General features: G+C 40.1%; 4 protein-coding genes across 6 annotated transcripts; 1 reads left to right on the plus strand and 3 right to left on the minus strand.

Moving 5' to 3' along the window:
- Positions 1 to 21,051: 21,051 nt before the first annotated feature.
- On the minus strand, positions 21,052 to 38,732 carry LOC102224007 (lysophosphatidylcholine acyltransferase 1). Of its 2 annotated transcripts, XM_023345528.1 has the most exons (15): positions 38,487 to 38,576; positions 34,733 to 35,027; positions 32,435 to 32,574; positions 32,113 to 32,327; positions 30,560 to 30,672; positions 30,358 to 30,418; positions 27,438 to 27,496; positions 26,836 to 26,870; positions 25,913 to 25,967; positions 25,751 to 25,833; positions 25,494 to 25,619; positions 24,261 to 24,414; positions 23,250 to 23,348; positions 23,022 to 23,160; positions 21,052 to 22,067 (listed from the first exon to the last, which is right to left on the minus strand). In XM_023345528.1, exons 3-15 carry the CDS (start codon positions 32,563 to 32,565, stop codon positions 21,940 to 21,942), a joined length of 1,398 nt encoding a protein of 465 aa, XP_023201296.1. In that variant the 5' UTR covers positions 32,566 to 32,574; positions 34,733 to 35,027; positions 38,487 to 38,576; the 3' UTR covers positions 21,052 to 21,939. The 2 variants fall into 2 exon arrangements, with proteins under 2 accessions (XP_023201296.1, XP_005809165.1); XM_005809108.2 differs by lacking the exon at positions 34,733 to 35,027 and having other exon boundaries at positions 38,487 to 38,732.
- Positions 38,733 to 43,657: 4,925 nt separating this feature from the next.
- On the minus strand, positions 43,658 to 44,978 carry mrpl36 (mitochondrial ribosomal protein L36). 2 transcript variants are annotated; one of them, XM_005809099.3, is made up of 2 exons: positions 44,850 to 44,978; positions 43,658 to 44,110 (listed from the first exon to the last, which is right to left on the minus strand). In XM_005809099.3, exon 2 carries the CDS (start codon positions 44,097 to 44,099, stop codon positions 43,737 to 43,739), a length of 363 nt encoding a protein of 120 aa, XP_005809156.1. In that variant the 5' UTR covers positions 44,100 to 44,110; positions 44,850 to 44,978; the 3' UTR covers positions 43,658 to 43,736. The 2 variants fall into 2 exon arrangements, with proteins under 2 accessions (XP_005809156.1, XP_023200212.1); XM_023344444.1 differs by having other exon boundaries at positions 44,900 to 44,977.
- Positions 44,979 to 45,189: 211 nt separating this feature from the next.
- ndufs6 (NADH:ubiquinone oxidoreductase subunit S6) lies at positions 45,190 to 47,256 on the plus strand. The gene is made up of 4 exons (XM_014472524.2): positions 45,190 to 45,375; positions 45,626 to 45,679; positions 46,493 to 46,615; positions 47,131 to 47,256. The coding sequence occupies exons 1-4, from the start codon at positions 45,232 to 45,234 to the stop codon at positions 47,197 to 47,199; spliced, it is 390 nt and encodes a 129-aa protein (XP_014328010.1). The 5' UTR covers positions 45,190 to 45,231; the 3' UTR covers positions 47,200 to 47,256.
- A 5,367-nt stretch (positions 47,257 to 52,623) lies between these two features.
- Positions 52,624 to 58,590, minus strand: LOC102223745 (iroquois-class homeodomain protein irx-4-B). The gene is made up of 6 exons (XM_005809107.2): positions 58,289 to 58,590; positions 57,032 to 57,193; positions 56,802 to 56,911; positions 56,370 to 56,526; positions 55,111 to 55,264; positions 52,624 to 55,021 (listed from the first exon to the last, which is right to left on the minus strand). The coding sequence occupies exons 1-6, from the start codon at positions 58,331 to 58,333 to the stop codon at positions 54,486 to 54,488; spliced, it is 1,164 nt and encodes a 387-aa protein (XP_005809164.1). The 5' UTR covers positions 58,334 to 58,590; the 3' UTR covers positions 52,624 to 54,485.
- Positions 58,591 to 71,096: the final 12,506 nt, after the last annotated feature.

The following is a 71,096-nucleotide window of genomic DNA, read 5'->3' on the forward strand; positions in this document are numbered from 1 at the left end:
TAATCTGTGTATCTAGGCAACAGTTGGGCTGCAAGTGCTCTATTTTGAACTCAGAACAAAGTCTCTCTCCTGATTGGTCCTTCACACCGCCATCTCTCTTTATCATCACATGTATCAGATTTGTTGTTTTCAGGTATAAACGGTAGTAGCGCTGAGGTAAAGGGAAATTGCCACCTGTCCGGTTGGGTCCTCCTGTTCGCCAGGAGTTAAAAACTGTAAATAGTGGGACCGCCGTAGTGTCGGGATATGCTGCGGTTGTTCAGGTGGATGTGACCGTGTTTTGTCGTTTGCGATTTTATTGTTTTCCAGAAATAAAACTGGGGTTAGCAACAGCAGTGAAAAGCAAAGGACCAAAAATAAAATTGTAATCTGCATACCAAGTATCTCTGTGTTTGGATCATTTTGTGTTAAAAGAAAAAAGAAGGACAATACAGCAGAAAGAGATGTACAGAGACTTGCAAAAATACATCCCACCGCCCCCTGTTTTTTATTTTTATTTTACTTTTTTGCCACATTGTTACCAGGAATGCACTGATTCACTTTTTTCACTCTCAATACCGATATCTGAGATTTAGCATCGGCTAATACCGATCTGATACAGAAAAGCAATGCTGAATTGACTTAAAACGGAATACAGAAATGCACCACTCATCAAGAAACAACCAATCAGAGCCAGGAGGACAGTCTTAGCGCTGTCAGTCATGCTCATGTACTTGCTTCTCACACCCTCCCACTTGCTCTTTACTAAGCTACAGCTAATGCTAGCTAGCATAGCCACTGATGATGGCAGAAAAATGGTTTTCTTGTAACGATAAGTTGTTTCTCCTAATTTTTTTTCTCCCCCACAGATTATCTGCCTCAATATAGTGACAGTTTTAACAAATACGTGAAAAACATTTTTTTCTCAAAGTTGCATACTGCAGCTTTAAGGAGTGTAAATACAAGGCACTGTGTACATTAAAATGCAGAAGCTAGTGAGTCTGATTTTGAATGTAAAACAACTCATTGATGTAGCTATTACATTTTCACAAAGCTTGCGCCAGACATCTGGTATCACAGCACAACTTGCACAGAAGATCATTTAAGCTAGTCTGCATTCGGACACTTTTGAACATCTTGTACAGCATGTCACCACAACAAGACATTTCTTCTTACGCAGTCTCCTACAGTGCCTCGCAGAGAGGAGGGTCTTTCGCCGGCTGCAGTCACTTGGGGTGAGTGAATCCCCAGACCGGAGCTACAAAGACTAAGCCACACACACACAGCGAGATTCTCAAGCCTTCCATACAGGCCTGAGGTCAAATCAGGATAGTAACTGGTGGGATGCTGCAGCTCAGCAGAGAAGTGTAGCTAAAAACAGGAAAACTTAGTCATTATGTTGGTGCTAGGAAGATGCTGTGATCTAACTATTCAGGCCATTGGAGACATTGTGTGCGTAAATATTCATGCACTCCACAAATCAGGTCAGAGTGACAGGAAAGAAAGACGAAAAGGATTCCCATTTAAGCAAACACATGGAAGAAGGTGCTCTTGTCACCTTCTTCTCATCTCATCTTGTCACAAGATGAGATTGAAATTGAATTACATGTGATGGGCTGTGTGTGACATCAGCTTGAACACACTCACTGAGGTAGTGGCAAAAAAGGAGTCGTTAGGAAGGAAATGGCATTGAAGATAAGGGCATTTACCTCAATTTATAGCCATAGCTGCAATGGAATTGTTCAGATCTAAGCATATTTATATCTTCAACACTGGCCTAGTCAAAGTCCAGACCTAGGCTTTTGCAACCTGGACAAGAGGTTGTGGGAATCAAAGGTCTATGTTTACATCCAAGCATTAATAGTATTGTAGATTTTCCAAACATTGTTTTTTGTCCCAAACAAAACTACAGTATATTGCTTAGTTAAACTTCATGCCAATGAGACATGGATGTTGTACTGTTAGCTTGGAGCAGAAGCTCATGGGCCAAAGGTTTCTGCACTGAGTACTTAAAGTGGAAATATTGCATTAGAATGTACTTTTTGTCGTTGTAATATGTATTATGAGCTTATTTGGGATTTGTGTAATGTCTTAATAGTGGACTTAGATGAGCTGCCCCTGAAACCGCGGCACCGGATGCGCTCGCGAGCTCCTCCCTGCGTTTCCTGAGGTTCAACTCCTTTCCACGTGCAGACAACAGACTTGAAGGAGGCGGACACGTCATTGGTCCAGACAAAAGAGGAACATCCTATCGACTGTTTTTAAGGTAACTGATGGAACACATCAGGAAAACCTCACCTCTGAACTCCAACAAGCGCGTGAACAAAGTGGTACCGCCAACTAGTCGTTCACGCTGCACCCTGAAGTCCTTTGTCAAATCGGAGGGGGTTTTTTTCCGTTCACACTTCCGAATATATGCGACTTGTATGTGATCTCCAGTGTGAAGTCCAAATGACCTGAAAGTGCCCCGCATGCGCAGTACAGGGCGCATTAAACGTCAGTGTTTTGCCAGCCGCCATAAAAAACAAGTGGTGCTCAGTGTTTGTGGAAGTAAACACTGATGCTAACGGTAGAACATGAACAACTTAATCCTCATTATAATTCCTCATGGTTTGCGAGCATCAGGGCACAGAAGAGTGACATTTGTTGAGTATCAGTGAGGTTCAGGTCAGATGAATGCAACATTAGAATCGGATATGTATCGGATATCAAAGTGGGCTGGGTTGCATTTGAAAAAAATCCGACCTGCGTTGTTCAGACTGTCATAAAAAGATCAGATACAGGTCACATTAGGGGAAAAAAAAAAAAAAATCGGAATTGGGTCACTTCAGGCTGCTGTGAGAGCAGCCATAAAGAACTAAAACTCCAACGTATTTTGATTTGACACAAGTTCAAAATTTAGGTTTGGTTGGTTTTTAAAACAAATGATAAAAATTATTATGGTTTAACCCATTTTTAAGGGTATTTACGGGAGTTTGCCGTCTCTGTAAACATTGATTAGCTGAACCGACTATTTTAAGCACCAATTTTCATCAGTCAAACTTTAGGTTGTTTGAACTATATCAATTCACTTAAGTATTTTAGACATTCATTATCTAGTTTTGATGCATAACATAATTTATTTGACCTTAAATGTTGTAGAAAGGTAAAAAGTCAAACTGGAGTGGGTGGGCTATATCCCTTGTTTTTGTTTTGCTTACACAACCGGCTAGAATCGGCGAGGTGTAAAACATTGTGCATTAAATATCAACGCTACAAATACTGTATGCAAAGTGTTTCTGTATAATGTGGTTGTGAGGTATGTGTGTGTTTATGAGCTGCATATGTGCCTGGGTGTGTATTTTCTGCTGCTTCAACGGGATGACTCACACTCGGATGTGAGTCATCCCGTCTTGTCTCCCAAGTCGCGTACTAACAAGAGAGACACTTAATGTTCGCCAGTCGAGACAGAATGTGCTCAGACAGTTGATCGCAATCCATATTTATTTCAGGTCAACACTTTATCCTCACAGTTCTGTTTGTTCTGCAGTTCTTTTGACCCCCGAAGCTTTTCACTTCTTTTGCTTTACCTTTTTTGAAGCACTTTAATTGAATCTTGTTGCCTTGTTGAAAATATCCTTGAAATGAAGAGAAAGCATTGTTCACTAAGAGGGTGTTTATCTTTAGTTCTGTAATGAATTAATTACCAAATGCAGTAATATGGTAGATGCACATTTTCCCTCCTATGTCTATCTGTTTACCTTCTGAATGGTAGTCGTTCCCCCTCAACAGATGGTTGTGAGTCTGTTTGTTCGCCAGTGTTTTCTGGCAGACCTCTGCTGCCTTCACAGAGTATCTGTCTTTACCATAAGAGTGCATTTACACCAGCCCAGTTTACTCCGCTTTAATTGAACTCCACTTCATTTGTCTAGAAATTTTGGTTCGTTTGGGGAGGTGTGAATGCGCAATCGAACTCCGATGCGGACCGAAATGGCAAACTCTTGTCCCGCCTAACACTTAGGTCTCTGTTCGGTAGAAGTGCACTCCGGCGCGATTTGAAGGCAGATGTGAATGCCAAGCGGACAGCAGGCCGCTCCAAAAGCAGGAAGTGAACTACTTCGCAGGGCATTCTGGGTAACAATAACTAAAAAAAATAATAATAAAATTTCTCCCGGCGCTAGCAGGAGAAACAACTTGTGGTCTTTTACCAACAACAGGAGAATCCTACAACCTAGCATCTGACACAACTCCTATTTTTGTTTACATTTAGTGAAGAAGGAAGTTGCACTCATGTCTTCTTCAGTGGTCCTTGGTGCAGCGCCACCACAGGCGAGGAGGGGAACATGTTTGGTTCGTTAACGCAGCAGCTGAAAATATAACAAACTTTGGTCCCAAATTGAACAAGTCTACTGGACTGTCAAGAGTGAAAACACCCTAATATTAACTCGATTTATTAATCAGGTAACCTCATATTTGTTTGACTATCTAAAAATGAAAGGTGGCCCGCTTTTCTATTCGACCACTTTTTCTCTTTGAAGACCAGGTGTACTACTTTTTCAAATCAATTTCAAAAATACTTTATTGATCTCAAAGATAAATGAATTGTTGTTACTCGTACTAATTCAATATCCTTCAGAGTTATTGTAGATGGCGATGGCTACCTGCAGGAAAGGTCTCCTGTAACGGTCTGTATTGCACCAAATTAAGTATTTTCTACTTTGTGTTGGTCTATTAAATGAAGTGCTCATAAAATTCAAAGAGTATGAATACTTATTCAACGTTAAAGTTGCCATCTGTGTCACAAAATAAAATTCCCATTTTCTCTGTCTCTGCTTCATCCTTCATGTTGATTTCAGCTGGTAAAGCTTTATTAGTGAGCGCACATGAGGAGGGTGAAACCTGAAAGCGGAGCCAACGTTTCCTGTGAAGATGGAAGTCGGCGCGCTCCACCGACCGCAGAACCTCAGAGAGTGAGTCACGCTGTTGTGGGAAGCTGAGGATTGTGGCTGCCGTCTGGGCAGGTGATTGGCAGCTACCGCGGCAGAGGGAGCTGCTTCCCTGGCTTCCTCTGAATCCGCTGCGCGGTTGCGGTACCATGACATCACATCTGCTGTTTACGTTTGATATTACAAAATGCAGAAAGTCCTCCAGCCAAGCAGTTACCTCCCGGTGTGCTGCTGCTTCGGGGGAATTATCGATGGCGGCGTTTAGTCTCGAGCCAGAGATATTTTTAACTGTTTCCTGCTCTCAACAAACACATAGAATTTTAGAACATTATGTAAATTATCATCTGGTCAGCCGAAGATCGTAGGTGGTGTTAAATCTGATCACTGTTTCCATGCCAAGTTGGCCCAGATACAAAAAAGCATCCTGAATTAAAAAGCTCCCAGTGGTGAAGTGGTGCTTCAGCCAAACTTTCTATTAAGCTTTTCTTTAAAAAAATTTCTAAATCCCCTATGCTTTAGAGGTTGAATTCTTTTTTTTTTTTTTATCCTGTACTTTGACTTTATCACCTAGTTTAAAACGGCCCAGTCAAAGTTCAGGTCAATTGAGAATATTTTTCCAAGTCTTAAAGAACCAATACCTTGTAAAAATTGACTTCTTTGAGCTTTACACCATTGTAATGTTATTCCCTCATCAAAAGCATACCTGGAATGTTGGGGCGTGCCGTGGTGGCGTAGGGGTTAGCGCGACCCGCATTTGGAGGCCTTGAGTCCTCGACGCGGCCGTCGCGGGTTCGACTCCCGGACCGGACGACATTTGCTGCATGTCTTCCCCCCTCTCCTTCCCCGTTTCCTGTCAGCCCACTATCTTTTAAGGGACACTAGAGCCCACAAAAAGACCCCCTGGAGGGGTAAAAAAAAAAAAAAAAGCATACCTGGAATGTTGCTTTGATGCTTTCATGCATGTTTGAGAAATCATTTAATCTCCATGGCAACCATTCAGCGGTGCAAAACACCTGCGTAGACCTAACCCCACCTTTGAGGCTAAGCTTCTCCTTGGAGCTGCAGGCTCCAAGTTTCCAAGCTTCCGCAGAGCAGCCCTCTGCCATAACTCCCCCACTCAGCTCCTTCAGACTAGCCAGGAGCAATTAGCAACCACCTGGTGGAACTGCTCATCTGCTGAGCTCATTGTACGAGCTACTGCTCAGTGTGACAGTAGTAAAAACGTTGTTAAAGGGTTAATAGAGGAGCGATGTTATGATGACTTCCTGAAGACAGAGTTGTAGCGATGTAGTAGCGCGTAGCGGCGGTCCAACAGCGAGAGCAGAGCCAGCGTCTTTCCCACCGCTAGCCCGAAGACTTAAATTATTTTTTGGGTTATTTGTTTAGCTTTCTGACCGTGATGCTAATCTGGATGAGTGTTGGCAGTTGTGATCTGCTTTACTTCCTGCCTGATCGCTCCGGATGTCTTGTTTTCCTGCGTTGAGCCTCAGTGTAGCCAAACTCCGTCAAGTGTTTGTTTTATAAATGTCATATTAAGTTCGTTCTGTTGATGCATTTTTACGTGCTTCACCCCCGAGGTAATTTTCCGTCGCAACACGCAAACTTTCCCATTCACTCTCTGAGCGCTGAAGTTCCTCACCGCTGTTGAAGTCACTGCACGCTTGTGCAGTGTGAAGCAGAGAGGAGATGAGCTGCCCAGGCAGGTTGCGAAGTGAGATACAGGTGATCTTGTGTGATCGGCAACACAAGACCATGATCGACCGATTATGATGGGTTGCCGATCAATCGGCTCACTTCTCTGGTTACTTGACTATGCTAAAAAATGGAACTATGTGCCTGGAAAACACAATATTATTATTTTTTTCTCCGTGGCTTTTCACTCAGCTTTTGGTGTTGGCTTTAATGCTTTACATAAATAAAGCTGCATTGTATTGTATCACATAGAATTCCAGTAAAATACACTGAGCTTGTTGATTACGATGTGTCAAACATGGGAAGCTCTGATGGGTGTAAAAACATCTGCGAGGTGCTGTAATGTAGTGACCCACATTTGAATCTTCCTTCAGTTACCACTTGTTCAGGGAGGAGCCTGGCCACCTAGATTACCAGCTTAACACACACCGGCAGGCAAAGGGAGAGAGAACCCAACCAGAGAAATTATTGTTATTAATAAGTTCCAGAATGACTGTGTGGCAGCCACTTGGAGATGATCCTGGAAACAGTTGTTAATATGCAGTAATAGCACCTGTTCCTCTGATCCTTGTCAGTAAATGAACGCTAGACATGGAGAAATGACGAACAACAAGTATCAACAGCATCTGTTCCTTTGTTGTGTGTATCATGTATGAATTCTGGTAATAGCGAGACCTCGATAAAAGAGGAATATTGGCAATACGGACTGTTTTTTGTTTTTTTATGTCCCCGCTTGAACATGATGTGAACCTTGCTGTGATGTGATCTCCTGTTCGAATGGCCTTGGAAGAAAGCTACGTTGTCCTGAGAAATATATGGGAGTGCATATCTGCAACATATCCTGATATACCAGAGTCTGACTCTGATGGTCGGGGGGTGATGGGCGGGGGCACACTGCAAAACCACAAAATCTTACCAAGTATTTTTGGTCTAGTTTCTAGTGAAAATACTTCAGTACACTAGAAATAAGACAAAAATAACTTATTCATGGATTTTCAGCAAGATATAGGAGAAATAAGATAAAGGAGCTTGTTTTGCATCATGAAAAAACAGTAGTTCCACTAGCAGATTATTTCACTTATAACAAGACATTTTTCCCATTATAATTGAAATAATAAATGTTTTCATTAATATTAAGGAAATATTGACTTAAAACAAGCTCCTATAGCTTATTAAAAGTTGCTTGTAAGATATTTGCACAAGAGACGAGACCAAGATTACCTTGTTTTGACATGACAGGGACATCATAAAGGTTAAGTGTTTTACAACCACAGCAGTTCGAGATTCAGTTCTTGGGGACATACGTATTTACAGAATGTTTAGTAGAACATTACTCTACAGTATTCGTGGATCTTTTTGGTTGAAGAAAATTTTATTTCTGGGCTCTCTCTAGCATCAGAGTAGACAATAATGAAATATGAACTTCATTATGGTTTATGTACATTTGAATGGGTGTGAGAGGAGGGGTCTGTTTGTACAGGTGTAGCTGCGTTTCATTAGAAATGCGCACAAAATATTGTCATTATTTTGCTAATTTCGAAGACACACAATTTTGCAATTGCAATGTTTCCCTTAAATCACATGAATAAGTTTGTTCACACAATACGTCAGTAAAAAAACATGCCACGCCGTGGCCTTCCAACTACTTCCGGTCGTCTTCTGCTTCGTGGTTTGCACCAGCAGAAACATCTGATTGTTTTATATATGACTCATCTGATGCGAAAAAGTATTAACATTGCAGTTTTGCAAAAATAAACCAATTTAGATATGGGGAAAAAAACACTAACCTCATCCTAGCGCCAAAACGTTTGATTGAAAAACAAGGGTTTTTTTTTTCTTTTTTAATTTTAGTGTTTCCATTAAGCAAATTTATTTTTCAAAATGTACAAGTTTTATTTATGTTTTTTTTTGGGAAAATTTCTGAAATGAATCTCAAAAGATCTGTTTCTTGGCAGAAACGTACTCTTTAGATAGCTGCAATGGGCCTAATGTTCCTAATGTGTTTACTTGTTTTTTTGTCTCACAATCACATGCACCCAGGTAGAAATTAAAAATGTTCCTAAAGGAACCAGAGATGCACGCACAGGTCCAGTACAAACGAAGTAGCAGCAGGCAATCACAGCGCCGCTGAGCTCATCAGAATGCCGCTGAAGAAACGGTTACGGTCGACCACGCTGATGTCTCGCACATCACGACATGAAGGGATGTTATTTCCATCTGCAGTCACAGCTCAATCTATCCACACGCGGTGGCCAAATTCTTATCCGAGGAGCGTAATGTTCAATTCATCACCATGAAATACTCTACAGTAGGTCACAGTACGCTGCACGCATCCACAAGGCTGATGGTATGTACAGTGGGGTGGCGGTGGCCAGGTCAGTGGAAGAATGCGTCTCTTGAGGATGTTTCTGCAGCTTCAAACTCGTGCGCTCTGGTCGTTCCGCAGGCACTTGATTTAACAGAAAGTTCACATTTAAAAAGCCCTTCGACCTGAGCTGTGCTGATGTTCTGAAGATGAAGAAGTCCTGCTGGGAAGAGGAAACTCCAACGCCAAGTTGGAGTTCTCATCAGTTGTTGGTTTTGACACATCTTTGATTATAACATCAAGGTGAAAAATTGAAAAAAAAAAAAGGAATATATATATATATAAAGATATGTATTACTTCGCTTCAAATTCACTGTTTAAACAAATACTTTCCTTAGAAACCTGCTGTAGCAATTTCATTTAATGGGCGAAAGTTATTTTTATGGTAGTATAGGCATGACAGCAAAAGCTTAATACCAAATACCATAACAACCAATTGTTAGCGATGTATTGTTGTGTTAAAATGTCCAGAATGGTGAACCCTTGGCATTTACGGGCCTAACTAAAATCTGCAAAAAACTTGAAACAATTCCTTGAATGATTCGAGTACCTCGATTATTAAAATTCCTCGAGGAAAATTTATCTGCCTTGAAGCTTGGTTAAATTATGTTTTATTATTTGATGCACCGTGTTAAGAGCCGGGTTATTACTTGCGTTGCACAGCGCTCTCACTTCTGCCTGAGTTGTTGACGAACGTTAAGTGTTAGTAGCATTACGTCCAGTTTTCAAGTTCGGCCTGGGAGGATTTTATTGATTGATGATGATGTCCGTGTCTTTGTCGTTTCTCGGGGGACCAATAGACATCCTTAAAATGACTGGCGTGATGCCTGGAGTACGGCAGCTTTTCTCCTCCTGGAGCTGCTGCCTGGTGGCGGTTCAGAACGAACAGCAGGGAAGAGCTGCAGGTGTATTTATACAGGTGAGCGGACAGACTGAACACTGCGGGCGTTCTGTGCATTAGATGATGAATGTAAGTGTAGCTTTACGGACGAACCAGAAAATAAATTTCTTATCATCCCGGTCTCAACAAATGTGTGGCGGAGCTAATCGTGGCGGCACGTAGCTGGTAGATGAGTTTCTGTGTGTGACGAACGAAGGTGTTAAATCCTGTCGTTAACATGAAAACAGAATTTATAAATGTCTGGGCGAGGTGAGAGTTCATCTATTAAACTGACTGAAGATGAATACATAAACCAAAAGCTGGAGTATAGAAATTTTTTATAAGTGTATTTGTGAGCCTGCCTCTTTATAAAATGACTTAAATTGAATTGAATATAATTTCAGATTCTTGTATAACTTTTCTTCAGGGTAACTTAGAAAGTGAGCTATTATTGTTACAGGTTCATTTTCTAAACTACAGAAATGTTATTGTTAGGGAAGCTTAAATATGAAAAATTGAACTGCATTACTATCGCATATCAACATATGCGATAGTAATGCTGCTGTTATGTTAGATTTACCAATGTTTTATCTTTTTTTTTTTATCCAGTTAATCACAAGAATAATCGATAGATTACTAAATATTTGTTTACAACAGCCCTACTTGAAACCCTCTCCAAAATACTTATAACTGTATATTTTAATAGTCCAAACACAAGATATACGTTGGTATACATAAATACACACAGTGAAAATCGTCTTGGTGCTATCGCAGACGCTAAAATCTAGTCTTCCTCATCTTCAGCCTTGGAGCTACAGCCAATCAGCTCCAAGAAAAAGCTGCTCAGGGATTGGCTGCTTTGAAAATAACAGCCAATAGCATGTCAAGTACCATTGTGTCTAGGTATTTGAGCTGACAAGGCTGCTTTTTCTTTTAAATATTTAAATCACACCAATCAGATGTGCAACTTTGAAAAACTAAGTCATACTACGTTTTTTTTTTGTTTGTTTGTTGTTTTTTGAGAGAGAGAGGAAAAGGCCAGCTTCGCCTTTTAGATTAGGTTGGATCCCATCTCTCCCTTTCAAATTCTTTCAAACTAAATCTGGTTTGGATTTGATACGCTAGAAAGGCTTCATGAAAAACTTGCCTTTTTGTCCTCAACTTCTTTAAAGAGATTTTTTAATGGTTTAAAATGAAAGAGAACTCAGATTTTGTGTAGGAAACATGCATGAAACAGATTGTCAAGAAATCAAGAACCTAAGCAGGCAGAACTTGGGTTTGATGACAAGAAGAGCAGGAGCAGCAGGAGAACCAGGGAGTAAGATTAGCTGTGGTAGGAGTCAGCAAGAGGGTAGGTACAGCTTTGCAGACAATGTATGGAACGGGAAGACGGAGGTAGTGGATGGCACCATGGACTTTGGCAAGCAAGCAAGGTCTTGCTTCTGTTGATTCTGGTTGCTAGGTAACAAACAGCTGATGACAGTTGCCGTTTTGGATTGACACACGCATTCCTGAGGTGAAAAATAAAGATAATACATATATCTAAGAGTTGTTGCTGTGTAAAATGTTATTATTCCGGGGTGACAGTCACAGTGGGTAAGAAACAAAGATTCCCATTAAATTCCATAGGAAATGAATGCGGCTCATTTTTGACCCACTCACGGAAGAAAGGGGTAGTAATAGAAAACATGCCATTTCTTAAAATGTATAAAAGGTAATTTAAAAATGTGAATTGCATGACATTAGAAACATGTTTTCTGAGGAATACCTGGAATATGAAGTGATGAAAATGTTTCATTACAAAAACATTGCAGAAAAATGACCTCGACGGGTCAAAAGAAAAAGACCCACTTACGCATCAGAGGGTTAAACAATGAATGAATTATTCAGTGGTTATTGGCTCAGGCTGTTTAAACAAAACAGAAAAGGCCCATTAAAAGAATAAAATATAAAGCCTTTTCTGCAGTGAAATAACTGTTCTTGCCAGGTGTGAAAGCATAAGCTCACCAACAAACCTGTGAGCTGGCACTCTGCATAAATTAACAGGGCAGGTACACGCCAGCTGTTTGCTGTTTTCACTTTCAGACACCTCATAAAAAATTTAAAATAAAAAACACAGCAAGAGAAACTACGGCAGCAAACGCGTAGAAATGACAAAGTTCAATGTGTTTTTTCAATTTGTTTTATTCAGGGACAATGGAGAAGCGAGTTGAAGCCTTATAATTTTGCACCTGTGATGTTACTGCACCCGTTGTCTCCGTCCTGACTGAGGCAACAACTCGTAGCTTCCCTGCTGGCTGTCACAAGTCAGTCATGCAAAGAGCAAGAAATAAGTGAGTGAAAGGAGGAAAGTGTGACCGGCTGAGGGGAGGCGCAGAGGAAGAATGTGGAGGGATGGGGGGGGGGGGCAAATTAAAAACACTTCATCACAAAATAACCGCAGGAACACTTTCAACATTAACATATTGAAGATATAAAACAATGTTAGTCTATAGAGGAATGATTTTATTATTAGCATTAATAACTTGCAAAAAAAAAAAAAAAGTCTCTTCCTCATCCATTTGATCTATTCTGTTCTGCTGTAGTTAAGCATTGATGAGATGAAGGTGACAAATAGGGAGCTAAATTCACAGCTGCAGGTTTGAAGGTTTTGAATAATTCTTGCTTTGCAAAGGAGAGCATTCGAATCCATGAGTCGTCTGCTTTCTATCCTGATATCAATCGTCAAAATACACAGCATCACCTCCATTTCAGTTTGGGTGTAATCTTATCCATCACCAAAAAGCACCTTCAAAAAGTATTAAAGGGGCAGTTTTATGTGTTTTCCTGGCAAATAGTGAAATTTTATAGCATAATCAAGTAAGTGTGTTAATTTCAGTTGTAAAAATGCTGTATATATGAAATATAATATCTGATGTAATTTAATTGCTTGAAATCGGGCCTCTGTCCCTTTAAGAACCTTCTGCTCTTGCTGAAACTACCTTCAGGATGTCATCACAACATGGCTTCTCTATTAATCCTTTAACATTTTTTTACCAGGTACACTCCAGGTATGTTTTTGATGAGGGAACAACATAACATACTATAATATAGTCATTTTTACGTAACATTGCCCTTTTAAAATGCTGAAAATATCCAAAACTCCGGTGAATGATCACCTCACCTGGACAACGACCCTGAACCCAAGCTACAGTGGAATTGTTTACATTGAAGCATATTCCTTTGTTGAGCTGGTCTAGCCAAAGTCCAGATTGAAAACCAATTGAGAAATTGTGCTTAGAAAATCCAAATGTGCTTTTCTGAGTTCTTCAAACCAATCTGAGTTGAAGCTAATTTGAAAGAAGCGTTGACGAGATATTTCGTTTCTAAATTTGCAAAGCTAGTAGAGATACACCACAGCAACATACAAGTGAAACCATAGCAACTATGCACTCCTTTTAGGCTAATCTAAAAGTTAAGATGGAAATAAAATACGTTGTGGTTCAAATGTGGGATGTAAGGGAGCATAACCTAGCTACCTGCTAGCTTAAACGAACAACAGAAGGCAACTGCCATGTCTGATTCAAACAACGAAAGACAAATAAGGCCTTTTCTGTTTCCTCTCCTACACAGTATTTGAAGATTAACTTTTTTTCTTTCTAATCTCAAATTCAGCTGACAGGGAGCGTCCAAACATCGGTAAGCTAATCAAAAGTTAGCAATGCACGGAAGTTATTCCTCTCGCTCCTGTTACTTTCTCTCTCTCTTTCTTCCTCCGAATCCCATCAGGAGGTTTAGCGCCGTCAAACACCTCTGCATATTTTGCCGTCACCATCGGTTTGCTGAGCATTAAAAAATGTTAATTGGAACCTTTTAAAAAGGAAAGAAAATATCGCATTACCATCCCACCTCCTGCAGTCACAGCCTGTCAAAACGCAATATTCCAAATTAGATTGTATTTGGATAATCTTTTGAACTGTAATGGGTTTCCAGCCAGCAGGCATATTACTATTGGCACATCATTATTAAACAAAAGTGACACCGAACCATCACTTTGCAGGCGGTGCCAGATAAACGTTCGACACCGTGCAAATAATATTAGTTCTGCTTCCAGAGTCACCGGCTTATCTCTGGGATGCTATATTGGGTTCATATCCCTGTCGGCTGGTGAAGGCCTTCTGACGGAAGTGTCTAAATTTATGAGTGGCCCGTATGTGTGTGGTGAATGTATGAATAGGTGGCTCTGTGTGTGTGTGTGTGTCGCACATTAACACTTTTATATGTAAATGCTATAGCGTTGTGTGTGGGCGGCTAGATGAGTGCGTGCAAAACTGGATACATTCATATGTAAATAGGCTGTGTGTGTGTGTGTGTGTGTGTGTGTGTGTGTGTGTGTGTGTGTGTGTGTGTGTGTGTGTGTGTGTGTGTGTGTGTGTGTGTGTGTGTGTGTGTGTGTGTGTGTGTGTGTGTGCAGACGGGACCCATATCATGGTGTAATGAGACCCGCCACTGTTGGTTACCCTCACACAGTGGTAATTATGGCAGCGGTGAAAAGGACCGATGCTGATGGACGCTTCCACAAGCACATTCAGCCACACACCGGTCTCCCCGGACAGAAGGCTGCAGGCTAAATGACGACCCGTCCGTTTTTGTTTTTTTCTCCAGAGGGATGGCGATATGACTGCGTTAACTGGAAATGATGAATTAGACCTGCGCGCGCCTTCTGATCAGCCCCATCTACCTGTCCGCGCACACAATGGCAGATTGAGAGGACATTTGAAGTGATGCTTTCCATCGGGGTGTGAAAAGATGACAATAAAAACATGGAAAACGAGACGAGGAGACGCGTCGTGTTCGTTCAGCCGTCGGAAGACCCTCGCTTGATTTGACTCGCGGTGATTTCAGGAATTAATTGAATGTCACAGAGTGTAGCAGCAGCAGCTGCGTTCCCGTTGACCATGTAGTTGCGCAAACTGGCTTTTCTAAATAAAAAATTTTAAAAAATTGCTTAATGAAAAAGCAATTTTGAAAAAACTAGTTTTTCGATAAACATTTTTGGTGCCAGGATGGGATCACACAATTCATGCGATCCTCCAGGTGTTGCCCCTGGCGCAAACCACAAAGACGACAAACGGGAAGTAGCTGCAGGATGATGCCGATGCATGTTTTTTTTAACGACGTCGTGTGAACAAACTTATTCACGTGGGATTTTTTAAAATTGCGTTTGTTTCTTTAAAACGCTGCAATGGCAAAATAGTTTTTTTTTTTCAACATTAGTGGAATATCGACAGAGTTTGTATTGGAAACGCTGCTAGTGAGTCAAGTGATCTGGTAAACGGAGCAAAATGTAATCCTAATGAATTGCACTTCTGTATTAAACACGCACCTTCCCCAATGCTTAACACTGATATGCCAGCTTTATATAGAAAATAGAGACGGAACAATCTGCCATATTGGATCAATGACAAATGACAACGTGAAGAGAAGCATAGTCTGAACCACCCCTCCTTCGGTGTGCTTGCATCCTGTCCCATGTTGGTTCCTAGCATCTGTCATCTCTGTAATTGTCCCTGTGCTTCCGCTTCGCCTCGGCAGAGTGGCCGACCCGCTCGGCGGTGCTGCCGACAGCCCGCTCTGCCTCGTGGGCTCTTCGTCTCTCTTCCTCCCAGACAATCCCATCAAATAGAGTTCTGATTCATTTCCTTGGTGCTCGCCTTGAACCCTTCAACCACCAATTTCGCTCCTTTTTACACCTCTCCGTCTCCGAACGCAAGCATTTCCTCCTTGCTTGTCTCTGTGGCTAATGGACTCCACGGTGCGTCTTTTGTGCCGAGGGGCCTTTAATCAAACGCATTTTTCAGTGCCTCATATAGGCAACGCAGTGGAGAAGCATAAAGGATATGGCAATATTCTGTGAGTGGAAGCCATCGACCATCAATATGGTGCACTCAGAGTACACACGTGCTGCATGTAGCCATTTTCCCCAGCTTTTTATGTGGCTACCCCTTCAAATGGCTGAGTTGAAAGGCTTTTATAGCTGCTTGTCAACAAGGCCATTTCTCCCAAACTCCAAACCATCTTAATCAAGCTTTTGAATGCTCCCACCTTATAATCCATCTAATCATTGTAGCCGTAATGGTAACATCGTAGAAGAGTTCTTGGAAAAAGCAGCCTTGCCCTTGGCACTTTCCTCTTGGTGTGGCTTTGATGTAATTGGATCGCTGTGACTAAAGCAGCAGGGGGCTTGTTCCTCCTTCTAAGGATTTTTTTTTAATTTCCTTGCTTCTGACATTTGATGTTTACAAGAAATACATATACTGTATATATATATATATAGAGAGAGAGAGAGAGCTATACTGTTGGATGTGACAGGATAGATGTTCAAAAGTGAGAAGATTGAACCATGAACATGTGGAAAGTGACTTAGAAGTATTTAGAACCTGTGTTCCTCATGCAACACCTACACCTACCGTTTTTGAAATTGGAAAAAAATGGGAAGGGGAGTCGATGACGAGGCCAGAACAGTAAGCATGAACAACCGCTACTTTAAACGGGGGTTTTCAACAATTTCATGTCATTTTTGGACCAGGGATGTCCAACGATTTGTTGTCACATTGGCCAAAATCAGTGAGTCAGAAGTACTCACAGGCTAAGAAAATTAAGGAATATAATCAAGCAAATTAATTAGTCTGATTTTTTTTTTTGTAGGTAAGGGCTATTACTCACTGTAGATCCAAAGCAAAAGATTTTTCACATTTGTTGTTTTAACAGAAACGAATCTAGTTTTCGAATATTTGCTGTTTGAGTACATTTATTTTCAACTACAAAAACAGCGCACGTTTGATTAATTAAATAAAAGCAGATTTGGGCGCAGCAAAGTCGTTTTTTGTTGTTGTAAAAGTCTCCGGATGAACGTGGTTCTACTTCTGATGAAGCTTGATTGTGTTGTGAAAACATGAATACGGTACTTTGTGTAGTACTTAATATTTTCCCTTGTAAGAATATTATCTCTAATAATTTTAGCCTGGTTAAAAATAATACGTCTGCATCTGCATCAACCACCTGGCTGAACAGGACAAAGTTATCATTCTTTTAACTGTAGTTTGGGGGCCAAATGGGCACAAATGGCCCCTGGGCCGCACTTTGCACACACTTTTTTTAGATACATAGATGAGGAAAAAACAACACAGCTCGATACGGTTCACCCATCTTTCACGATACACTTATTTTAAGGGGAAAAAAAGTGCCTGCATCAGAGTATACCTAGTAAATTTACTTAATAAATTGTTTCATAAACAGTTCTTGTCTACTAATCTTTGGTGCAAAATTATAAACCTGCTAGGCTACAAATATGCTTTTCACTCAGAGGTCAGCAGCGAAACGCATTTTTTTTGTATTTCGTTAATAACACAGTTTTCAGTGAATGACAGTGAAGTAGCTGAGCTGTGCTGAGGATTTTGTTCCTCTGCTCCACAGAGTTCTGCAGGATTTAATCAAAAATAAATAACCTGTTCAGATTTGAAAGCAGCGCTGCGACGTTTTTTTTTTAATGAGCAGAGTTGTTGCAAAGGATTACAGGGGCGGGAAAAAACGCACATGTTGCTTTAAGTGTGAAGACGAGTTGTGCTAATTCACAGCTAGTTTGTATTTTTAGCATGCCAAGATGGATGAAAACAGAAAAGGCCAGAAAACATTTGTAAACAAGTGTGAATATGGAAATATTCTGTAAGCAAAACCAACAGATGTGAACGGCTTGGAGTTTATTCATCTATATAAACCCTAAAGAATAAACAACAACAAAAAAAATCCTTACTGGATAAAGGAAACGGAGAGGCTCAGCTTTGGTGCTGGAATGCTTTCTAAAGCTTTTTGAAGCTTGCATCAAAGCAATCAGTTCTATCAAAGGGCAGCTGGCATTTAGTTATTAAGCAGCCATTAAGAAACCCTGATAGGGAACTGTGGAGGTTGAACATCTGGGATTCCTATCAAAAAATACTTAAAGTGGCAGTATGTGACGTACAGAAACAATATTTGTTACATATTTGTTGAAATTGTCACTATGTCGTGACAGTATGACAGCACATGAACGGTTTCCTGTCATGGTAAGTTCTTTACATTTAGCAGTGAGGAAATGAGGTTGACTAATAGCGCTTTGCCTCTCCTCCTGGCTCTGATTGGTTGATTTTGTGTACCTGTGTTTCTTCCAATAGGAGCTCAGGGGAAAAGATCGATCTTTTCACAGATTATCTGTCTCATAACATACTGTCACAACATGACAGTTTTAGCAAATATGTAAAATATATATTTCAGACTCAACTGTTTTCAGTTGAGTCTTACTAAAAATGTTACTCAAAAACATGTTCATTATGAAAAAAGTTGCATCCTGCAACTTTAAAGGAGGAGGGTAAGTGTTATAAGTGCTGGAGTATTGAGAATGTTATGTGCAATTTGGAGGTGTTGTGCTTATTCCATAGTTTGCCTAGCACATACCGATTGCTACATGAAAGTAGCTTGAGTACAGCACTTTGTTTTTAGCTGTGAAAATAATGGATGTTTATTTAAGCAGAGATGTTGGCATAGAAACCAAGTCCCCGGTATTCTTCCACCAAGAATTACAGTTCAAAAACTCTCGTGCTTCATTGTGAAAATTTAAGCGCAGGTTCATGATTTGCCGCAGGTGACTTCTCACAAATGTTGGACCAGCCATCCACTTTCTGGTTGAATTTGAACTTTTGCCACATTTACAGTCTGGTGAAAATGGGCTTTCAGGAAAACCAGTTAGGTGTGATTAAAAAAAATAAACATCTAACAGACATATGTAAACATCAATAAAATTAAATCGGTGACAATCGGGTGACTGGGTAATAAGTTACTCAGCAATACAAGCAGTCAGTGGCAACGGAGGATGCAGAGCCACAAGCAGAGTTGACATTTTCCGTCTGTGTCATCAATCACTAACTCACCACCACGCCTCCAATAATTTATATTCTTTCTTTAGCAGTGAATAGTTTAACAGAATCAGGTCACAGCTTAAATCCGTTGAGAAGCAGAAATATTTAAATAACGCCAACTCAACAGGAACATGGCTCCGGAATCAGAGCTGCAGCTGCTGGTTGAATAGAATTGAAAAGATGAGATTTGACAGCTGAAGAGGAGATTATCCAGCTTCCAAGTTAGACTTTAACACAAGGCTACATAACGTAGCTATTATGTGTGGCGCTACACCAGCTTTTTTTTTTACAAACTAAACATGATTCACAGTTCCCACGAAAAAGTATTAATCACCCTTTAACTTTTTTTATTTTTTTTTACACTGCAAACTTCAATGCATTTTAAATCGTAATTTCATGTAGGATAAGGAAAAGTTGTGAACGGTGACGTCGATTTTCTACACCATGCTAGAAATGTGTTCTGTCTATAGTTTTAACAGTGTTAGCAGTGGAAATGAACAAAGCCGTTTGGTCTGTGTTGGCCACGCTTCCAAATGTTAATAGCCGTCCCGTCCGACATGGCACTTCTTTCTTCTCAGTGAAGATGATTGTTTATGGTTAGTTTCGTAGCATCGGGATGGTGCATTACATTCATCACGGCAAAACGTTGGCGAATGGCTAAACTGTAAAACGGAAGTGTCCACGCCTTCAGCAAGCAGTTGTCTCTCAATAGCCGAGGCTCCAGACCAGTTCCAGGGCCAGAGTCCTGCAGCTAATGGTGAAACTGAATCACTAGCTGTGTTTCCGTTACGAATGTATGCGAGTCTTTGTTGATATTCTGCCAATGCAGTTTCCAGCCGTTGATTACGTCACTTGTGTGATGCGAAAATAGTGCTTCTATTTCGATACGACCAAATATCTGCCTCATCCTAGCTCAAAAACTTTGGATTTTTTTCCACCCCCCAAAATTGTCATGTTTCAATTAAGCAAATTTAAGTTTGTATTTTCAGTTTGCGCAATCCTACGGTTAATGGAAACGCGCCTACTAGCATGCGGTCAAACTCTAAAGACTGGAGGGTGGTGTGTTGAAGCAGAGTTTTACCAGGCTACCCACCATGACACATACACACATATTTTAATTAATTAAACACTAGTTAAGTAAATCCACAGTTTGTCCACTGTTGCTTGTTGGAGAGGATCACAAGTTATAAGATTGCACACTTCCTGGCAGCTTTAACAGATTCACCGTCATAAACAATACTTCTAGTCAATGATGCCAAATTAATCTTCGTTACAATTCTTGTCAAATTTCAGACAAGCTGTACTGAATTCGGCCCTGCCTGACAGAAGTCCCCGGTTATCTCCAGTGGATTGGTTTGAATGTGTCCTAAAGTGCAGTGGCTGGAATTAGATGCAGGTTGGGATGAACCGTAAAGAATTTTTTTCTTTTTTTGATTTTTCTGGAGCCACTTCTGTTGAAGCAGGAGAATGTGGGGATGACTGCAGAGAGGAACTTGTATGTTCTCCACAAAGCTGCTGCTATTTCATCCCCTTAAGGCTAGTCTTAATTGTTCGACGTGATATCTCCAGTCTGCCTCTCCTCTTTCTTTAACTGTTTTCTTCTCTCCCCTCCCTCCCTCAAGCTATTAGGGATTGGATTTGGAGCAGAACGATCCATTTAGTCTCTCTCCTCCACACCGATCCCTCTCTCCCTGCTTCCACACCTCCTCTGCAGGTTTGGCTCATCAAAGCCCAGGCTTAATCTGTCTATTTTTACCTGAAGGAATGAAAGGAAGGGATGAGGTAATGCTTTTCCTGTCCATCAAGTGGGCACCGGTGCATGGGAGGCTCTTCAGTTTGTGCGTGTAGCGCAGGGGTTTAGCGCCACCATCTGGACTGAGAGTAGATGACAATCTAAACTGCCTATCCTTGAAGAAATTAATATGAGCACATTGAGATACAAGGTTCCTACCCATTATAAATATTTAATACTTTTTTCCAGATTGTGAAGTTCCTTTCATTTTAATTACATTCTTAAATTGTAAATACAAATGTTCACTGAAGTCTAATGGATGATAAAAGTAAGCAAGGAAAAAATAATGGTAGGTAATTTACTCAGGTAAACAGGAAGAAACACAGGAGAAAGGAGGATAGGAATGAGAAATGAACAAAGTAACTTAATTTGTTCCAAGGTACGAAGAAAGGATGGAAAATTTGAGAAGGAAAGAACAATTGAAAAAAAGAAGGAAAAATTGAGAGAAAAGAGAAAAAAATTGAGAAAGGAAGGAAAAAGAAGAACAAAGAATGTACGAAAGAAAATTTTTAAAATGATGGACACGATATGGGTCTAAGTTTAAATAAATTTAGAAGTCATATTTTGATCGAGGGAAAGCAAAGCGCCGCCTGGTGGACATAAACAGAGACTGTCAATGCTACAAGTGAAAGAATTTTAATTGAACAATAATAAAAGTTCTGAAATCTGACGGTTGTGTTAATGATTCCTATTCAAAAACAGAGAAATGTAACGGTGAAGGTGCAGTCACCGGGTAGAAAATGTCTTTTCATGACTTCTGAAAAAAAATTAGATTTTTTCCCCAACTGACAAAATTACTTTGTGAAAAAGGCCACAGAGCTGAGATATTCTTTCAACAGTATCCTCTTTCTTACCTTTTTACTGCAGCCCTTTAGAAAGTTAATCGTTTTCACATTCTCTCAGTTCTCTGTTTGTTTTAAACCGGTTCTAGGAGCACGACTCTCCTTAAGCATTTCATAAAACCACCACACCAGTTTTGCTCCTTGCATAGAGCAGTTGACGTTGCAGTAAAGCAACAATAACATTGCTTTTTAATAGTTTTTTTTTTTTTCTGTCACTGGGAATATTGCTCTGTCATTCAGAAGTAAAGATAAGTGAGCTGGTGTCTGCTGTACCTGAGAGCTTTCTACTTAGAGGAAACTATAGAACTGACTTCTTAAAGTTTTTAATTGTAGTATAAGAAATTATTCATCTTTTATATATACGTTTTTAAAAAAATGCTTCCTTACACCGAAGTATGCTCTAAAACAAAAGGCAGAGAAAACTGAATGAAGACTTTCTTTCTTCCGCTGCACTTTAAGGCACAGAAGTAGCAGGCGATTCACAACATCTTGATAGAACCATCAAACCAGGCATAAGAACATGGAGTCTGTTATTTAGTCGTCCTTGTTGTGTCCATTGCAGTTGTTGGGTCGACCGATGCAGCCGCGACGAGGATGATCCTTAAAACTGAGGCAATCCACAGAGAAGTGTGGACGTTTCTCTATGAGACACTGAAGCTCGTCTAGGGAACAGGAAGAGACAAAAACAGGTTCAAGAGATTTAGGAAGTAAGCTGCAGCGTAAAGCACAGCATGCGATTAATAAGCAAAGATCCTGTCACATCAACAGATTAGAATCTCTGTTTCACACCTGCGGATCTGAAATTTTCTGGATTGTTTTAAACATGAACAAGATTATGATTATGATTATGCGTGATAGAAAGAGTAGCTGCGTTTCCACTGACCATAAAATTGCGCAAATTGGAATTGCAAAGATAAATTAGCTTAGTGGAAAGGCGTCAAATTTGAGGTTGGGGGGGAAGACAGGTTTTTTTCAATAAAGTTTTTACACTAGGAAGAGGTGGTTTTTGCATCGAAATTAGCGAATTTCACAAAAACTCCAACTGAACGAATTTTCAGATCACACAAGGATCAACAACTGGATGTTACTACTGGCGGGAAAAGATGAAGATGACAGGAAGTGGTAATAGAATGATGGCACGGTATGTTTTTTAATCGACTTATCACATGAACAAACTTATTCCCGTGTGATTTTAAATTGCGTTTCTTATTTCATGGAATAAGCGAATGTTTTTTGACATTAGCGCAATGCCAACAAAGTGCTCTGCACATTTGTAAAGGAAACGCTGTGAAAAATAGCATCAACACTTTGCAGAAATAGTAGGTGGTCAGTGTAAAATCCCTAGCAGATGGCATTTATCTTCTTCAGTAAGGACAAGAAAATATTAAGTTAGAATATTAAGCTCAGACGAAGACATGGGGACACGTTGACAGAAACCGTCTGACATGGTTTCAATTATGCAATGTACCTGAAAATGCTACATATTAGTAGCATTTGTATTCAGTCGAAAGTTTTCAGTGTGAGTCTCTCCAGAGTCACAGTTACATAAAATCCCAATAAATAAATAAAAAAAGTGAAGTAAATCATTTGTAAGGCAGAAAATGACAAAGTCTTACCATAAGTGATCTTTGCTGTGTGTTGAGCTTCAAGTTCAAGGAACAGAGGAGAGAGCTCCACCTCCTTTACTCCCAACATTATTTCTAAGATGACGGCCAGGTCGTCTCCTGCGACTCCCCCGCTGTCCTCCTCGTACAGCTGCAACACGACGACGGGTCGTTTTAGCACAGTGGCCCAAATGACCCGCGCAAATACCAGCAGCGCCACGCTGAGGCTGCTGTTCTCACCTGGAAGGCCAGCTTTAATGTGTCCATGGGTTTATGAGGCCGCTTCACAGCAGACAGAGCGGTGACGTAGTGTCTGACGTCTATCTTTCCGTCTCCGTCCTGATATAAAAGACGAATTTAGTCAAACACAAAACAGGAAGTGCAGCACATCTGGAAAGTATTCGCAGCGCTTCACTTTTTCCACATTCTATGTTACAGCCTTATTTTAATTTTGCTCTTTCCTCAAAATTCAACACACTAATATGATTATGTTAAATGGTATGTTTGCCAAAGTTGTAATAGTTTGGGGCTTGTCATTATGGTTTAGATTTGTTTCTGTGTGACTTTTTGTTTGACTAATTCAGTTAGTTTTAATTAGTTTTTGCTATTTTTTAAATTAGTTTCTATTAAATATTGTTTAGTTTAGTTGTAGGTTTTTCAACTACAATTTTGGCGCCCCTAAAAATTCAGCACCAAATTTTTAGGGGCAGAATTCAGAAAGGTCAAAGTATCGTATGGTGATTATTTTGTGCATCGATTGGGTAATGAACAGTGAGCAGAAGGTACCAATTAAAAAAAAAAAAAAATCAGTTATTGTTGAACAACTAACTGCCTGGTTTTGGCAATTTGGCAACCAACCATTTTGGCAATTTCACATTAGTTTGAAAGTTTAATAAATAGATTCATCAATACGAAAACAAAGGACACCACATCTTTAATTTCAGTATGTTTTAGTTTTAGAAACGCACAATGTAGTTCCACTTAGTTATAATTTTTCCCCTTCTATCATTGTTTTTATTTATTTCAGTAAACTAAAATATTTTCTCAATTTCAATTTTGTTATTTCGTTAGCTTGAGTTATTGTTAACAACCTTTTTATTCACTCTTGGTATGAGGGGGAAAAAAATCTATCCTTTTTTGCCTCTAGCTTATTTGTGATTTTCTTGAGTTACCTCTGGATATTCTGGACACTCACTGATATTTGAAGTAGTTTAATTTTGGAAGACGTTGCCTCTGTCCTTCCACACTGACCTGATGGAAGAGGTTGTGGACTTGTCTGAGCATGTCTGTAACTGGAAGGCTGAGAAACTGGGCAAAGCCCTCCAGTCCCAGTCTGTCCCCCTGCAGCTTGGCGGCCCTGCTGGCCTCCTGTTGCAGCCGGTCGCCTCCGCTCCCTGACTTTAACCTGTCATGATGAGAACAAGAGGGAAAAGGCTCTGACATATACACCTATTTGGGCCTGTTTTTATTTCTGTTTCAGACTATTTGGTTACGCCATTACCAGTAATTGTGATGAATGGATTATTTGATTTAATCAACTAATGGATTAATCATTACCTGGAGTAAACAGTCAAAAAAAACAACATACCCAGAGGAGTAATTCAGCCAAAACCATACAGACATGTATGCATATTGCATTTAAGACTAAAAAAAAACAAAACACTTGGTGACTTCACCAGATTCAAACTCTGTTAAAGAAAATCTCCTATTAAGCACCTTTTGCTATTTAATGATTAACTGCTTAATCGACAAAAATAGTCAACCGATCAGCACAACTCTGTGTTGATGTTAAATGAAGCAGAAAGGGCAGAAGGGAACCTTTCACATGTTGATGTTAGAAGTATTTTTTTTGTAGACGTGTTCACTAAAATAACAGTGTGTCATTGTATTTTAGGCAATAAACTGTTTCTTATTTTAAAAATAACTTTAAGTAATCAAAAGAAAAATCTGCAGAATGTGTCCATTTATTTGGTCCGATTGTTGATTATTAACAATTCTTAAAATTGTTAGTTGAAGCTCTAATTATTAATATAGAAATTCATTTTACAAAGCAAAATACACTGGGAATTATTATTCCTACATTTCAAAGTGAGTTAACTGTATCCTGGACATTAATAATAATAATATTTTTGTTAATAAAGGGAAAAACAACAGGATCTGCTTTTGAACACACAACTACTTCTTTTGATATATATAAATACATCCATTCAGTTAAAGCTATACCTAGTAGCAAGAATTGTATGGAACGCTTCAATTTATGACATAACCACCATTACATCCCAATATTTTAGTTATACATGCATCTTAGATCAGTTGATTACTTGGCGAGAAACACCTGCAGATTTAGCAAACGTAAAGTTCCAGTAATGGCCCTGTGAGAGTGTGTTTCTCTCCTTCCACCAGCAGGGGTCAGTGTTTCTACACGTTGATCCTCTCCCCAGCCCGTTCAACAGGTCCGCTCTCTCTCCCCTGCCTCTCACTCACCCCAGTTGGCCCAGCAGCTGGTTGAAGTGCAGCAGGCTGGTGCAGTCCTGTATTCTCAGTGGGCCGTGTGACAGGATGATGTCCCGGTCGTCGAAGGACAGGTCAGTGAGGGGAACCTCCAGCGCCCTTCCCGGACAGAGCACACATTTGAACGTACATGAGAGAAAAAAGGAAAGTGGGTTTTAAACTTGACTCAAACATAAGCAGACGACCTGCTCCTCGGTGTTTGCGCAAAGCACGGCTGCACGCGAACTCACTCGGCCATGATCTTTCTGACGTTGCTGGCGAACAGAGCAGGGTTTTCCCTCTCCTTCACTGACGGGTGGTAGATGGGTAAATACTGCAGAAAACGGTGAGAGGAGGTGAGCCGCACTGTAATCGCAGCACACCGAGAAAATTGTCGCTTTTTAAGCGCTCACCTCGATCTCTACAGAGTTGTGAGGCTGACACAGAGTGAGCCACAAAATCTTAAACCTGAAGAAGAAGAAAACATAACTAGATAACTGACGTTTCGTAGTGTTTGTGTTGATTTTGATAGGAAACAGATTACTGGTGTTTCTAATCACAAATACAGCCAATCAAAAGTATTCACACCCTTTCCTTTCTCATGTTTTGTCACATTATGAAAAAAAACTTAAATGACGTCGTAGGAATTGATGTAACTGTCACAAAGTAGAGCATTAATGATGAAATGTGATAAAGTTATGGGTTTTTTTACATATAAAAATCTGACAACTGTGGCATATGATTATATGAAGTCTCCCTTGAATTCTATTGAAATTTACTGCAAATAGTCCAACAATGTGCTATTTAATGTAAATCCAGCTGTTCTTTGGAGGCTTCAGAGGTTTGATAGAGAACATTAGTGAACAAACAGCATCATGAAGATGAATAAACGCGGCAGACTACAATGGAATAGTTTAAATCTAAGCACGTCATATGTTGGGACGGCCAAGTCAAAGTCCAGACCTAAATCCTACTGAGATCCTTTCAGATGACTTGAAAACCAATGTACACGGATGCTCTACAAATAATCTTAACTTTTAACAAAAACATTTGATGAAAAAAGATTGTTATATTTTTAAAACTGGTAGACCAACGGCAAAAGATTTAGATCGGGTGAATAAAAACACGTTCCGGTTTTATTTGTAAAATACGCTGAGACAATGTGTAACTTTACTTCCATCTCAAAATGGTGTTGGTATGGTGTGTAAAATCGAAGTAAAAGGAGTTACAGGTTGTGGTTCTGATGTAAAAAGGTTCAAGAGGTGTGAAAACTTTTGCGCCGTAACCAATTATACACAGGTCTGTCAGGAATCATCATGCACAGAGAGAAACTCACGCTCCAGGGCCGCGCCACGTCCACGAGAAAGTGTCCTGCAGAGATGGAAGAAATATGTTACAACACATACAACAGGATCCTTTCTGAATATTTTGGACCACTTTTTACTAGTTATTCAAAACGTATGAAAAATATATTCCTCCTATTGCTATATTTAGCATGCTACCAGCAAATGGTAGCTGAAATTAGCGAGGCAAATAAATAAACAAACAGGGCTGGCAGTTGTCTCGAAAGTCAGGGCGGTGACTAAACAGAGAAGTTGGAACAAAGACTTTCGAGGGAAGCGGACATGCAAACCTTGGTAACGCCAGCTGCATCATTTATGAGCGCGTGAGGAGAGGCGCCGGAGGCGATGGCGGGGGAAGGAGATATGACACCTGTCGGTGCACGTCTGCGAGCGCGAGGGGCGAGAAACAAACGGGTGAAATATCATCCCGCTGGAACACGAAGTCAGTCGACACAAGAGGGGAAACGCACCCCGACACGACAAACGGCAGCCATTACATCAGAGGCGGCTCGGAGTGCACGAAGTGTGAGGTCGCGGTCAGACCGGGTCGCGGGTCTGAAGGTAGACATATGGAAGGATGAAAGAAGACGCTCACCAGTTTGTTTGGGTATCGCAGCACCACTGGCTGCACTGGGAGTCCTGGGATGAAAGCACCTTTTAAACACAAACATGAGAGAAAAATAAGAGTAAAAACGCAAAAACAATATACCCTCACCCACACAGGATTGGATTAACCTAACAGAAAGCTTCCCTGTTGGCACTTTAATGTATCCTGATGATGACAGACGAGCTGAACAGCTACATGCAGTATTAATGGCTTCAGGAAAGACCTTTCCAAGCTTCTGTGTGCCTTTTGAAGGCTTTATTATGTGAAAATAAACAGTCAAACAGGCTACATGTATAATTCATCTGCAGGTCGTTAATAAAAGATATACAGTAACATTCATTTTTCACCTAAATCGAAATCTTATATAACAGGAGAGCTACGGTTTCCTCATCTCTGTTCACTACTGCGGTCAAAGCAAAAAGCATTTGTTAAATTTATTCAAGGCTTTAGCTTTATTATCAGGTAGATCTGACTAAATATGATTTAAGCAGCAGTCATGAATTGCATTCAGTTGAGAGATAAGGCATAAACAAAGCAAATATTTTACATAGTTTCTGGTAGAGCAGCTGATTGGAGATTCAGCAAACTGTCTAAACAGCACTATGCTGCTACAAAATGCTAAAAATTGAATATTAAGCTAACTCAGTGGGTAGCTAATCATTGAATGGGGATTCTCTCCTTGCAGTCCTAATCAGATATCCCTACATATCCATTTTGGTTTACCATCTTTGACCTTTATAAGGTTAGAATACATAACAAATTTGCTTACTTTGTGTATTTAGCTTGTTAATAGAATTATGGGTAATGTCGAACATTTTGTTAAACAAATCTGTGTTCTTCTAGTCAAGTCAAGTTTATTTCTATATCACATTACAGCTACTAACAAATTGTATTATTACAGGATTGAACCTTGAGAACTTGCCTATTAACACAAAGTAGTTCCTGTTCTTTACGCAAGATCTGATCCAGCTAAGTTCTGGACCAGAGAGTCCAAACTAGCTCCTCAAATGTGGGTCAGAACTAAAAAAAAAAATTGTAACAGAATGTAATATGTTTTTAAAACTATACAGTTGAATTAAATTACATGTCAGATATAAGTATTGTTTGTCCATTTATTGACATGGTACTATGAAAACTAAACTGGTACACCATGGGTACGAAGTGGTTTTCAAAATTAAGAAGAAATAATTAAAAGTGAAGAAAAACCTCTTGAATTTAGGAAAGGACATAGAAAGCAAAAGCACATCTACCCAAACACACACACACAAACTCCACACATAGCTGGTGTGCTGTACCGAGAGATAAAACAGGAGGAGACATGACCAGAGAGGATTGGAAGCACACAGCAGAATGATCAAGTTGGCTTTAACCCACATATACGCAAACACAGCAAGAGCTGTACCAACCCACAGGGCTTACTGGGAAAGACTGAATAACAGACTGGAAAAAAGGGGATTAAAACGAGCTGGCATCAGACAATAGCTGACCACATAACGCCCCTCATGCGCCCACACATACACACGGACGTTAGCGGAAAAACAAGTCTGATAAAAGAAAGCAAAGGGTCGGACTTTTAAGTACGAAGCAGCAGGACGCCAAACGTCCCCGCCTGCTAGGTTTAATTTGTTCTGACATAAACGCTGGGAGCTGGTTGCAACGGAGTCAGAATCCATTCACAAATAATCATGTAAAAGTCCAAACAAACTAAATTAAAGGGTGTCTGCTGTAATGCGGACACACATTTTATTGGAAATCTGCCGGAACGCCAAATAAAACGGTTCTGCTTTGGTTTGCGCAGTAAATGCATCACCTGCTGCTCTGGATTAAAAAAAAACAACCTACTTCTAATGTGACAACAGAGATGAATATTTTCTGTTTTACTCCTATGGATAAGAGTAAATCAGTCTTGTACTGAAATGGACTGAAAGGCCACTTGGCAAGGAAGAAGCCATTACTCCAAAAGCAGCACAAAAAAGTCAGATTGCACTGAGGGACAAAGACCCTAGTTTTTAGCAGACATGTCTCAGTGTCATAAATAGGCCTGTCGCTACAACCAATAAATCAATTAATTCCATGATCAATTAAACCAAGCTCAATAATTTCCATCTGCATGATTTATTATTCTTCTCTTTTCTGTTTCTACCAAAAACTAGACAACAAAAGTCTTCAGTCTGGTGCATTAGCCTCAACAAAATTGTCCCTTTTTTAATTTTTTTAAGGACTTCATAATTCATTTGTTGTTTAGGTTATTTTGGATGGTTAAAATGTCTTCCAGCTCCAGTGTTGAATGTTAATTAAAATATAAAGTTTCATAATATTTGAGAATTTAATTCTAATTTGTCTGATTTAATCTCACACAAAGAAAAACGTTTGTCCTTTTTATACAGTGTATGTGACAGTACCTCCAGTTTTTTTTACAATTTTGCGATCATGGAAATTCACACAAAATCAAAAGATCATCGCATATTGCAAATTTTCTGCAAAAATTGTGAAAAACATTGGGTTTAATTGACTGCTAACTCCCACCTGCAGGTGGCAGTATGTCTTACTCCTACCACACTGCTGCCTTAAGCAAACTTGATGTCAAGTTGTAGTCTGTGGTCGTTATGGCGAGTAACAAAAATCAAAGTAATTACGTTCTTTAAAGAATAAACATGTTTGTGTTCAAACTGTCTGCTTGAAGAAAAAAAATACTGTAAAATTCCTTGCAACTATTTATAAAATAGCACCACAAAATCCATGATTTTAATTGGAAAAAAAAAAAATCACAAAAACAATTACAAAATCCTGGAGGGACTGATGCAAATGCACTGTTTTCATTTGCTTTGAGAGTTTAAGAATGAGGGTCAAAAATAACTTCCTATAATATTCTGGTCATGTTATAGCAGGTAGGGGACTGAAAACATACCAGCCTTGAATAAGATGAGACCCGACCTGTTGGTGCACGTCCCCTCAGGGAATATCATGATCTAGAACAAGGAATTTAACATTAGTAAAGTAAACACGTAGAAACACGGGGGAAAATTCTTAAGTTTCTTTGACTGCGTTTGAAGTTAGACCTGTGAGTGTGTGTGTGTGTGTGTGCGAGTCGGCGGGTGTGAATACAACACCTGGGGCCACTTTCCTCCAGACTGGGCTCTACGTTTGATCTCCTCAACAGTTTTTCTCCTGGAGCTCTGATCCGACCGGAATACCAACACGGGCCTGATGTAGCTGATCAGAGCTGGGGGAGGCCGTGATGAAGAGATGCATTTTAGAAGCCAATATGAGAGAAAGAAAAAAAATCAAAATTATTAAGAAGGAAAACATGTGATTAGAAATGTAAGAAAATGCAGCAAAAAGTACTACAAGGACCAAAAGTCTATCAACATACATAGAACTACTTCTAATTTTACAAAAGCAAGTTATAACCTTAAAAAATAATATAATCAAAGTAGCAGTGATGTACTTATTATTTTTAAAAAACTTTGGCAAAGAGTGTTTGGTAAAGAGCTGACTGAGAAAGAGTTTAGTTTCCTCAAAACTGTAGGACTTTTTTTAAGGGAGCTACCTTGTTGCTGACTCCTACAAATAATAGATAAAAATCTTTTTCACCATCCAGGTTACTGAAAACACTTGGAACTGAAGACTGTAAGTTAGTAACTCTGAGTATCAGTGAGGCGCTCAAAGTGAAGTCAGAAGAAGCAAATAGGTGAATTTATGTATGAAGGGCCGAAACAATTAATTGAATTAATTGCCATCAATTATTGAAATAATCATCAACTTATTTAACAATATATTCATTCTTAACTGAAGTATACAGACAAAAAAAAGCCATTTGCTGAAAAAAACTAATTCCGAGCAGTAAGTAAGACAAATATATGGATATATACATTTTGCATTTAAGATAAAATCACCATTATCTGTAAATATGTTTTACCCAGAACTCCTCAAGTGGAACAGATTTAGCTTCATCTGGTTCTAGTTCATTCATGGGCAGCGATATTATTGCAGTTTGGGCAATGAAGAGTTTATTTCCTTTTTCAAAAAGGGACTTTAATCGTTTGTTTGTTTGCCTCTTTTAATTATTGATTAAAATAATTAATTAATAATTGTTGTTTTGATTATTGATTGCTGATTTCTGCAGCAATCAATAATTGCTGCAGAAACTTGTTATTCACCAACTCATTCAAGTCAGGTGTGTGTCAGAAGGGATACACCTAATAAATACATTTATTTATTGATTAATATATTGCATGTGATTGCTTGTTATTTATTTATTTGTTTATATCTAGTCATTTTGAACTATTCACTCTTTATTATTCACTCTTAGGTGTATATATATTTTACAAACTTTGTATTTATCACCTAAGATGGAGTAGCTTTAAAAAAAAAGCGCTTTCCCCTTGGGGATCAATAAAGTATATTCTATTCTAATAAGTTTCTAATATCTAGTAAAAAAAAGATTGAGGTTTTAAGCATTTTTTGTGCCAATTTTGTATCCAATTAATCGATTATTTGGCAGACTAATCGATTACTAAAACAATCGTTAGTCGCAGCCCTAAGGACGTGTAGATGTGTTGAGAGACTAGATTCTTTAAACCTAGATTTCCATACAAACACTGTATTCTTCTTCCCTCTTTGCATCTTTCCTTTTGTAAGCATGGAAATGTCAATGACTCACTGCCCCAGACTGGGATGCTCCGGCTCTCCAGCTTGGCGACAATGGAGCACATGGTCATGGTGACTGGGATTGCGTCGAAATAGGAGGAATGCGGGGCTACGGTGAGGATGGGAACTTCAGAAGGCGGCGCTCGCTCCCCTTTCACTTTGATCCAATGGAAACCACCACAGAACCACATGGCTCGCATAATGACCCGAAGACAAAGATCTATTATTCTGACAAAGCAAACGTTTTATGCATTTATTTCTTTTTGTCAGACCTAAAGACGTTACAACCCGCCTTTGATAAATGTTTCTTACTGTACCAACTGGCGCCAACACACCTCCTCCACCACGACTGTGGATCGGGGACAAGCTCAGAGCGTCCCAGCGAAGCCGTGAAGGCGAAAGGCCACGCCAGCAGCATGAAGAAAGAGACCAACAGCAGCCGGACTGGAAAAACTGTAACTGACATGAGTCCGATCTGGAGACGAGAGAGAAAAGACACAAAAATACAAATAATCAACAAATTACTACGGTGCTGCTACACGGTGTAAACCCAGTGCCTTGCAACAATGTTCACACCTGATGAACTTTTCACATTCCTGTCATAAAACAACCTGAAACGTTGATTTCATTTTTGTCCAAACTTGTTTCATTGGTTTGTTTTTTTTAAATGATTTTGTTGTGTCACATTTCAATGTCAGATTTACATTGGTTAATTACCAGTGAATTATTCCTTTTGTTCATGTCAAGTTATTTCAGTGACCTTGTAGGATTTTTTTGGTCCTTAACAAACACTTTTGGTCATGTGTGTAACTTTTTGTGTTTTTTGGTATGAGGATCTTTGCAAGTGACTGTAAATAGCTCAAACTAAATGTGCATGACACATTTGTATACAGCAGAGAAATGTGGCTGTACATCCTGGAGGGCAAGGAGGAGGAAACTCACATTCCATCTGAGCCTTCAGGAAGGAGCAAACACTCATCCATCAACAGATCCCTTCTAACACCATACGTTTTGAGCATGCAGATTTTCAAGTGCATCACATATTTAGCTAAACCCTAGGTCATAACAGTCGCAATAAATCTTGTTGGTGCAGATAACATGCAAGTAACTCAGAAATGTCATCAATCTGTTCAGCCTGACTCTTTTCCAGGATGTTTACTGGAAGTTACTGCAGTTACGTACACTAAAAAGTATTGTAAGTAAAAGCAATAAGGCCAGATGCACTATTAATACTAATCCTAGGTCTAAATTTACTTCTTGGGATCACTCATATTAATTTGGATAGTGTTGCCAGGAATATGGGTGTCTGGGTGTCCATCTTGGTCTTGCTATCCCCTAGACCAGTGTTTAATTCCAGTCCTTAGGGATCACTGCCTTGAGTATTTTAGATTTGTCTTTGTTCCAGAACACTTGATTAAGATGATTGCATGACCCCCTCTGCATGCCATCAAGTGCTGCAGAAACTTGTTAATCACCGACTCATTCAAGTCAGGTGTGTGTCAGAAGGGATACGCTTAAAACATGCAGGGTAATGGTCAATGAGGACTGGAGTGGAGAAACACTGTCCTAAACCCGATCTTGTATAAGTTGTAGACAATGGACAGATGAACTCTTTGCTGTACCTCTATGTCTTGAGCTAAACTTAAAGGCTTTGCAAAAGAAAGTCAAGTACCATGCTCATGAAGCCCCTGCCCTCACCTCCTGAAAAATCCCAGATTTTAACAATAGCATTGTCTGGACTGTGAAATACAGCAAAATATTTCTTTCAACTGTCCAAAAGCACATGTTGATATTCCCTTTGACTTAAAGCATTCCCCAATTTTAAATTAATTTAAATTAAGCCATAAAGTTTGCAAACCACCTGTTTTGAGTTTAATGCCTGCTTGTTCCATGAAGACTTTCCATATTATAGTGAAACGAGCATTGATCAGGAACTAAAACACATCCCTTGTGCAATCCCCAAAGGAAGGGTGATCAAGTTGGAGGAGTTTGTCTTGCCACAGAGAGATCACTGACCAGAGAGAGTTCAGCTCTGCAAACCTTATGGTTGCAAAGGACATAAAGCTATCATAGATGTATATTTTTCTAGCATGCGATGTACTCTGTGGTCCTCAAGGGACACGGAAAAAGATCAGGTAGAAGTGACACTCCCATCACTTGAATAAGTAAAAAGATGAATCCTTTGTTCCATTGAGCTTATCACAATATCAAGGCAACAAAGAGGGTTTTTTTCCCAAAAGGCAGGCCCTTTGGCACTGATTTTTTCTCCCACAATGTTGCCTTTTTTAACGTAACGTAAGCAGTAGCTGCAGAAGAAACCCGCTGACTAAGCTGTCATTCCTTGTCTCTTTCGGTGTGATGAAACAGACGTGGTGCCGTGGATAAACTACCAGAGTCCCAGCTTGCTGAGTAAATTCAGACTGTGTGACATCTCTGGCTTCCTCCGGTTGATTGCCCTCCCTCAGTTCAATCTTCTCATCTCCCACTCTGATTGCTCTCTTCCCCTCTTTACACCTTAAAGGATCTCAGGTCCCCAGAGTCTTCCTCTCCTCAACCATCAGCCCATCAACCCCTCACTCCCCATCGCCATCTGCTCCACCACACGTTCATCTATCACTCTGCTCTCCTCCTACTTTGGAATGACGAGCTTGCTGTCACCGCCCCTGGGAGTCGTATCTAAGCTCCTCTTCCTTCCTCTGCCATCTTTCCATTCTTCGTGATGCATGTCTGGATGTGGAGGACCCAGGTGTGTGCTTCGGGGCTGTATTAATAAATAAACACCACCGGGTTGATTTATGAAGCTCAAACACTCTTCCCGACTCTCCACCCCTCCCCGGCTCCCTGCGGTTGAGCGTCATGGTTGGAGCTCGACAAATCCGTCTGGGGTGCTCCGCTTGACATTTTCTCTGGAGGTGGTAAAAGAATGAGCTGCAGAAGAACAGATTGAAACTGAATTTTATAGGGAACAGATATCAAAAGGCTTATTTGAAATTCGCAATAATAATACACTTGCGCACTTTTAGCAGCCTATTAAAATCAGAATGTCAGGTTTCAAGTTCAAGGAAAACTGCTTTTTCCTGTTTAATGTTGCAAATCCCAACAGCAACATTTGAATTAGGGCCCAGCTGTGAGAAACATTTTCTTTCCTTTCTAGCTTGACAATATTTATTTTCCAGTGGGAATAAAGGAAGCATCAAGTTCTCCGGAAGTTCCTGTAAACACTGGCGAACTCAGACTCTGGGACCACACTGGTACCAGCAGATGGCTTGGCTCCCAAAATCACAGAGGAAACGTTACAATGGAACTAAGGGTTTGATTCTGTGCCTCTCCGCTCTTCATTTAGACTCTGGGACCTTAGTGTCTTTGTTCATTCCACTCAACTTTCCATTACCATGTTCACATTTCGCATATTGTAATCAGCCAGATTATTTGGCAATCACCTTTTGTGCCTTATGCTCCTAAAGGAGGAATACAGTGACCGCCTGTTGGGTAACTATCCAGAGATGCAAACGGTAAGAGGAAAAGTTTAGCTTCTACCTTTTATCCTCACCATCTTGTTTGTTTTTGACGTGGAGGCATGTTTACATGCAACTCCACACGTGTGGGCAAGTGGAAAAACGGCTTTAGAGAGCCGGTGGCAGAAGGTGTGAAGCAGACACGTGATGGGTGAGCTGCTGCTGTCAACTGTTAGCAATCATCTCCTCCAGGCCTGAACGGAAAAATGACCCGTTCCTGGCAATAACGGAAGAAAGGGGCGGGAAAAGCATCCTGCTAGTCGAGGGGAAGTGGCCAAAAGCCTGCAGCAGGCTTTTTCTGCTCATCTCAGCAGAACGGTCGACTTTTAAAGGATCGGCTTTTGCCAGCGTTACTGCCAACTTGCTGAACATTTACACATTCCACTCAGAGGGAAAACGAACTTCTCTAAGCTTGAAGCATAACTTTATTTCTCCCTTTAAAAGGAACTGAACTGTAAAAAGGTGTTTTATTTAAATTTGCATGGAAGTTGATGCAGTTCCTCGTTTACTGAACACACATAAATGATGTGTGTTCAGAGGATCGGCGTGCTGTCGACCCATGATGTTAATCATGAAACACGTGGCTCCTCCATAGTAGAAGAAGCCCCAACTACTCTTAGAGTATTTGGGAGCATGCTAGGTCTCCAGCCGGAACTATTGATGACAAGACACGGACAACATGCAAGCACTGAAAGTTGTTCAGACGCTGAAGGAGGCAGCGAACGGTTGGATGTCTAGGGATACGTTGAGCTACATCACAATCGCAGTGCTCACTATTATTACCAAATGGAAAATGTATTACAGCAGTCCATGCAAAGTCAAGCAGTATCCTAAGGTCAGAAGGGGCACGATGTGTATCGTCTTGTGAGTTTTAGGTGTGCAACACGGGAAACCAGGAAGACGATCTTTGTCGTTTGAGGACTTCTTTAAAGAAAAATCATGAAAGATAAAATACAGACGTTAAAATGTTATCAGGAACAACATTTAGAGGAACGAGATTCAGATTCTTCCCTAAACAGCCATTCCATTATTCTGTTGAAAATCATAGTGAAACATTTAACAGAGAATCAAGTAAGACAGAAGATGTATCCCTGGTGTCTATTTATACATGGATGCATAGGTAGTTGGATATTCTGTTATTTTCTAGGAGAATTACTCAAGAGATGATACAGTTCCAGATAAAAGTCAGCCTAATAAAGCTAAGAGTGTCAGTCTGTGGATATTGATAGCAGGTGCTCAGTTAAAATCAAATGCAAATATAGTAAACTGATGTTAAACTGTGGCTGTACCTTCCTCCAGGAAGAGAGTGGTAGCTGGGGTCCCGGTAAAACCACAAGTTTCAGATAAAACTCTGGCAGTTAAATTATGATTGACCAATTACTGATACCAGATCATAAAAAAGCAGTTAGTAGTGAAGCAGCACAGGTATCAGGTGGTTAACAGTGAATTCAGGTAACAGTAATGCATTTTTCACTTTTCCAGACTCAAAATATTGTTTTTTTTTTTTTCTTCCTCCCAACCTTTTTCATATCATTTTGGTCACTTGAGGAAAAATTATTTACCTCAAAGTACAGGAAAGTAGGTAGATTTTATTATCTGGATTTATCACCAATCATGAGAAAACTCCATGATTCAGCAGAGTAGTAAAAGGTTGTTCGCTTGTTTTTTTTTCCCCCTTCAGGCCGTAATGCTTAGACTTGTCAAACTATGATTGTTTTGTTTTTTTCAAGTTTGCGTGCTTTGATTCACCGATTAGGCTTTTCCTGGTTCACGCTGATTTTCTTTAGCGATGATATGTCGACTCCATTTTGGAGCAACTCGAGATTTATTTTTTCCAATTTATTCCAAGGACCGAATCGCATAAAGGAGAAACTAGTGAGCTGTGCTTTACTCGATAGTGGTAGCAGCTTTGAATCCATTAGAATTACAAGCTCATCCCTATCATCACATGAAGCTGCAGACCTTGTTTACTTTATTGAACTTAAAATCTGTGCATCTAGTTAAGATGCACAGTGCGACGCATTTATAGAGCTATACGTTTTTAAAAAACAGTGGAGAAAATTGTAAAAATGGTACAACTAAGAACGCAGCCATTTTTTGGTTGTTTTTGTTGTTGTTAAAATTAATTGGAGTCTATTTTTGGCATTATCCAAATTCTCATCATAAGATTTATTTTTCACAATAATGCTAAATGCTCACCCCTACAGAATAAATCAAGTAAAAACATTTTTTTTAAAAAAAAAAACATTATTTGGACTATCAAGTATGTAATATTCCATTCCAATTTTACTTTATACCAGTTTGTGAAAAAAAAGAATCTGTTTTAATGGATCTTGTTGGTAACTGAATTAATTTTGACCATGATCACCGACAGGTCCAGTTAAAACACCGCATCTTTCTATTCATTCTGGAACTTTCTCAAGCATCTTGTAGAAAGTACCGTAAAACTGACTATAAAATTGAGTTATTTTTTAAATCGAACCTTTTCCACTGATTGTTTCTAACACTACTGAAATGCATTTTAGCACAAAGTAAAGAGTGCTGAGAAAGTCTAAACGCTTTATAAGTGTACAGTGTTGAAAGTATTTTAATTCTGCATTAAAACTGTTATTGGCTGACTCCATCCAGCGAGTCCAGCTGTCACAGAAACCACAGAGGAAACACATTTCCTAGAAGGATGCAGCACTCCTCTTCGTCCAAGTCTCCATATTGTTCAGCATTCTTTACATTTTATTTCAGCAGAATGCGACCGGACACACAAAACTACTCGCAAAGTGTCTTAGCACCTCATTCTGGCACACAATACATGTAACATTGGAGTAATTCCAACTGCAGAGGAACAAAAGTTGACATTTTTTTAAAAATGTCTCACCTTTATTTTGTCTGTCATGGAAAACTTCAGCTCGTGGACGAACGGGTTTCTGTCAGTCCCCGCAGGCGGACTGCTGGAAGTCTTCATTGTTATACGGTCAGGAATATATATATATATATATATATATTTCTATAGCCTATATATATCTATTTGAAAGGAAACTTTCAAATAGAAAGGTCCTGAATGTCTCGAAACCCAGCGGAGAGCTTTACCCCGCCTGCAGTGGCCGAAGCTGATGCTGTCTGAGCGGAGAGCAGGGAGGATTCAGTCCGCCTCTAGCAAGTTATGCGGCGTTACCCACGCTTCCGGTTTGACTTCTTCCAAAATAAAAGCATCGGGTTTGCTTCGCATAATCTGGCGGGGGGAAAAAATCACCATCAGTGGAGGTTCAAAAAAATTGTTCTGAATGTAATATCAGTTATATTTTCAGTTGTACTATAAGGAGTTGCAAGTTTTTTCTTTTTGTTTTGCTTTTATGTTTATACAAAAGAGAAACATCCACACTAGGTTAAAATCTACAGAGAATTCAATATAATATTTATAGCAATGTTTGTCATAAATATGGCAGTGGGGAAATTCAAGTGTGCCAACAGCAAGTTATAAGTAAGTAGAAGAGTCTATATTCAAACTAAGGTAAAAATTTAAAAAAGCAGAAAACAGGAATTGGACGGACTGTAAGAGCAAATGTACAACAAAGAAAAAAATAATACGTTACCGCTATTAAACTTAGTATACTCAAATCAAAATATGTAACTGAGTAGAGCTAATTTTTAAAATGTACGAGATGCGTATATTTGTGCGACAAAGGCAGCAACAGGCTACAATAATTTTAAAACGACTGCATATATCAGTTTGCTTTTATTTTGAAAGTAACAAGAAAAGACCATATTCAAAATAAAAACAGTCTGTGAACAACTTATAGATGGCATTATTAAAATTACATGACCTAGATGCACTTACTGCTCTGCTCTTAATCTTCTCATTAGGAAGAAAAGTCTTAAAATCCTGATTGTGTGGATTAATAATTAATCATTCTTAAGTAGCACAATGTCAGAAAGTGCTTGAGAGTTGGTTTTTTTTTTGGTTTTTTTGTTGTTGTTGCTCACCCTAAATTATTAAATAATCTGGAAATTTAGTTATTTCCAGATTATAACATTAGCTTTACTAGTTTTTATCTCTTCTATGTTTACCGTCCACCTGCTGGAGCTAATTGTGTTTTTTTATAGTCACTTTAATTATTATTTCTTACATTTTCTATCTCTTTCAACCAGCTTCAGTCGGTTTCCATTTGGAAAAGTTAAAATGTATCTTAAGCTGACGTTGATAGTCGTTCACGGCGGGGGTTGGGTCTCCACTCGCTGTGTTGGCTTGCTGTCAGAGTTGAATTTTGACGGATTACAGTTTTTCCTCTGGGTGGAAAGCTTTTTGATATGATTTGCGTATTCGTTGCGTTGCAGGCCGAGCGTGGGAATTATGCCTCATGTTTCCAAGCTCCAGACAAGAGATAAGATTTGCGCAGGAAAGACACAGACTGCAGGTTCAGGTGCAAGGGAACGAGAACTGGCTTAATAATTAAAGTAAACATGTGAACCTGCTATAATCTTCAACCAATAGAAATTAATATTTAAGTAGATTCGAGTTCAACTTTGCAAAGAGTTTACTAATGATCCTTCATTATGTGACTAATTGGATTGTTACAAATGATATGAATAGTGATGTTCATCAGCAATTATTTCTTTCCTGCTTAAAAAAAATGCAATTTCATGTTAATTCAGTTTCATTTGTTTATAATTGTTCATTACGTTTCAACGAACAAAGTTACTAAGAGTTATTAAGGGGGCCACAGGTTGCAAACCCCTCATATAATGGCAGTTCACTACAGATGTTTACAACATAGAACTTCACACAAAAAAAACAGAACCAAAAGAAAAAGATAAATGTACACAGAGACATTAAATATGCAGAAGAACTGGTTGGGCTGCAGACAAGTTCCCAGCCTGTCGTAAAATCAATAGGATGACAAACAGTAAACGCAGTCAGTTGGCAGTAGTAGCTCAGCTTTCTACTACTCCTACTACTGGAGAGTAGTAGGAGAAAGAAGCAAGCTGAGGAAAAGTGGTCAACGTGTTCTCTAGCAGTCTGAGGTTACAGCAACACAACTACAGAGATAGACAGGAAAGTTTGAAGCCTAGAGTTAAAAACAGACGGTGTGTCTGCCTGGGGTTTCGTTTCACAGCAGAAGACGCAGAAAACTGGTAGATCTACTTTCAGAAACCGTTGGAACCAAGAGTAACACTTACAGTTTATCTGTTGGGAACATATTTAGCAATTTCACCTCTGATATACATTGGAGCTTGTTTATTATTAGCTATAACCTATAGAGCTATTTTTATTTACACTGAACAGTGTAGACAGCAATTAATAGTTGGGGGGGGAAAAAATGGATCAAGCCCATCACAAGTGGAATTTTCGCCAAAACTGATTTAAAGATAAAACAGAAAATCATCATTGAGGCAACAAATAGGCTGTGCAGCAACACTGAATGAACTGCAGGAATTTCCCAGAGCTGGTGTTGTATTACATGTGACAATAATTTCTGGTATTCGCGCTATTTGGACTTAGGAGTCAAGTTACAAGGCAACAGTCTTTTCTTCCAAAGGACACGTCAAGGTCTGGCTAGAATCTCCCAAAACCTTGTGGAAGAATGTGGTAACATTTTATAAATCCAAACTTGAACTTTGAAGCCTTTTCCAAAAGAACTGTTTGGGATTGGAACAACACCACCCATCACCAACAGCACACACCAGACCAGGTGTGTGCTGTTGATTGTATGATTGTCAGGACAATCACACGTCTAAATCAACAGCAAAAGTTTTGGAACCGTCCGAGCCAGAATCCAGAACAAAAGCTGACAAAGTCTCTGGATTTACATGAAGAGGACAGTGGACAACACATGTCCAAACAATCTTAGGTCATAAGGTTTTGGAGAACATTTGCATGTTTGAGCAGCACTTATTGCAAAGTCGAGGTGTAGAGTACTGATGGATTCTTAAGAGACAGTACTTCCTTTTTTTTTCTTCACAAATCAATTGATCTAACATGCTTGTTTTTGGGACCTTGTTGGGATTCAAACGCAGGTTCCTCTTATTGCAAGGCAACAGTGTTAATAAAGAGGCAGTACTATGTATTTTCCAGGCATATAGTGGCATTTCTATACCACAATCAAGTCATTATGCCACATTCAGTTGCTGTATAAATGCTGTATATGTCAAACATGACTTAAAAGGAATTTGATTTCACAGTGTAATGCCTTGAAACTGGGCCTCTATCTCTTTTAGAAGTTCCTGCTCTTTCCAAAATTCCGCCTTCCGCACATCATCACAACGTTTCTCTATCTAGCGTTTGTCAGAGCACCGGACTGAGAATAGTTCTTAAAATAAGCATAGCAGATGCGCAGTTCCAGCAGATGTTTGCCAATTGCTGCTAGTTGGAAGGAGCAAGCCTTTTACTAACCCGAATGGTTGCCACGGGAGACTCAAGGATTTCCAGGTATCTTTCTGATGAGGGCATAACTTTATAACACGATGTAAAGCCCAAAAAAGCTTTTACGTAACACTGTCCCTTCAACATGAGAGTACACTCTAGACGTCCACCGTACCTCACCTCAAATTTGTATCTTGTCTCGCTTTTCAAATGATTAAAAGTGAAAAGCGACACTGAAACATTAGACAGGTAGAGTATAAAAGCCTGCACCACATGACACCTGCATAAACAGCCGCACACTCGTCCTCTCTAAAACAACATGTGGCTTTTCAAGTCAACCAGAAAGTCTGCCTCACTAACAAGCTGAGGATGTGCTCTGTAGATGTTTCCAGGTGATTGGCCCTCATTGAAGTACATTTATCTGATGCTTTGTTTATTCCACATTTGATCCGCCCACTAATTTCAGCTCTTTTATTTTCTAGAAGACAGCAACTGTCCATGTAAACAGATTTTGTTGGCGCCTCAAAGCCACAGATGGCTGCTATCTACAATGAAATCCTCAGCGGACCGGGTCATCGGCTCCACATCAAAAGTTGGGATCAGTCAGTATTTACAGGTGGAGTCAAACCAGCCTGTTAAAAAAAAAGACATCCTCAACTTGCAAAGCTGTTAATTAGCATCCCACAGGGAATTTTAACGCTTTTTCAGTCATTCAAAGGGTTGTAATTTCTCTCATAATGTGGTCTCTAAAAGGCAGCTAGCTTCTGCTGTGTGTTTGTATGTAATGCTATTCATGTGACTGTTTTATTGCTCTGTGTTCCTCCATCAGCAAATAGTAACCTTTTGGAAACTCATTCAAGCAGAGCCATGTGTACTCTGGTTTGTCACCAAACGTCTTGTAGCCAGCTGGGTTAGCTCAACCTGGCTGCTGGCACGCTGAGGACGTTCAGTGTACACCAACTGGCAGTGGGTGTAGCTACAATATTCCAGGCTAAACAAATGATTTATTACATTACTATAACAAAAGATAATCCATTCAAGAGGAAAGAGAGTAAAAGAAAGACCGTCTTTGTTTTTTTTTGCGTCCCCTTCACTTTCGAACGGGGTTGCTATGTAAGCGACTTTGGCACCCCCTTGTGGATTAACAATGACAAAAACCCATGTAAAAAAATTAGTCCCTTACGCATTTCTTCTGCTTTTGCTCTTTTTGTTACACTGAAAGCTGCAACATTTAACTTATATATATATATATATATATATATATATATATAGTTGAAACTGTCACTATGTTGTGACAGCATATGAGACAGACAATCTGTCCTCTACCTTTTCTCAGCGTTAACTGGAAACAACCAATCAGAACCAGGAGGCGGGTGTTAGCGCTGTCAGTCAGGCTGGCGCTTCTCTCCCTCCTCCAAATGTTCAAAAGTGAAATACTGAAGTGTAGGGGGGAAAAAACAAAATGGAAGACGTGTCTGAAAGGGCAAATAGTTTCTCAAAGCGAATTTCAAAACTTCCAAATCTGAGACATAAATTGAAAAATAAGTTCCTTGCAGAAAACCTTCATATTTTCTATCTAATGAGTGTTTAATTTGTTTTCTACCGCAAGGGTTACTCATGTTTATGTAAAAAATGTGAATATCTTTGACTCCTCTGTTGCCTATTAAAAGACGTCACATAAATCCCAATGACAATATCATGACAATTTATTTTGACAGCAGTGATTCGGTAAATCCTTTGTACATTTCTCGGCACGCTCTCAACAGTTCAGCCCTGCCTCTGCTTGTGTCTCGGGTTCGTCTTGCAGAACACAAACAAGCGCCCCCTCCTTCGGACAAAGAAGCAGTCTTTGCAGCGCTTCTTCAGGGCCGACTTGGTCTTCATCCCCGCCGAGGGTTGGGCCCCGGGAAGACGCAGCAGGGACGGCGCGCCCTGGACCGGGAGGACAGACGACGGAAGAGGCGTAACTCTGGCCGCCAGCAGGAGCATCGAGCGCGGGGCGGCCGCGACCGTCCACAGACACCTGTACGCACTCGCCGCTGTCGTGGAGACGGTGGGATTGAAACGGCTCATCTGGAGAACCGGTCGACTCAGCGAGGCCGCCAGGTGCTTCAGCCAGAGGGGACCCATGGTGACAAAGGCTGCAGAGAGATTCATGAGGAAAATTAGAGGTGAAATAGGTTAAAAGCGGTTTAGGCGAGTACAGTTTATCTGAAAGATATGGACATTTTACACCGTGAATTTTTCAACGTTTAGTCTACTTCAATGTATTTTAAAGGAGTTTTGTGCAACAGACCGATACAGAGCTCATAACTGTCGAGGTAGCAAAAAATATATAGTTAAAAAAAGATAGGAAAAAAAAGACTGTAAAGTGTGGCATGCATTCATTGGATTCAACACACTTTATTCTGACAGCCTTCAGTAGCTAATTTCATTCCAGAATAGCATGTATAGCTGTTCCGTTAGATAACAAACTGCATTGCAAACAGCAACAATATCGTGTACATGCCAAACTCATGGTAAAACACGGTGGTGGCAGCATTAATCCATGGGATGCTCAGGTTCTTTTCCTTCCACATGATAATTATGCGCTACTTTGTGTTTGTCGTTATACACTAAAATACACGTTAGTCTGTGTTTCCAATGTCAAAACGGGGAAAAGCAAGGGGTGAAAGTAACTATTCAACACAGCATTAAAAGGTTAAATATAAAACACAACCATACATAAATTAATTCCACTTAGTATAACTATATGTTAAGTATTTGTAAAACAGCTACGCGATGTACACCAGACGGCTCAGAGTTTGGATAAATAAGGCTTAAACATAAACTCGCACATAACGCTATTCATTTATGAAGTCAAAAATTAAAACACGCCACCTGATAATATTGAGTAGATTCAAAGCATGTGTTATACCACCGATATTTGCCTTTGAAACGTCGAAACAAGACCACAATGCTACTCTTGCATTTGGTGTCTCAATGTTTGGTTCCGGGTTAGGTGTTAGTGACTATTGTTTCCCTCAGTATGATCTTTAAGGTTGTTTAACTGCGCGGCTTTAAAAAAACGGTACGTTTATGATGCGCTAAAATAATACTTTGTTAGTTTGTATTTCTTATTTTACCAATGTAGTGTTTCAAATGTACGAATTTAAGTGAAATGTATTTGCAGCCTCCAGCTTGTACTTGTACCTTACAGGCAGTACCCCGGGAAAATTATGTCAGTCTCCTTCCCAACCACAGGAGCTTGACTGTTGTAAACATGGCGGCCGCTGTGTGCAGAGTTCTGTCCTTCACTAGGAACGCTAAGGTGCTCCTTCAACCAGTGAGGTTGACTGCTGTACCCGTCCACCGATACAGCGTGGAGGTTTCAAGTACCGGCGAGGCTATCACTCATACCGGCCAGGTAGGTCCAAAACGTCCCCTGCTTTTAGTGCTTAACCGTAGGCCCACTGTTAGCTAACCTTAGCCAAGTTCAAATGTTGCTATAGCTCCATTATCGGACAGCACCTTTACTACAGGATATGTGCTTCTTAATTTGCTCAACATTCATTAAACACTAATAGAATTGCATTTTATCTCAATTTGCAATCATGTGATATAGATGACGTCGATGAAATCAGTGTAAAGGCTGACTGGAATGTGGTTTCCTTTAGGTGTTTGATGAAAAAGACCCAAGAAGAGCTCGGTTTATTGGAAAACAGAAAGAGGTAAGAAGTAGTCAATGCAACAAACTACAACAAACTATCAGATGAATTAACCAAATGAGATGATACATAGATACATAAATGGACATGTTGAAATATATAAGGGTGCAGATGATTAGATCTAAAACAGGGATATGAAATTCAATTGCATAAATGGAAAGGACCATAAACTTGCACGAGCCCAAACAGGATTATTCTTTTTTTCATTAAAATAACTTAGCAGAGGTCCAGTCAGAAAAGTTTGTAATTTTATAATTATATTGAATCATATACATACATATAGCTTGTTATGGCTGCTGTGATTTGTTTTAATTGATTATATATATATACATATACATATACATATATATATATATATATATATATATATATATATATATATATATATATATATATATATATAGCCAGAAAATCCAAAGTAAAGAATACCAGAAATGTACATGTCATTGAATATTTTTTATTCATTTGTTGCCATTTTATTTAACTGGGTACTGGTTAAAAAGCAAATTTGGTTGCTATGTGAATATGCGTTTACAAAGGAACTATATTTAAAGAAATATTTTAAGATATTTCTTAAAATATATTGATAGAAAATGTACATAAATATTTGCTCTCAACTACCTTTTAATATAACTTGTTTGCACTGCTACTAATATCTCATCTCTTCTATTTTGTTTAATGACTTCTTCTCATCATAAAAACTACATTTTAGAAAGAAAAAAAACAACGTTGCTTCTGGGCAGTTAAAACATGTGTTGGCGGCTTTGTTTGAAGATTTGTAGCGTTTTCTTCTTTTTATTTATGTACTGTGTTAAGGTGAATAAGAGTTTTGCCATCAACCTTGTGGCAGAAGAGCCAGTGACACACTTGGAGGCCAGAGTGGTGTCTTGTGATGGAGGCGGAGGAGCACTTGGACATCCCAAAGTCTACATCAATTTGGTAAGATTTATGTATGTCATTGGTAATATAATGAAAATTGTGTGAAATAAGTACAAGGAGTATGTTTTCCACCAAAGAAGAGGTGAATTCTAAGGAACCAACAGCCCAAAATTACAGTAGAGGAATGATCCACTTTTTTGTCTTTGCAACAGCCCTCCATATTGTCACGTATTAATTTCTTATATAAAGCTAACATCCAAATGTTACAGAAGCATTTTTATACTTTGCACACGAGGGTTGGGCGATGTGAAAGAAAAATGTCATTAATGTTGATTAATAATCATAATCAATACAACTATTGTAATTTTCAGAATGCCGTGCGACAATGAAGTGTTTTCCCGGTATCAACGTGTTTCTCGTAGTAAAATTCCCTAGTAAAATCTTTTGAAGTTTGTGTTTGTAATGTGTTCAAGTCTGGGGAAAAAATCTGCTAAGATTGTTATATATGGCACTGTAAATGTACATGGCCTAGATAGTGTTTCCACTAATACAGGCGTCTTGTTGTTTCCACTCAGGATAAGGACACAAAGGTGGGGACATGTGGCTACTGTGGACTGCAGTTCAAGCAGAAGCATCATCACTGAAGCATCAGCTCTGTATTTGCTTCTCTGTATAAAATAAATTATGTTGTCTAACTGGGAGAACTTTTTTTTTTTAAACAAAGCTTTTCTTTAACGAGGGAAAAAAATGAACGTGATACTTATAAATGTTTAAAAATAGAGGTTGAATTTGACTGGATTCCTGGATTCTGTTTAATGCAGTTCTAGCATTTGACCCATAGAGGTCAGTGCTGTGCTATATATGTACTTTAGCTGACTGTCCAAACAGTGAATTGCTTTTTAGTGTCAAACTGTAGCTTTTTTGTTGTTGCTTTTTTTTTAAGAATAGGTATGAAATAAAAAAACAACATATATTAATCTACATTGCTTTCACAACATTTGCAGGACTTTCATAATCTTGAATTAATCTTGTCTATGAAAGATTAGGCTCATGCCTACAGAGAGGACTTTAGCTTCATAATGCATCTCCTCTCTACGATCTGTCTGGAAAACTCCGGGCCCTTCCTGCAGAGACACAGCAGAGCGGAACAATACATGTTTGAAGAAGATCATATATATATTTCATCAGGTCTTATTCTCTATAGACCCCTGCATGCCAAATTGGCCCGTGCTCGGCTCAGGCTCCAGACACCGTTGGCGTGTTCGGTCCCTGGTGATGCAGCCAGTGGAACTGCATTTTTCCACTCCACGGGGCTCAGGTTGGGTGGGGCGGGAGTTGTCAGGCTGATATAATTGGCCCTGGTGGCTCCTGGAAGTACGCCTGATGCTGTAGTTAACCCCATCTCCAGTCAGACCACAGTGGATGATTGAAGGGGTAGGGAGTGGGGTGCATTGTTAAATCGAGGCATGTGTGAGCCGGGTCGGTGTCAGGGAGACGACTGCTTGGTCTGGCGGTCAGTGCGTCTGGTTGATTCGGAGGTGACGGGTGGTTGAGTTGGAGGCATCGCCGGCAGCAAAATTTTACCGATGAAACTGAGCATATGAAATGAGCTGAATGACAGAGTAGTGTTTTTTTTTTATGCTACGTTTTGCTGCACCTTTAAATTATTCACTGGCATTAAACATGCTTTCTGTTCACCCTTGAAAAGTCTGGAATCATTGAAGTATTTTCAGGCATTTAAGGAGTATTTATATCACTGGACTTGGTCTGTCTATTCATCCGTCCTATTTTCTGTCCACTCATTTGTTTGTCATCCTTAGTTCTGTCTGTACATTTATCTGTCTATCCATATCTCCCCATCTATAGATTTTTCCAATATTCATCCGTTCATCGGCCTATTCCATTATCTCTATTTTTCCACCCATCATCATTCATCCACCCATTTTTCAGTTGGTCATTTGCTCTGTTATTCATTCATCAGAGTGTCCATCATCCACCTATATGTTTGTCTACCAGTCCATTTGTCTGTCCATTCATCTGTTTTTCATCCATCAATTATCACTTCCTTTGCCCATCAACTGCCCAAGCACTTGTCTTTCCATCTGTTTGTCTGTCTCTCATCAACCTTTCATCTGTTTTTCATTCATTATTGGTATCTATTCCTCATCCACCCATTTGTCCTTCAATCCACTATGTCCATTCATCCATCTATCGGTTTTTCTACCGTCCATCTTTCAGTTTCTTTGTCCATCTGTCCGTTCATTTGTCCATTAGTCAATCATTCATCAGTGTGTCCATCGTCCATCCACTCATTTGATTAATTTGTCTATGTTCCACCTGTCCATTCCACTATCATTCATTCATTGGATTTTATCCATCCAATTTGCCACTTTCTTATTGAAATGTCGTTAATTTTCTCTCAACTTTTGTAGTTATATTTGGTCAAAGGAGATTTAAAATGGGCTGGGAATTTGGCTGATTCAATGCTGGAAAAGTTTGGAATTTGGGCATTAGGACTGTGTAGGAACGCTGTAGACTCATCACCCAGTATATTATCGTATTCCCCAACAGTGTATGTGTCAAGTAAGTCCAGGTTATAATTGTACATTCAACCAATTTGCGGTTGGACTCATTGAAGGGTTCCGTTTTTTTGAGTGGTTTAATCAGCGCAGGGTCTACCACTACATCCAGCCCTCCTCTGTCCCTCTGCATAATATCAGAGGGTAATTGCAAATACAGCTCTGCCTGTTGTTTGACCTGCACTGCCGGGTCAGAAGAATCAGAAAAAGATACGCTCAAATGAGACTAATCACATTAGAAATGTCCCCAACGCAGAGCAATAGATAATGGAGTTAAATGCCAGGGAGTTCCTTAATACAAAGTCCCGCGCACAACAATCACTCACTCCACACAAAACATCCTCCTCTTCTCTGTAATTGCCCTATTAAAATATTTCTACTTTAAGATGTGTCACATTACAGAGCCCCAGGCTCATTATGGAGCTCCATAACTCCAATTATCTGAGGCTCCACGTCCGGAAGCCAACCTGACCCGAAAGGGGGCTCACGGGCAGATCTGGGAGCAGCCCCATCCTCCTCAAGTCCACGCTCGCTGCGAGAGAGGCAAATCAGAAAGCTGACCTTTGGTCATTGTCTCGAGGCGACTCCACTCGGCTCGGCTTTTGGTCAGGTGACAGAGCCTCTGACCTTTACCATGAAAATAATGACTTGTTCTTGTGCCAAGAGCTCAGGGGGTTACCGTGGGGAGCGAGACACCTCTGGCGACACGAGACGGTATTTGGAGGACAGAGTTTGCACTCAGCGCTTTGATAGCCCCGGAAAAAAAAACAAAAAACAAAGTGTGTGTGACACGACACAAGAGACTTGGAACTGTGAGTGTATATATGCCATTGGGTGTGTTTGCGTGTTTGGATTTGCAACAGAGGCTCAGACGGTGTTGAAAGGAAATAGGTGTCAGACTGAAGGTGCAGAGGGGAGTAGTTTGAAGTTGTCAGAATTTTGTTTTAAGACATTCCATCAGAATATTTTCAAAGCATAGAAAAAAATACACAGCTAACAGACACCAGTCTGAGTTACTTAGATAAAAACCTCTTTCCAATCATCTTTTGGGTCTAACGTGGCCTGAACTGTCCTGGAACGCCATCAGTTTATCCGTCCTGTTTCACTTCAACGTTGAGTCAGGTTTATTTGTATAGCACATTTCAGCAACAAGGAAGTTCAAAGTGCCTTACATCATAAAAACTGTCATCAATTATGAAACAAGCAACAAACATTACATTTTGCCAAATGCCATTCTTAAAATCATCAAATATGTTGATCAATGTTCCAGTTACTACTAATCCAAGGCAACTCTTTAACAGGTGGGTTTGTAGCTTGGATTTTTAATGGAACTCGGTGTTTCAGCTGTTTTGCAGTTTTCTGGAAGTTTGTTTCAGATTTGTGGTACACAGAAGCTGAATGCTGCTTCTCCATGTTTGGTTCTGGGGATGTAGAGCAGAACCAGAAGGCCTGGGAGGTCTAGAAGGTTGATACAAGAACAGCAGATCTTCAATGTGTTGTGGTGCTCCGTGATTTATAAACTATCTGATCTACAGGGAGCCAGTGGAAGGACTTTAGAACTGGAGTTTTACTGGTTTTAGTGAGAACATGAGCAGGAGCATTCTGGATCAGCTACAGCTGTCTGATTGAATTTTCTTTAGGCAGACTTGTGAAGAAACTATTGCGGTAATCAGTACAACTAAAGATAAATGCATGAGTGAGTTTCTCTAGATTTTGCTGAGACAGTCGTCTAATCCTGGAAGTGTTCTTCAGGTGATAGAAGGCCGACTTTGCAACTGTCTTTATGTGACTCTGAATATCTTACTCCAGCTGGATTCAGGGACTGATCTAATAGTTTCTGCTGAAGCTGCTTGCTGACTCTAGACTATTACTCTTTGGGTCCAAAGATTATAACTTCAGTTTTGTTTCTGTTCAGCTGTCATGATCAACAGTGTCAAAAAATATATTATTTTTTTGGCAAAAACAGCAAGAGCAGTTATTTCTTTACTGTAGCAATGTGTCTTGGTAACTCATCTTATGGTGCTGGAAAGTCCGATGGAGTTGAGCATGTGGGCGGCCCCCATGGAAACTTTCCAAATACACTCTGCAGTAAATCAACCATCACCAATTCTTTGAAGTAGGCGAAGACTGTTTACTCTGCAGTTCTGTTTCCTCTCGTAATGCCCTCCACCCGGGATGCGGTTCAGCAAATGACGATTATTTTGTACCCAGAATGCAGTTCTACTGTATAGGACTGCTATCCTATATGGTATCGTAAACCGCTTAAAATCTGTTGATGTCCAGTGTGGTCAGTTAGGCAAAATCAGAAACAGAGTTTTTGTTTATTTCATTGTCTACCATTTGAAAATCTAAAACTGGTGGTTTATTCCCTCTTTTCTGGACAAATAAAAAAAAAATGCATCACCCAAACAGCAAGAGGTGAGAACAAGTTTACTTCTCCTAACTCCTATACGGTTGCCGGGCCAGTTTCTTCACGACACCGCCGCTTCGAATCTGCCTCGATTCCAAGACGGGAACAAAACTGTGTTGTTCCTGGCCTGTTAAATTTAGACAAAGTGAAAAAAGAAATTCATCGTAACTATGAAAGATAAATTAGCAGCCAGCCACGGCGAAGGTCCTGTCAGGATGATCGCAGAAGAAAGAAAAGTTTTATCCAAATAAGAAGACAGATGCCATTATTTATCATCTCAAGTCTTACTTATTTATGAAGCAGAAACAGAATGAAATTCTCGGTTGAATTCATCCTGAATTATTTAATCTGAAATGGTTAATTCCATACAAAGCCCAGGCAGATCCCTCCTCTGTTCCGATAAATACTTTATTACCGCTTCTAAATAAGAAAAAATAAAAATAAAAACAGGAGCAGGAAAAGGACAAAGATGGGAAAACAAGTTCTTTGCGTTTCTTTATGCAGTGGTTGAGAATTTCTTTTATTCATTGGTTTTTAGAAAAAAGCTAAAACTTTATGGCCTTTAAACATAGCTATTTGAATTTGAACAATTTCTGTTACCTGCAAAGGTGGAAAAATCTCACGTATCAGATAAAGGTGTGACACTTGGTATTATCCAGATGCTTTCATGATTTTGTTTTTTCTATTTGTGGGAAGGATCTTCCTGCTGTCCAAGGTTGACAAAGTCAAAAAGCGCCTAATGAAAAGAGACGCATCGCTGATTGCAGCTATATCTGGAGCCGAGGTGGAAGTGGCATCGATTTAACAATTTAGCAGCACCCTCCTCTGTGTGTTTCCATTAGTCACGGCTGAATACCACCCACTCCCCCCCATGCGCCCACTCTCACACCGCCCCATTTCACTCCGTCCAAACACACACAAGCAAACTCTGTGGCGCACATACACACTCAGCCAAAGCTTCAGAGGTGTGTCCCTCAGCTCCAGAAAAGGCTTTATATCATCTAAAGGGATTCCATTACAACGCCAGGACACACCAAAAACATTGCCATGCTACAGGATACACTTTTTATTTTTGTGACTTAGTGCATGTGCAGGCCGTGGCGCAAGTGTACAGTCATGTGTTTTTCATTTCATGAGTGGAAACTGTACAGGATTTGACTCTGATCGCTGAAGTACATTAGAGCCTACGAGTTATAAGAGAGTCGAGGATTATTACGTTTTTAAAATAGGATCAGGTGCTACTCACTGACTGTTTCCTATAAAGGAGCTTTTCTCAAAAAAAGACAATGTTCTGTGAAGTTAAAATAGCAGTAATATTTCCCTTAGCTTCAGGTCAAAGATGTCGCATGTAAGTTTGGAGATAAGTGAAAGAAATCTCAGAGAAATTGAGATCTAACTGCTAGCCATTTTACATTATATTACCACTTTGAAATCACTGAATATTAAAATGTTATCCTAAATTGGGACATATTGTGTCTATGCTTTAACTATTACCAACTTTTCCAAACTGAACAGCGCTCATGGTACTGTTAGCGTAACTAGCAGATGCCTCTGCTACAGTAGTTACGCTAACAGACGCCACCAGTTGTATCGATATGCCTCGCCACCTTAGACTCAATCCACTCTAACCCCGCAAATTTAGAATTTGTGAGGTTATCTCTTCATTTATGTAATAACATTGCAGATGGTATTCTTCTTTGCTTTTTATAGCTTGGAGATTATCTGCCCAGACTCATGGTAAGCCAGTCAGGCAGATTGATATCTAGCAGCTTCTGAAAACATATTTATGCATAGTAAAACAGGCAATGTTTGTTAAAAATGTTCTATTCTTAAAGTAATCAGTGGCAGTTAAGATGGCTTGGCTAGCATTGATGTTAGCTAAGTTAGTGTTAGTGAGTTTGGCTTAAATTTCTTAAATCACTAAAGACTGGGGTCTGTGTAAATAGCTTGCCAACCTTCCCCTAGTTGTGAGTCGCTTGGACAATTTTTGGTATGTACCATCTTTGATGCTGCGGACCAACCTGATGGCCATTTACAAATTCTAAAAATTTCTGCCACTCCAGGTGAATTTAGAGCAGACTGATGAATCACAGCTGATGTATCAATACAACTAGCAGGGCTAATCAATGTAACTTTAGCTTTGTTAAAGTTACATTATCGTACACACTTCGCACAAGTGATGGTCGGAAATCCAAAGGTTTGCTCCGTTCTTGGAGAACAAGAGCGAACTGATCAAGCCGGCTAATACAGCTACCAGCCCTAACCACCATTCTTTTAGCTCAACAGTGATGCTATTTGGCTAAATACAAACAAGCTGAGTAAGCGAAAATGTGTAGATACCTTGCATATGCTAGTATAACTTTTTAAAAATTTGAGTCGTTTTAAATGGACAAGATCAGATTGAGCTGAGACCCCTGTCTGACTAGCTATCAGCCTTTGACCGGTCTGAAGATTTCTTCACTTTTTCTCAGATTTGAGGTAAAAAGGCATCTTTGAATACAAATAGGGGAGCTTTGCTGATGAAGCCTTCACAGAATCTCATTTTAATATCTAAACTACAAATGTAATTCATACTTTATCATAAGTTTTAATCAAGCAAAACTTTTAATTTTTTTCTGGGTGGAAAGTGTAAGAGTGTTTTAGGACCAGACCAGCTCTACAGTATAAAACAGACACAAGGATGGCTGGAGATTGCATCACTGCTACATGGAAAATTCTACTGACTTTTTCTTTGAGAGCTAAAATAATTTCTTTATCATTAAGCTCTTTATGACTTACAGTATGGTGGCAGAACAAATCCCATTTAAGACTCTAAAGTTTTTTTGTTGTTGCAAGAAACCAAGTCTTCTATTGGAGGACTTGATGTTCCGTTCCATCATGGAAAGCAAAATGTAGACTTTTGTTTTTAGTCCATACGTCCCAGTGCTACAATGTTCAGAGACTACAAACACGGTGTAGACTGCAAGAGTTCAAAGGACTGAACAGACGTCCCGCTGTCGTTGAGACTTTTCCACGCCTCCGCTGGTTTGGGCTGCTGGAACGGAGGACCGTGGAACGCTCCGTCCACCCACTCTCTCAGTGTGGCCACTGGAGACTCTTGTTGCCTGTCCACACTGGTGAGCGTCATGTTTGTTGAGTACACGGGAGAGGAGGACCGGGTCGACGATAGCATGCATGGGGGGTATTCTGGTGGGGAGCCGGCTTCTGGGGGAACAGCAGTGTGCGCAATAGACCAGATTTTGGGCTTCGTGTCGGGACTTCGAAGGTTTGGATTCATGTAGAAGGAGCTGCTTTGATGGTTGACTGGTGTTAGTTTGGGACAATCTGCAGACAGTCTTTGCCCACGTGGGTGTTCTGCGTTTGAGTTTGCTTCTTCGCCCTCTGGTAGAACATGTGACTTCGGGTCACTTTCAGAAGCATCTGACTCCACCATGTCGAAGTCTTCAAGGTCACTCTGCAGTTCTCCACATCGTTGATCTGCAAAAGACAAATCAGTTCAGGCAACAGTGAGACTGTGATTGCCAATTGCATCCAAAAGATGAGGAACTGGCTCTGGACTTTCTTACCGTGAAGGTGTGTGCTACTTCTAAGCGGCTTCTCGGCTTCACTGCTGTCCTCATCACAGCCTCTTTCATCAGAAGTTTTACAAGCTCTTGGTGACCATGTCACCTTGTTCTCTTTTTTTAGTCTCCTGCGTGCATTGGCAAACCACGTAGACACCTGAAAGACACAGAGAGGTACTTAAAATGAGTTCCAGATGAAGGGAAATTCTAATAAAAGACCACCAACAGTAGAAAATATCTGCATGACATTCGGAAAACATAACACAGCAATGAATATTGAGTCATTCATTCATCATTGAAGACATTCATTGCCAAATTTTCTGTATTATTGTAGTCTTTTCCCAGCATTTTTATGTGTACACCATTTTTCCTTAAGCTTTAACGTCTTGGCCCAATCCTGTGTAAGTACACAGGATTGCCATCCAATTGGCAGGGTTTGAATCAATGGTACATATAGGATGTAGCCCATGAAATATTGCTTCCAAGCTGTCTTTGGAATCGTAGTATTGCACAAACTTCCATTCAATTTATTGTGGAGCGCTAAGAAAAAAAACCGAATGAAGCGTTTCCATTATAGGTGTTATGAGATGTGATATTTCTCTATCCAAGTCCTGATTGTGTCAGCATGCCACTTTGCCTGGTTAAGTAATTGTAAGCTGTTAAATTGAGTCTTTCCTTTCCAAGTTAGTTTTCCAAGTAGTTTAGAGTTTTCAAGACATCAGCTTCCTTTCCAAATAGCTGTCCGATTATGTTGATTGTCAACGTTTCAAGATTTTTTGCTGAAGTGGCCTTCACCTTTTAAATTGTTTAGAGGGCAAGATTTTGGATAATGGAGAACAGAAAGTCATCAGTGATGAGACAAAACGCGATGAAAAGGATTTTATAAGCATTGTGAGATTATCCATTAACCACTAAAGACAATAACCACCAGCGCTGCACCTAATTCTGTTCTTTAGCGAATCTGGACTTCGTTTTAGCATTTTTATAGCTTAAATCAAAACTACACAATTCTACACAGAACAGAAACTCTTTGAAAAAGGAGCATTTTTTTATTCTTTTTTAGCATTAGATTTAGATGTTTGACTCAGGTTTGAGTCATCATTAGATGGGTCAAACCTGGACTGGAACGTTGACTTCAGATTATTTGTAAATAAATAAATATATATAAATATATATATATATCATTGATTCATTGTTTCATGTTTAAGTATTTATGTAATAACCATTAAGTGTTGAGCATTCCTGGGAAAAAAAAACCCCACCTGTGTGAGCGTCATCCTGGTGATGATGGCCAGCATGATCTTCTCCCCCTTGGTGGGGTACGGGTTCTTCTGGTGCTCCTGCAGCCAGGCCTTCAGGGTGCTGGTGGTCTCCCTGGTGGCATTCTTACGACGGGAGGAGCTATCCGAACAGGAATACCTGAACCATCGACAATAGACATGGGCAACAGAGAGAAAAGTGTTGTAAAAAATTTTGGGTTTTTTTTTTCTTTCTATTTAGCACTAAAAAAAAAGTTTTGAAATTTACCACAATCAAATGTTTTCATGTCCTTGACCACATTCAGACAGTTTTACAATGTTTGCATAATATAATATAATATAGTGTATTATAATTATATATTAAGCAGCAGATGTTCTACCTAGTAAATGGTTTAAATCACAACATCTTTCAGCTGAGAGAATGAGTTAACTTACCCATATCTGTCATAAGGATATTGACCAAATGTGTATTCATAAGGATAATAGGCGGCGCTCTGAGATGTCCCCAAATGCACGGGTGCAGTTTCTTTGGGATCTAGTGGCCCCTAAAAGTGTTAAAGTTTAAATATCAGATATACAACTTCCCTACATTCTTTTCTGATCTTTGCAAAGTGGTTTCCATTTGTATCAGTGCTAAAATGATAAAAGTGAGGCCTGGCTCTCACCCTGGAATAGAGAGAGGAGGCGTCGCTGGCGCATGTGTTGTAGTAGCTGTGGCTCTTTGGGTAAGCGCCGCCGTAGACTCCTATGCCGCTTCCAGGAGGAAGCTGGTGGCCCGGGGAGCGCAGCACCGGGTGGGACGCAGGAGAACCAGAGGTCATCAGAAACTATGGAGAAATCAACATCGGTCATTTTATTCAAATGTTCAAATACAATGGCATAAACTTCTAATAACCAATCAATTTGTTTTCAGTTACGATAACAGTTTTCATATCCAAACAACAGCAAGCGACAAAACGAACTAACCGATGCTAAACATAAAACTTCTAAGGAGAGCTTCCAGGTAACAACGTTCAAACTAAGAACACAAGTAATTGAAAAATGGAAACAAATGCACCAATAAATACATAAACCAAAACTAAAATCTGCATTTCATTTAAGCATTTAAGCTATATAAAAGCTAATAAATCACTGCAGTACAAAAAAGATAAAAACATGACCAACATAATGTCGAGCTAAAATTGCCTGGTAAAAAGTAAATCACTACATCCTTTGAATATTTATATGCAGTTGATTGATCACAAACGCAAACCAATAAGTGATGTAAAGGAACACATTTCAAACTAATATATGAAATCAAAACTACAAGACCCTAGTAAAAACTAAATTAAATTAAGATAAAATTTACATTTACATTAATCACAATAAAACAAATACATACAATTATTCAACATCTATATAAACTCTAACAAAAAGTACCTAAATAAATAATCTAAAGCCTTCAGAAGCTATCTAACAGTTTATTCAAAAATTATAATATTGCAGTTTTGTCATTTTGATTATTGGAGAAATTAAACTCAAAGTGCCTCGTGGAAACTAGCAAATCCAGTTAAACAAACAACTGAAAATTCATGACAATGAAGCCTAAGATATAAACACAAAACAGTTATTTCAAACCAATATAAAGTCGAACCAAAGGTGGCCAGTAAAATAAACAAATATAAGTAAAACACGAGAATAAACAGAAAAGGTAACAATAATAGAAAGAAATTAAGAAATGAATACAGATGTGAAAACAAAACCAAAAAAATTAGTTCCGGTGAAGTGAGTATAGAGGGATTTACTGCACAACTGTATTTTATCTTTGAAGTATAAACGGAGCATTATCTACTCAAATGAACGTACAAAAAGAGCGTTTCTCTTTTTTCTCCATCAACATAAAGTTAATAAATCCAAATAACTTTTTGACGAGCAGTCTTCACCTGTGGTGTGGCGGAGTAGGAATATCCCAGCTGTGAATACGCCATGGTTCAAAGTAGGAAAAAAACGCAAAAGCTGGAAGAAAACCGCGTGGCCACGTCCAACGGCATCCGTACCACCCGCAGCTTGTTTACTCACGGACACTAATGCAGAGACACTCTTACGTTCCGTTTTTGGTTTTTTGTTTTGTTTTGTTTTGTTTGTTTTGAACTTAAAATCACAAAATCATCAGCGCTCTGATCCAAGTCGTGGCGCGCAGACGTTTACGCGCAGCTGTCATCCCTGCGCGCCTTAGGAAGCAACTTCTCCGCTTTACTCTCTCCGCTGCCGCAGCTCTCTTACAACCATCAGGCTTTGGTTTGCGCGCGTATCTATGTGTGTGATCTAAGCACGCGTCTCCCCGTGATGCTGCTCTTTGGATTTTTAAGGCGCGTCTCCCTCTGACGTCAGCCCGGTGTGCCCATCAGGACGAAGAAACTCGCCCAATTAATTCCCTCCCAGCTTCCTTTCAGCCCATCCGTCCAAGAGGACAGTTCAGATCCACTCAGATCCAGTCCCCCCAGGGCGCAAAGAGCGCGTGATCAATTCTCCAAACAAACAGCCACAGCTGCGATGTTTTGCACGCGCTGCAAACATTTTACAACCTCGCGTGGCCAGAGGAGCGTTCCGGAGGAGAGGGACGGTGACGCGTTGACACCACATTGACACGGGATGATTGATGACTACAACCTGATATTAGCATAATCGTTTTTGCCTCTGTAGTTTAGATAACTTGTCACCGCGGAGAAATCTCGCTGTCACCCACATATTCATGAGTGGGGAACGGAAGGGGGGGGGGGATTTCAGGTCTCCCCCGAGCAAATTAATCAAACAATGAACAGTCCACGCATTCCCTTGAGTAAGCACCTTTAGCAGCTGAATGGCTTGTCATGTTTTTAATAACCAAGTCTTAAGATGCGCCGGAGGAAGTGGGAACGCTGCTTCTTCAGTCTGTTGCCTTTTTGGTCTTAGAGAATTGAGGAGATAAATGGGCAGAGTGGTAGATCTAAAATGCAACAATGTTTATATTCTGTAAAACATGTATATATAATTGAGCTATCTTGTGGCTAAAATAACGGAGGAAAAAAGCAAGTTGTGAGAAACTAAGTCAAAACAGCAGTAATTAAGGTTCTTTTTTTTTTTGCTAGACACTATAAAATGTAATTTTGGGGAGTTATTTAAATAGAGTAGATGTAGCCGCCAACTGTTATTCCAAGTGGCTAGTCTGTTTATATGGGTTGTAGAAATATTCTAAATGGGCAGTGTTGTGTATTTTCTAGGCACATAGTGCCATTTTATAGCACAATCAAGTAGCTGTTACCTTCAGCTGTTGTGTAAAGGCTGTAAATATCACATATTTCTTAACCCTCCCACAGTTCTAGTACAACGTTTAGGCAAATGACGATCGGACAGTCTGGAAGCAATGGGGGAGGAGGGTCGTCCTGTCAGACCGTCAGTTCTCAGAACCACTCGCCAAGAGAGAAAAAAAAACTAGCAAAAGCGCACACAGGGTCAGTGCAGCTCCTCCCATACACAGAATAAAAAGCTTGTGGGGTTCAAATGAGCCCATCTCTTAAGACCATTAGAGGGTCAAAAGAAATTTGATTTTGCAATTCGACGCCTTGAAATTGGCGTCTTTAAGAAGCTTCTGCTCTAACACTTTGCGTTTAGCACGTCATCACAATGTTTGTCCATGATGCCGTTTACAGCCATCTTAGGAGCGTTGTACTGAGAAGAAGTTCATATGATCGCAACAGGCGTGCAGTTCCATCAGGTGTTTGCTAATTGCTGCTGGCTAGTCTGAAGGAGCTGAGAGGGAGAGGGGCGCTCTGTGATGAGGGAATAACATTACAATACCCTACTTTAGCTCAGCAAAAGTTAAGAACAATCAGCCCATTCCACTTAAGAGATCGGTTGCTGTGAAAACCTAAATATTGTTTTGCAGAAACACTCTACCTCATTCTGGAGAGTCCTTAGGCAACCGCAGGCTAAAAGGGAACTTTAGGTCTTTGAAGGAACACATCTCAGCCTATTTCAATACGTGAGCCCATCTTCCCAATTGATGGGCTCAAGGAGGCAATTAGAATCTATATGGACCTGTAAATCAAAAGTATTTTGACCCAGGTCTTTCTTCGCCAGATCAGATCTGACAATGAGCCACATGACTGCAGACATGAACCACATCCATCCGTCTCCTACTTCATCCTGCCATAATTTCGGTTACAAGGCACCAAGATTCTTGAATTTCTTCATTGAGGCAGAGACTGACTGCTGATCTGGAGGCAGCAATAATCACTTTCTCGTTGTGCAGAGAAGCCTGAGAAGAAGTGACTCCTGCCTCTGCTGGTAATCTCTAGTTCAGCACTTATGGAGAGTCATAAGTGGTGACAGTTCAATGAAATGGTGACAGAATATGTTGATTCAACATTTCAGAATATGTTGAATCAACATATTCTGTTGATTCAACATCTGATTTTTATAAGAGGAACCTTTGCCAGTTGGAGATGGAGCAACTTCCCGAAGATCTGTAATATTTTATGGTGGGAATTTTTTTTTTTATCTCTTTACTTCCAATTATGGACCAATGCAACACTCAGGCAATCCAAACTCCTGTGGCTTTTTGGGCCACAGGAGGTAGTAGGATTATTTCTGTAGTGTGGTTATAATGGACTCAAAGGTGACTCTGCAAAGCAACCTTGAGTAAAAACTGTTGTTCAGAGTTCTGAGAATCATAAGCCAAGGCAAATGTCTGCCCACCAATGATATAAACCCCCCCATCTGGAGCATTCTTCTTAGAAAATGTTAGAGATTTCAAGGAAACACAGTAAAGCTGACCATCTCTGGAGAGAACTAGATGGAGCGCTGAAGACTCTTCAGTGGTAGAAATTTAGGCTTTTCATAGGAAAGAAAATTCAACTAAGCATATTAAAGCCACAACAAAATGTTAGAACACTGTATGTATCGGCCACAATCTTCTAAGTTTAACTGAATATTAAACAAACGAAGTTCAGTCTATTAATGAGTTTGGCTTCCATATACTTCCACTTGTCGGGGCACTAACAAAATTTGTCGAGAAGTTACAGAGAAACAGAACAACTATGAAAACAAAGGAGAGTTGAGTAAGGAGCTTTTTGTGCAAGGCTCCGACGTTATAAAGTGGATGAAGGGAAAAGGACGCGCGTAAAAAGAGACAAACTTGGGGAGCCGAAGAAATCGTTAAGAGCCGGGGGGATCTGAAATGGAGCGAGGGGATGTGGAGAGGTAAAAGGACGAAAATATACCCAGTGCACCCAGAGTGAGGCCAGAACAACAGAGCTGCATCACCAGAAAGCATCTTGGTCCCCCGCCGGGGACAGCGCATCTGTGTACCGGTCCTTGATTGACATTCCATTTGTCCCGTGAAAGGTGCTCATATGCCGAACATGGACTCACTGTCTTCCCGCTCATCTGTGCTCAAAGCTCGGAAATGAAGCTATCTCCCTGCGCTGGCGTTGCACGTCTCCACACAAAAACATATGTCATTCAAAGAAAATGGCAATTTGTTTAGCCGCTGACAATGAACATGATTGGGTTTAATCTTTATCTCGCTGGTGTTTATGGTGAAATAACTTGTGAGGTTTACAGAGACGAACAGACTGTAGATGGAGTTGATCTTTTTTCTTCCAGGTTGCTGCCCAAGGAGGGACTATAATGCACGCATAGCACACAAGAGGTGCACGGGTAATGCTATTTCCCTCTTTCTGAATATTCAATCAACTACTTGTATATTAAAATATGGTCTGTTTATAAATTTATGCCACAGCTCTAGTATATATTTCTTAAGGCTCTGCGTTCGTTAGACCGTGATTATTTCTTTCTGATCTCGCTCCCCACACATCAATCATTCATTCTAGATGCTCCACAGGAAAATAAAAAAAGGAAAAGAGAGGAAACTCATTCTTTCGTTCTTCCGTCCTGCATCCAGCTCCAGCTATTATCCAGAAGGGTGAGGGCGTAGGGGGGTTAATGATAGAAGCGTGTTAATGTGAGCGGCAGAGGAGGGATGAGCGCTGAGGAAAGTGTTTGCAGGAAAGAGCCAAACAACTCCAATCACAAGTTCCTTCAATCACGGCTTGTTTTGTGTTTGAGCGTTTTCTACCTTAAGTCTGAAATTTATGCAATTTTAATCTGTTTAACATGTAGATGCTTTTTCAGCCTCTGTCTTGTTTTCTAGCTATTTCACCTTAAAAAAAAAGGGTGGGGTAGGTGGGTACAGATGAAAGTAGAGGGAAAGTGGAGTGGTGATTTTCATAGGTTTTTTTTGTTTCCAGAATGAAATCAAGTATATTGGTGTTTCTCACGGTCCACAGTCGCTCAAGTTAATTTGAGATCCTGAAGTTAGATTTGGGTGTGAGTGGATGAGAGGTGATTTAATGTGTCTGGGTTTTCCCCTGGATGGACAGCAGCCCTGTCCAGGTCACTCCCGACCTCTTGCAGTTCTTTTTTTATTATTATTATTGTTCATAATGGTAAATTGGACAATTTGTATTAGTTCTAACCAGTGAAGATAATCAAATATTATGTATAAGTGACAACTAGGACTGGGACTTTAACATGTCGGTTTTGATTCATTTATTGCATAGTTTTTAACGTGAAAATTTTTAACGCAATTATTCACTTTTTTTTGTTTGTTTGTTTTTACATACAGTGGTTCCAATTGGAACCCATGTATTTGTGTGTTTCTAGTACACCCACAAATCTGATGCACAAGCCACATCAACAGACAAAAAGCAAAGCCGCTTCTCTTGGCCAACTGGGGGGTCATTTTTACTAAATAAAACGATCTGATTGGACGCTGGAAAAGACCATTGTCAGCGTCCACGCTTCACATAAATAGAAATAAGAAGTATATTTTCGAAGTAGCTTCTTTTGGCATTTGTGCTTCTAAAAAATATTGTAGCCTTTAAGAAATGTGGATTGTGCTTCTCTCCACTCTTACTCCAGACTCTGGAACCGGGATTTCCAAATGAAATCCAAACGTTACTTTCATCTGAAAAGAGGATTTTGAATCACTGACAAACAGCCCGGTTCTTATTCTTCGCCCTTGTCGGCTTCTGATGTTGGTTCCAATTCAGGATTCATTTGTGCTGAACTGATGCGCTAACTTCAGCCTCAGTCCGCTCCTTGTGAAGCTCCCTGATAGGTATTTTTTCAAACCTACATAAAAAGAGAACCACAGACGACGTTTATGAGTTTTCAACCAAGCTTCTGCAGAAGGAGAAGACACAGCAAACCACTTCTCCAAGGTGTTCACCATGCGTTCTGACTCCCTGCAGCAGAGCCTGTCTTTTTATTAAGCTGGAGAAAAGAAGGGAGTCGAGAGTGAAATGTGGGAGAGTGATAAATCAAAGAATGGCTATTCTGAAACAAGGAAGAACTACATTCTAATACACAAGCAGTTTAAGAAGTAACCCAAGATAAGCAGCTGCAGCTTCAAGGTTTAGGGAAAAAGCAAGTTTTGTCTTTCACACGGTTTAACAAATTCCTCCTCTCTGGGGTGTGAATACTAAACCTTTAAATGCAAAACAAACTTGTAACTACTTATGTAAGAATGATAACAAAACATAATTATTCTAACACTCCCCCTAATTCTAGAATGGATTTTACTTGACAATCCTCCTGAGGTTGCGATTATCCATGTCGCCGATGCACCTTTTTACTTCCACTCTACGTTCTTTGAAAAGGCTACAACTTTTTCACGATGTTCTAACTCTCTGACACACTGAACCAGAAGCAAAGCATGTTTGTTGTATGGGATGACTCCATATATCAGGAGATTCAGCCAGCACACCAGGAAGCAGAGGGGTAACACGAGGTAACCATATTTATCCTTTTTTTTTTTCATTATTATTTTATTATTTTAACCAAGATAGATATAGCCAGTTCTGAATGAGATATGAAAAGTAGCCTCTTTCCTTTCGACCACAAGACACGGCCTCTTGTTAACCACGAAAGCACACACCTGCGAACAAGTGCAAAGGAGCCTCGGCGTGCTGCACAAACAAGCCTGCCAACACGGAGCGAGCCGTCTGATCACCAGGCAGCAGCTATGCTAGCGTCTGCCTCCGCCCCCACTCTCGTCTAATAAGAGCGCCGCGGTAGAGCCGTCCGACTCCGGAGTGAGAGGCTATAAATGCCCTGGTCTTTCCTCATCAATGATGCAGGACACCGGAACAGAGACAAGCTAATCCTCTTAGCCGCTGCGCGGTGCGCGCGCGGGTGTCTGCGTGCGTGCGCGTTGAAAGACGCAGATGCGGAACGATGTTGAGGCGGGTTCAGGCTGCAGGCAGCTCTTAAGAGTGTGTACAGTTTGGAGTTGAGTCCTGGGAGGCCAGCCGTATTCCTCCCCATCGCTTCCACTTCATTACTCCGGCAGCGGACATACATTATTCAGCTCCGCAAGCCTCGGTCCGCGGGGACCGATAGATAGAGCCTGCAACAAACACTTTAACTCGCCGTCATTTGCCCAGAGATCCACGCGTTGATTGGTTTGGTCATTTGTGCCGCGCAGATGTATTCATACCTTCTGAACTTTTGTTTCCTTCATTATAACGTTTTAACCACAAAGTTCTGTGTGTGTGATAGACTAACGAAAAGCAGTAAATCACTGAAGTGGAAGGAAAACGATACAAAAATGCCAAAGTTTTCTACAAAAAATAAAATTTGGAAATGGACTTTTGCATCGTTTACCAGTGAAACCTTAGTTTTGTACGTTTCAAAGGATTTTGATTTTTTTCCCTTTTTTTTCTACAAAATAAACTCAGGTTGAATATACAGCATCTTTACACCTCCTTTTACAAATATTTATTCTGAATTTGATTTAGATCTGGACTGCGCCATTCCAACTCCTGACTATCCATTTATTTAAGAAAACCAGTGTTTTTTCTAGCGGTGACCCCCAGGGGGACCCAGAGGGGCATTAACCCTAAAGATGAGAAGAAAAAATGGAGGGGAAAAAACTGAATCCAATACATTTTTCAAGCATACTTTTATTGAAATTTGTAAGAATAAAATTGTATCTATTTTTAAATCATTACAAAATGCAAGTTAAAATCTGTTAATGAAATTCTATTTGCCATGATGATCTTTCTGATTGGCTACCAGTCAAAAAGCTGCTTTGCTCCTTTAGCTAGCCAAGCGTGAAATGGATGAAGTTTCTGACTAGAAAACACCTGAAACAACCGTCTGGCATTTCTGCTGTGGAGGACATGAGTGCAAAAAACCTGAACAACTCCTGGCCAACCAAAATTAAAGTTATGACGCAGCATTTATGGTAAACAAATATTGTCACGTTTCTAAAAAATAATGACCTATGTAATTTTTTTTTTCCCAGTCCCAGAATAAACATTTTAGCCCACCTCAACTATGTTATTTTGTCTGTGTGTTTAAAATGTAATGCAGAATTATAACGTTTGAAAAATCAGTATTCTGGTATGCATTTTAACTTTTTGTAGGGCAAAGATATATATATACAAAAAAAAGCAATTATGAAACCTTGAAATACTTTGGTTATTGTTAAAAATGCAGAATGTTTCTAATAATTATTTGAATTCCTTAATGAGACAGAACTAAAATGCAAGATGATCAACTAAAAATGAATCCCCAAAACCAAAAAAGTATACAAGAATGCACATTTAATCACAGAGTTGTATCTGCCAGTCTGTTTTACAGGGAACTCCACTTACTCGGGGATTAATCGCTTCATTCTCAACAGCAAATCAGTATTTAGACCTCAGGTGCCATCCTCTGGTGTTTTGAAGCTACTACAGCTAAAAAAAATAAATAAAAAAAAACTGTGGATGGGGGATGCAGTGATGTGAACGTCTCTGTGTGGTGTTGTTACCCTCAGGGTGCAAAGGGCTCGGCTTGCAGAAGTTATTGACCGGGGTTAAGGGATCAACACAGTGTGGTGACCAAACCAAAGACAACAAAGTAGCCCTGAGTGTCTGCATGCATAGTTACACTTAGGTGTGGTTTGCAGATTTCATGTTCCATCTCTGGTTGGACCTCCCAGGATTTAAGGCCACCAACAGCTTTAAATTAATTTACTCCATTTTAGACACAAAGATGAGTTTGTTTAAATTTTTTGCCTGAGTTCAGTTTTGTTTCTTTGACCTCTTTTATGAGCTCAGTTTATCTTTTGTTATTTATAATCTTTGGGTTAAAATAAAAAACCCTATTTTTCTAATATGTCCTGTGACTCCTCCTGTTTTTAACTCGGTCCATCACATGTGGCCACAGCCTCACGATTGTGGCTATAAACAGAAAAAGTCACAGAGAAGTTATTCACTAGATCAAACTTAATTTTCTAGAGCTCAAATCAAGTTTATTTCTATAGCGCATTTCAGCAATAAGGCTGTTCAAAGTCCCTTACATCATAAAAACACCGTACAGTCACATTATGACACAAGTAATAAACATAGCATTTAGTTAAATATCAGCACAATCATCAAGAAAATATATATTGAATATGTTGACCAGTGTTCTACTAATCAAAGGCAACTCTGAGCAGGTGGTGTTTGTAGTCCTGATTTAAAGAAACTCAGTGTTTCGGCTGTTTTGCAGTTTTCTGGAAGGTTGTTTCAGATTAGTGGAGCATAGAAGCTGAATGTTGCTTCTGCATGTTCGGTTCTGGGAACGCAAAGTTGACCAGTGGTCCAGTGGACCAGAGTTTGACACACCAACAATAAGACATCTTTTATATGTTTTTGTGCTAAACCAAACTTTGTGAAGACACTACTGTAGTAATCAAGGCCACAAATGCATGGATGAGTTTCTCTAGAACTTGCTAACACATTAGTCCTTCAATCCTGGAAATGTTCTTCAGGTGATAGAAGGCTCACTTTGTAATTGTCTTTACGTGACTCTGAAGGTTCAGGTTAGCTCATAGCTGTGTGGTATTAAAGGAATTGTTTATTCTAATCATACCACAAAATGAAAAGCCAAAGAGAGCCTCCCTTTTCTCCAAATTAAAGGACTGATTGGGGGTCTAAACTATAAAATGAACCAGAACTCTCAGAGCCCAGCTGACGGAGAAGTTGCATGTGATATCAGTCCGTTAAGTGCTTCTTTCTAGTGTGCTGACGTTCCCCTGAGAAAGGCTGGCCAGTCATTTCCTCCGATAGCCCCTTTGGGAGCCAGGCTGCTGGTTTTCTGTGTCCACTCCAATCACGTCGCTAATGGAGAGGCGGTTTAGCATCTGTGACAGTGGGAAACCAGATCTCCACTCCCCCCTGAGTGTGTGTGTCTCCTGCAGATAAACAGTTGGCAGGTTTCCCCTTTCCCCGTGAACGTGCACGAACACACACACGCACACACACACACACAAAGAGGGAAATGCAAGCTGGACGGGGTTAATACACTCCATTAAGCTCTATTACCCTAAACGACTTGGGCAAATGAATGAGGACTCACATTGCATCGCAAACTGTTTGCGTGCACACACGCACACATTTCATGTGTAATTACACTGTGAAGATATGTGACCCGTGAGTCATATCTCATTATCCACCAAGTGAAAGACAGCAGAGGGAGGGAGGAAGAGCGCGGCGCTACTACTGTACACTGGGCACAATCCACGTTTTCAATCTGCTCCTCAGACAAACCAACAGAAAGCGTCTCTCTGAAAGGTGTTGAAATTGTTATGTGTAACAAATCTTTTCAAAACCCTGTCTTATTTTTCTTTGATTTTAATGGTTTCTTTTAGCTTACAACCATCTTGAATTTAGCTAAACTGTTTTTTTCTGGATTTTGGCAGTTCGACGTGCTTTACATCATAAAAACATCATACAGTCACCAATTATGAAACATGCAATACACAATATATTTTGACAAATGTCATGGATCAGCTGCAGCTATCTGATTTTTTTAATTTTTTTTAGGCAAACCTCTGAAGACACTACTGCAGTATTCAGTGTGACTAAAGATAAACACACAGAGGAGTTTCTCTAGATCTTGCTGGGACATTAGTCCTCTAATCCTGGAAATGTTCTTTAGGTGATAAAAGGCCGATTTTGTAATTGTCTTTATTTGTCTCCGAAAGTTCAGGTTTCCAGGTATTACAGCTGGTTTCTAGCTGAAAGCTCTGTGCTGACTCTTGATTGTTCTTCTTTAGGTCCAAACATAATTTCAGTTTTGCTTCAGTTCAGCTAGAGAAAGTTTTGGCACATCCACATATCGACTTGTTCAGTGCTTGGTTTGTTCAAAGTCACCTGGTGACATCGTAATGTAGAGTTGTGTATCATCTGTCAGTTATGGTAACCAATCATATTTATTGCTATAACATGATCTAGCAGCAGCATGCAGATATGAAATAGGAGGGAGTCCTAGGATTGAGCCTTGGGGTACCCCACATGTAACGTCTGTCTGTTCCGATGAGACCCATTGACACAAAGAAATCCCTGTTCCTCCTCCTTCTGGCATCTTTCTGGAAGCGTCTTCTGCTGAGCTACTTCTGCCGATACACTTGGACATGTGTATCAGTAACTACACTAGTAGCTACACAAAGCTACTAGTTAAGCTTTTGTATGTGCTGCCTTTTACCCTGTTGACCTGAAGTCGGCACAGAGCCAATCTGAGCTCAGCCGTGTTTCTGTGCTACATGAATCATCTAATGGACTTAGTACTTCTGTTAACATTTTGCTTCTCTTTAACACAGAAAGTACTCCTGGTTCGGTGCTGCTGTGTGTTTATTGTGTGCATGGCCTGTCTTCTCAAACCCCCAGTTGATTGTAGTAAATACTAATTCACACACTGCAAGGTCTCCTGGAGGTTTCTTCCTGCTAAAGGGGAGTTTTCCTGTCCTCTGTCGCCACATGCATGCATCAGTATGAGGGATCACTGTTAAGTCAATGACACAACACAAGCGATTGTCCACTGTCGCCACATGCAACAGGTGATGCGATGGATTGTTCCAGGAGAAGTGACTGCTGCAAGTCAATGACTCGATGCAATCTGTTGGGTTTCTTTAAATTTGTTTGAACCAATTTGACTGCTTTGTTTGAAAGCTAGGATCAAGTTTGAATGTAGAGCATGCTCTGACTAAAATAACTTGTTTTGTAAAGTGCCCTAGGACAACTTGAGTTATAAATTGACACTATATCAATAAACTGATTTGATTTCTCTTGTTTTAAGAGCTTTTGTGGTCAAACAATCAGTAACTGTAGTTAAAATGTAGCCCAAAATGCTCTTTGGAAGTGAACATTTTAACCAAGAGTTTACTAGTTCCATCACCATTCAACCTATGGTTTGGTCTTCACAAGTATTTGTGGAGCCCTTTTCTTGCTGTTTCAGACATTTTACACACCCAGAAACCAACAAAAAAGAGCATAGATCACATATGCATTAATTCTCTGCTGCTTCCCTGCCCAGCACCAACACACCCGAACATCTGAATGGATTCTGAACAAAGACGCAGCGAGTCCACAGTCCCCCTCAGGACTCTCGCAGCAGCACACCAAGCTACGTTGCTGTGCTAGAACAAACCGGTGGATAAACACTGTTTCAAAATGGCTGAAAGGAGCCAGCGATGCGAACACCTAAACACAAACCGCCCCTAACTCCCACCCCTCCATCCTAATCTGTCTCTTTCCTCAGATTATTGCCATGAATGGGCACACAAAAGAAAAGAATCATCACTCCCCTCTTTTATAGCATTTGTTGCGTGTATGTTCCCTGTATATTAAATTTGTCTCCTTTAAAAGGGAGTGACAATGTTTGCCATTTGTCTGCATGCTACTCGCAGCTGCAACGAGACAATAAACGGAGGCTAAGCAGCAACGGCGCTCGGTAAACTCTACATTGTGGAGCTTGTTGAATTACCCATGAGTTTTGATACTTTGCCTTTGTGCGAATGGCTAATTCCACTAATCCCTATGGAGGAACAGTGAATAGCATAAATTCCCTATGATATCTTGTTCAGGCTAAACATTTGCTCACTTACGTACACACGGAGTACAAAAAATTCTTCTATTCACAACATTACAACAGATTTAACCCCTGCACCCCGCTTATCCTCCAGTCACATGCTTCGTTGCGTCATGGAAGTGCATTTCCATTTCAAATTATAGCCAACGCTCGCAGGGCCCCAACATTATTTCCTTAAGTTTAAATATAAAAAAAACTGTCCCAATTGAAAATTTCTCTGGAGGCTGTTCACACCAATCGAGGTCAGTTTCACGAAAGCCAATAAAACACTGACCTGTCCTTTTGCGCTCCCTGATTCTTTCCAGCACCTTTGTTACCATCTTTCATCTCCCTTTGCTTCTTGTCTCATTGTTCTATGTTTTTTTTTTCACCAGCCTCACCCGCATCTCTTTCAGTTCCACTGGACCTCTCAGTGGGACTATAGATTCCTAACTTGTCTACATTTACCCCCTGAGTTGGCTGGGCCATTGGCCTTCAAGGAAGGGCGTCTCCCCTTTGAGCGCTTTACCATTCTCCCAGAGTCAGCTCACGCTTTCTGTTTTCACGACCTCCGACCCCAGGCCATGGCAACATTGGCAAGAATGTCAGGAGTGATTGGCAGGATAAAGAGTGCTGGGACATCTCTCCTGCGAAAGCGGATTTGGGGGGCACTTTGAGGGGGCGAACAATGGCAGAATTGGACTTGATTGGATCACTGATGAGCTGATGACTGTCAAAAGAGCACGTCGTCTTTACATAAGCCTGATTATCTCTGCGTGGCGGATGGAGCAGAGAAGAGCAGGCGAGCTAGTCGCTGTGGGATGAGGT

Source organism: Xiphophorus maculatus, chromosome 13 (genome assembly GCF_002775205.1).
Source record: "Xiphophorus maculatus strain JP 163 A chromosome 13, X_maculatus-5.0-male, whole genome shotgun sequence".
NCBI classification, from domain to species: Eukaryota; Metazoa; Chordata; class Actinopteri; order Cyprinodontiformes; family Poeciliidae; genus Xiphophorus; species Xiphophorus maculatus.

What these genes read in the sequence shown, in the direction of transcription:
- LOC102224007 (XM_005809108.2), bottom strand. Translation starts at nt 38,573, where the DNA reads ATGAAGACTTCCAGCAGTCCGCCTGCGGGGACTGACAGAAACCCGTTC. An exon ending in TCTCATCTTATTCAAGGCTG is followed by an intron (nt 27,497 to 30,357) that starts GTATGTTTTCAG and finishes TGTGTTTAAAAG; the next exon opens with GTGCTTTCATCCCAGGACTC. An exon ending in ACGTGGCGCGGCCCTGGAGC is followed by an intron (nt 25,968 to 26,835) that starts GTGAGTTTCTCT and finishes CTTCTTCTTCAG; the next exon opens with GTTTAAGATTTTGTGGCTCA.
- mrpl36 (XM_005809099.3), bottom strand. Translation starts at nt 44,099, where the DNA reads ATGGGTCCCCTCTGGCTGAAGCACCTGGCGGCCTCGCTGAGTCGACCG.
- ndufs6 (XM_014472524.2), top strand. Translation starts at nt 45,232, where the DNA reads ATGGCGGCCGCTGTGTGCAGAGTTCTGTCCTTCACTAGGAACGCTAAG. An exon ending in CTATCACTCATACCGGCCAG is followed by an intron (nt 45,376 to 45,625) that starts GTAGGTCCAAAA and finishes GGTTTCCTTTAG; the next exon opens with GTGTTTGATGAAAAAGACCC. An exon ending in CCAAAGTCTACATCAATTTG is followed by an intron (nt 46,616 to 47,130) that starts GTAAGATTTATG and finishes GTTTCCACTCAG; the next exon opens with GATAAGGACACAAAGGTGGG.
- LOC102223745 (XM_005809107.2), bottom strand. Translation starts at nt 58,333, where the DNA reads ATGGCGTATTCACAGCTGGGATATTCCTACTCCGCCACACCACAG. An exon ending in CCTCCTCTCTCTATTCCAGG is followed by an intron (nt 56,912 to 57,031) that starts GTGAGAGCCAGG and finishes TAACACTTTTAG; the next exon opens with GGGCCACTAGATCCCAAAGA. An exon ending in TATCCTTATGACAGATATGG is followed by an intron (nt 56,527 to 56,801) that starts GTAAGTTAACTC and finishes TCGATGGTTCAG; the next exon opens with GTATTCCTGTTCGGATAGCT.